The sequence below is a fragment of the Haemaphysalis longicornis genome, unplaced genomic scaffold (assembly GCF_048455015.1).
Source record: "Haemaphysalis longicornis isolate Haplotype H1 unplaced genomic scaffold, Haemaphysalis longicornis Haplotype H1 scaffold_5, whole genome shotgun sequence".
NCBI classification, from domain to species: Eukaryota; Metazoa; Arthropoda; class Arachnida; order Ixodida; family Ixodidae; genus Haemaphysalis; species Haemaphysalis longicornis.
Genome location: NW_027526385.1, coordinates 52269253 through 52341341, shown reverse-complemented (window position 1 = coordinate 52341341; position 72089 = coordinate 52269253). Strand labels below are relative to the sequence as shown.

Below are 72089 nucleotides of genomic sequence, written 5' to 3'. Positions count from 1 at the left end.
TGCTCCCTGCGCACTCATCCGTTACTGTCGGTCTTGAGGAGCACGATGTTAACCTCTCTCCTCGCTTAGCTGCTCATCGACTTGACAAACGGGACGACCCCGCCCTTTCTGTTGTTTTGAGCAGCGTCACGCCACCATCCTTCATATCGCTTCTGGCATGCGTGCGGAGAGGAGCGGCCTCGCGGTCAGCAGTGATCGAGCGGATCATGATGATGATAACGATCTGGCGCGGCGCTTGCGCGTACAAAGTTTCGCCCGGAAGCGGGCACACGTTAGGGGCATTTTTTTAAAACCTGAACTGGTGCAGATTAGTGCAGGGTCGTGCAGACCAGTGCAGAGTACTAATGGGGATATCAATTAGTAAAAAAAATGAACATATGCTGCACTGATTGCACCAGTGCAGCCAGTTCAGGTAAAAAAATGTACCTACTATGTTACACGTTAGAACACTTCCGTTTCTATTAAACGAACCAACTAGCGGGTTTGTCTACTTCTTGATTGTATCTCTATTATGTTGTCCAATGCATGTGACCTTTTTTTAATGCTACTTATCAGAAGCCTGGAGCCTTATTACAGTGTATCTGTTTTCGTATATTTTTTTTATGCGTGATGCCTGCCATAGCGCGAGGTGTTCGTATTTGTGGGTTGTTCGTTCGCGTTCTTTATTCCTTCGTCTTCTGTCTGCACTTGCTCTAACTCTGAAGGCTTCTCAAACATTTGCCGCTGTGCGACCGGCGTCGGCCATGTCTACGCTCGCGGCGCCCTCTCTTTGTCGTCGTTCCAAGCCGTCGATGACGTGCGTCCGCTGGCGCCGTCGCCGCCATTTTACCTACATGTTCCAAGGCTGGAACGCGCTGCATTCTGTGTGGCGTATATCGTTAACACGGCTCGTCTGAGAACGCGATGCACCTTACATTCGCGCTTGCCACAGCTGTGGTGAACAGACGAAGAGCTCTGTCTTGCAGCGACGGAGTACATTGGAGCCTTACTCCTTGGGCAACTCACTCCCATCTCCTCTTCGGCGGCAATTTCAGAAAGCCACGTTTCGATAACAAAAATGCTTTTCATCAGTAACGTATACGAAGAAATTGCAGAAGAATGCTTGGTTATCAATGCTTGGTATTCTGATTCACGGTGACAAGAAGTCACCGCAATTATTTTTCCAGGGCAAGATACTCCGATGATTTCAGACGCTTGAAGCGACACGGGTGCTGCGAGACACTCTCAGCGGCTCTTATGATTGTGAACTTGCTGCTCTTGTACTCTTAGAAGCAGTTTTAGGGGCGAAGCCCCATAGGGGCTGGGACTGTTGGCGTCTCCTGTCATCGCCGTCACCGTAAATGTCGTCGTCTCATGTAGTCACGGTACTAAAACACCGGGAAACTCGTTTACGCCTCACGCTAGAACGTAACGCGTACTAAAAAAAACACCGGCACACTCCTTTGCGCCTCGCGCTAGAGAGCTTCGTGCTTCAAAGACAAGAGACTTCTACAGCAAAGTTGTATACCTCAACCCCCCCCCTCCCCCCACGGTTTCATCTCCGTTGGCAAAAACGCCAAGGCGCAAATAATACACTTATGCACTGCATAATTCGTCCCTCCCCAGGTTTCACGTTAGTGGAGATGGCCCGGTTTTGTGTTTGGGTGTGTGGAACTTGCGAGCAGGTATGATGTGCGGGCTCAAACGCTTTGGGAATAAAAGCACTTGGGGCGCTTGGAATTCGGGTATGGTATGATTCAAAAGTTCCCCCTTGCAATTACGAACAAGTACTGAAATTGAAGCGAACCACCGAGGATTTGCCGTGGTTTGATGCGAACGCGGGAAATGTCATACTAGGCGTCACTCATGTATATTTAAAACAAACACGCCCGGGAGATGAGATGCAGCGAAACGAGTGGGGCGGATCCATTCGTCCTACACAGTCTTAAACAATGACACAGCGGTACGACAACCACGTTGGTTCCAAGTACATCCTCTAGCTAACGTGCGCCACCAGAGCCGCAGACGGTTTAGCGAATTCCCCAATGCAATTTAAGTCGGGTGTGGCATTTTTCTTCCACAGGCCCGACGTGGATTGTAATGTAGAATTCAGAAATGCTGCCATTGGTATCATTCCTGTACAATCCCATGTACTTCGAAACAACGCCAGTTCCATTTTTTTCTTGATGTCTGGGAGATGAACTGCCTCTGCATGAAGTAGGGCACTATTACTAAAGGGTCTTTTAACGTACGGTCATTGGGTGACAAACGCACCAATTCTGTCGGTGACAACATATGCTTCCTGCCAGTTACGGATGGTTTAGACCAGTGGTTCTCAAATGAGGGTCTGCGGACCCCAGGGAGTCCGCGAGAGCATTTTAAGGTTCCGCGAAGCCTCCCTCAAAACTTTTCTCCCCGCCACTCTATTGTCAATTTTTGCCAGCACTTGCTTGCATTGCAAACTGGTGGCTGCACCGCATTACAAGCGCGTTTAGTTTCTCCGCGTAGCATACATTTCAACATCTGCTTTTTGCACAGCACGCCAGCTATGAGAAAGAAAAAAAGACAGAAACAAAGAAAAGGCAGCATATAGGTGTTTAGAAGACTTTTTAGATTCAAGAGCCAACTGTTTAACATTATGACGCGCATTGTCATTAACGTCAAGCAGAATAGGCGGGCATGGGGTAAGTGTGTGGGCGACTTAGGCTGCAAGTGCATATTGTTTGACATTATGACACCTACCAACATAAGCTCCGTCAAGGGGTCCCCAATCACTTTCGCAAGCACAAGAGGGGTCCCCGGGGCAGTCATGGCTGAGAACCACTGGTTTAGACAAACGCAAAACTGTAAGGTCAGGAACAGTGAGTGGAGCGCTTCTCTTTCGTAGTATAAAGAGCTACTTGCTTTTCAAGAATTAAACACCTGCACAAATTAATGCATCTGTTTTTTTTAATAGCATAGTTCTGCCGTATAGCCTTATCAGCTCTGCTCAGCGTTCATAAAAGAAGCTGTAGTCAGCACTGATGAACCTGGACTCTCTGCGACCATTTTCAGAGGAGAAGATACTGTGCCGCTGGCCCTCTCTGTCATCCGCTCAGAAGGCGGCTAAGGAACTTTTACGCTTTCTACGGGCGGCGAACTTAAACACCAGTCTACAGGCTGAACGCCTCCAATGTCAATCAGTGTCAGTGCTTCAGCGCTGGGCATACGTATCTACTCCAACTTTTCTTCGTTCTTTCTTTTCTCTTTTCTGCCTATGTTCCCTTTCCAACGTACAAGATAGCAAACTAGGCTCTAGCCAGGTTAACTTTCCTGCCTTCATTCTACACCCTTCCTAACTCAGCGTTCATGGCGTGATCTTTCGTGTGCTCCTCTACTCGCCAGTTCACGTGCGTTCACGCTTGAAGCGGGGAGCACGGACGCCGAGTTCGGGCTACAGACGCCGAGTTCGCGAAGCCGGTTGTCGTGGGTTCTAGCGCGTGCTAGAACCCGTGCTAGCTTTCACATATGTGAAAGCCTGCGGACAAAACGATCCGGGCCTGCCAGTCATGGAGAACTTTCAAAGGTAAGTTCGGATATCCATGTGATGTGCAACAGCCGAGTATCCGAAGAAGGGAGAGGAGACGCCAGCTCTGCTGTTTCTCCAGGCCCCAAAGAAGTTTTTCCAATCCAATCCAATCCAATCTCCAGCCTTTCACCACTAGTGCTATAGTGCCTAGAATTAGTGCAGGCTGCGCCAGTTTTTCCTTGGCCACGCACAAGCCCTACAGGTCTACGACTTGTGCACAAATCATTGTCTTTTGGGTAATAGACGAAGTCACCCGCAGCTTCAAGCAGCGCTATGGATGACGACGTGAAGGCAAAGCATCTTAATAAAGTTTGACATTGTGGAACCCGCCTCATAGTCATACACGTGAGCACGTATGTTATTTTTCCTCTTTGATCGGCGCAGGATATTAGCCCCCTATTGCTGTCTGTTAAACTCCGGGGCTTCTTTACAAATATATCATACAGGTATTTAAAAGGAACAGCCAAATAGGGGTAGAGTTATATCAGCAGATAGTTTGCGTTACTCTGCAGTACGGCAAACCCCAACGCCCAGCTGAGCAAGCCTAAAATTTGTACTTGACCGCGTTTGCCCCGAACCAAACTCCTAAACTATAGACTCGACCGAAAGAAGCCTTAATGAGAGAGCATCCTGCCATTACGTTAGGCCCTTAGATCTCATCGTCAGGCTCCTAAAATTTGTACTTGACCGCATTTGCCCCGAACCAAACTCCTAAACTATAGACTCTACCGAGAGAAGTCTTAATGAGAGACCCGTAGATCTCATCGTCAGGCCCGTAAAATTTGTTCTTGACCGCATTTGCCCCGAACCAAACTCCTTCCTAAACTATACACTCTACCGAGAGAAGTCTTAATGAGAGACCCGTAGATCTCATCGTCAGGCCCGTAAAATTTGTACTTGACCGCGTTCGCCCCGAACCAAGCTCCTAAACTATACACTCTACCGAGAGAAGTCTTAATGAGAGACCCATAGATCTCATCGTCAGGCTCCCTCTTACAGCCCCCCTCGAACAAAGCTGCCGTCGCTGCACAGGCTGGCGGCCCGTCTCCTCCTAGCGCCCGCCGTGGATCCAGGACGTGCCACCATCCGTGGGGCTTCGCTCGGTCTCTTCGCCCCGGAGCCCAGCCTCCTTTGCTCGGCGTCGCGCGAACACAGAGGCGGGAGGAAGAGAAAGAACCGGTCAGACCCGAAAGGCGGGCGAGGGGGTCCACGTGGAACAGCAGCAGAAGCAGCGAGGTCAGCCGCCGCCGCCGCCTGCCCTGGCACGCTCGCTGACGCCGCGACCGACGCCGCTGCCGCCGCCAGCGGCCGAGAAAGGGTCAACGCTCCGGCACGCGCAATGCCCAGAGCGGGCCGCCCGGTCCACTCGGCCGCTGGACGCCGTTGGGCCCACTCCTCCCTCCCGGGCCGCCGTGCCTCCTGGGAGGACAGGTCTTCTCATGGGAACAAGGCGGTGGCGGCGGCGGCCGCTGCCCGGACAGGGCACTTCTTCCAGAAGCCGACGACCTCGGCCATCGGCCCGGCGTTCCACGCCCGTCTCGGCAGCTGGTACGGCTACCGCCGGCTCTCCTCTTCCGCCTTCTTGAACGGAGGGCCCTGAGGTATGTTGAAAGCTCTCTGGGAGGTTTGGGTAGCGGGCAGAGCGTGTAGGACGTCTGGGCTATGCGTGTAACTGCCATGATTTAAGTTTAGCTGATAAGGAGAGATTTTAACTGTCTTCAAAGTTGATCCTACGGTTCCCGTTTCTGCCAGGTTGTTGTAGAATTCGCGCCAGGCGACTCCGTAGGTTTGAAATTGTCTTTAACCCAAGGAAGACGTTTCGCGCAGTATGTACGACTCTGTTTAACCACAAAAGGATAAAGAACGGCGTTCAGTTGGGTTCGAAGAAACTGTAAATAGCTCCCAAAATTCAGACTTCGCAACGTTAGCGTTAGCTTGAGGCTTCGGCGTTAACGTGGCAGCTGTCAGCCGCGTTCGGAAGACGCTGAACTTTCAATCAAAGGAGGAGCAGAAATGCGCCCAACGGAAGAAATGAAAGCTGGAACTATGCGAACCTTGAAGAGAGTACAAGAGGCTCATTGAGGTCGTGCATGCAGTATAGGACATTGACCGGGACAATGACACCAAGGCGCTGGCAGCGGATAGTTAACTCGAAGCGATTGGTCAAAGCAACGTTGTGGATGTATAAAACACGGATAGCACTCGGGAAACTTCTGCAGTTCGATTTTCGTAGAATTTTATCAGACTTTCCGTTTAGCTTCAGTATGCGGGCAGCGTGTATGTGGTGGCCTTAGGATAAATGCGTTGCTGCAATAGAGTGAAGAAGAGAAGCCCAGGACGCCTACCATCTGGAAGTTGAAAAGAACAACTGGGTTCATTTGGACATAGTGACCACGCCGAAAGAAGCCTGTTTCTGTAAGAGTTTGAAGCAGCGGAAATTAAGCCTACCGAAATTACTGCCACTCCTGGGGCACATATTATTAGTAGCATGAGAAGCCTAAATGTCACTGACCCGAACATGGTTCTCATATACGGCCAAACCAGAATCAAAAGGACGGAAGAAGTTTTGACGGAAGAAACGATCATCAAAAAAGGGCACTGTCCTCTTGCCGAGTTCTTGTCTTTGTTGTTTTGGTAAACTTTTAGTAAAGAGTCAATGGGGTTTTAACGTAGTAGGATTTTGATGTTAGGCGCATGTAGGAAGGACATCGTTGCCGGTGTTTAACATTAGGAGCGCACCGAAAAGTTCGTTGCACAAACGTGAAGCTAACAGCCCTGGTAGAGGTGGTCAGTTTACTGGACAGGATAATTGCCGTGCGGGGTCTGGGATTCGCCATGACCGCAACTTTGGCAGAAAAAAAAAAACTTCGAAAGGGCTGAAGCCACCTGATAAATTTAATGGGACAGACAACGGATTTTTGTGGATTGCATGCCGTCTAGCTCATATGAAAGCCAGCGTTTTATATAGTGGGGTAACCGCGAGAAATTTTTAAACAAACAGGCGGAAATAATTTTAATTTTGCACTAAAATTTCTGAAAGCTGAAAGGTGGCGACACGTAGTGTCGAAACGTGACACTACGTTACATGTCCAAACAACTCCACCGATTTCAACGCGTTATTCAAGAACCACGTGAAGTAATTAATAAGAAAGGTTGCACATTAGTGCCGTTTTAGGCAGGGACAGGATTTTAAATAACTTTTTTAATCTCACGTGCAGTTAAAAGTGTGTTTCCGCACGGCTGAATGTCATGGTTGCCAGCATTCCTTCATACTTGACAAAAATCGGTTGTCTGTCCCTTTAACATCTTGCTCGGCATCGTTTGTGGGCTCAATGTTTATGCTGTGGTTATGTTGCTTTTGAAAGCTATAACGCTCAGCTAAACGGAAAGCGTTTAGCTATAGTTTAAAAGAAGGCAGCTCGATCTTAAACATCGACTACCGCGACACTGGTGCGCAACTGGGGCAGTTAAAAATGACCTTCCCGCTGAAAGGGAGAAGTTCGTTGACCCGAGAAGCAGGATCTTACCTGAATGCAGCGTCGTGGCCAATCTCTTCAGGGAAGCCCGTTATGGCCGCGAGCGGTCTGGAGGTGAACTGGAATTTTCCCCTTACACTGGGCCACTGGATAAGGCTTGCTCAGCTGTACGCAGGAGATCGCTTGTTCGATTCCCAGCCGCGGAGGACGTATTCCTGATTACGGGGAAAACACGGCTCGTAGCCACAGGTGTAAAAGATTTTAGCGCTCTTTGAAAATCCGTTGTCCTCCATTACAGCACGTCCAGATGTGGCTTTAGCATGCTACGACACAATTTCAGCAACTGGTTTCGGGTTGTCCGATAACCTGTTGTGCGGACGCGAAGCCTTAAGGTCAATATAGTATCGACAAGGGCAATTTCATGCAGGGCTAAAGATAATGGATATCTAGTTATAAAATCACCGGGCTTGTGGATGCAGAAAATGACCACATTGACGCCCTTATTGTGTGATACGTAGTAGTCTTAACTTAGCAGAAAAAAATTATGCTCGTACAATAATCGCGGAAAGAGATGCAACCGGCGTTATTGGTGGCACGCTATAACTTTGACTCAAGAAGGAGTGCGAAGAAAGGAGACGGGGCTTCTAGGGTTTCTATGTGCATGGCAATGACAACACTCGTTTCTTAAGGACTACACATTAGCGGCCGATGCGTATATGTTTGCTGAAATTTGCCACGTCTCAGCAGCTGTCTACGTTGGAAAGCACGGTAACCACGGAACCGCTTACTCGTTTATTGTACGCTAGATAAATCATTACACAAGCTCCGTATATGTCGGTTAAATGAGTAGCAGTGTTCGCGTACAAAATGCAACCAAAGCAAAAAATGCACAGGTTTTGTTTTTTCCCTCTGCTTGTACCGTTTGTCGAACCGATGCCAAGAAAAACTCTGAGGCACCCTACTACAACGTTTATAGAACCACGTTGCCCTACTCCACGAGCGTTCCAAGCGGAACGTGGATCTCACCTAGTGGAATCTTTCGTTGCTATTGGCGTTTGATTACTTAAATGTTGCCAGGAGGTAGTGCTGGCAACAGCAGGCGACAGTTTTCTGGCGTTAATGTAGTATTACCAAGCATCCATGAATTTTTTAATAAAGGAACACTGCAAATATCACTTATGTATTGATTCGCTGCCTTATATTTCCGTAATGTGTTGTTCTTGTTCGACAATGTTGAAAAGTATGAACATTGACACCGGACTTGGACGTTTAGTTTTGGCTGTGAGTATATAAGACTATTGCGCAGCGTTCATTTCACTTTGGCCGGGTGGCTGAATCGAGTCACAGACAGACAGACATACAGACAGGCCCAAATTTCTGCGTTTAAGTAGCCCAAGAAAGGCTATCGTCCTTGAAAACTCTATGAATAAGCGAGGCGCAGAAAAAGACACGCCAATAAGACCTCAAACCGAGAACGTCTCCCCATGCACCTCGCGACAGTATTGGCTGCGGTTCACGCTTTTCTTGTTTCTATTAATACGAATTCGAAAGGACCGTGACAATTCGCTCTTATTACGAGAAGTTGCTCATAGAAAGTATTTTTCGTCTTCACAATGAAATTCATCCTAAACGAGTTTGTCAGAACAAGAATCTTCTGCACTTGACATATAATGTTGAACGAAGCTCTGACCAGTTACCCCGTAGCTCTACACGGGTGTACCTAGCCATAAATTTGCAATCTCATTGGAAACGAAGGAGTACTACAGCGATTTCACAAAGACGGAACACTATGGCATTCACTGCAAGCTCTACCTGCATATCTCATCATTTGTAAAGTTCGCGGCTTCGACGAACCTCATCATGCAATAAGGAGTGCTTTCAATAGCAGGTACGCTGCCGCTTGAGCTTTCCTATTTTCGCAAAAAAAAAAAAAGCGTGGAAGATTCAGTCAGCTGTAATTGAAAAATGAGACAACAGCGGATACGTCGTCCGACTTCACGAAGGGCACACTCATTTCAGAAGTCAAGGGTTTGCGATGTTTAGCATATGAAAACAAGTTCGAAATGCCAAGTAGGTCGCAGGACCGCTGAGCGCCTATTCTCAAGTAACCCCTTTTCCTTTTGAAGATGGCCAAGCGAGGTCAGGAATTTGAATAACCAGTTTTCTTCCAACAAAGGAAGGTAACGAACTCGCAAGCAACCTCTGGTGTTTTCCGCTCACGAAAGGTATATACCAGGGCCAGCGCATTGTATTTCGTCAGCGCCTCCGCGTTCCCAATAGTATCGGAATATTACCACGGCAGTAATCATCTCACGACAAAGCAGGCCCGGCAACAGCGAATAGCTTTTTACCCGTTTGTAGTGAATAACGCTAAAAGTCAGGTCGCTCGGAAATTGTGGGTTGAAGCTTCATAAAACCCGCTACGTGAGTCGGAGTTCAACAGCTGCGCCCACGAGGGTTTTTGATGGCGTTTCATCGAAATCCTTTTATGTTGCCGCATTCAAACACTACTCACGTGGTTTCGGTTAAAGAAAAGAGACAGGCGATTTTTGGTATGGCGTATGAATGACTTGTTAGCATATGAACGTGCCGTAAATCCTTGATTATTTCCTCGCATTTCGCAAATAACCTCCCGGTTGATCTTGTGCGCGGAAGACCTTAGAGCTGAACCCGTCCGCTCATCATCGATCGCGTAGCTTTTGACTCAGTCTGTATAACCAATTCGAATTTTATGGTGTGTATACGCGAAGAAGAACATGCCTTTATTGAACTTTGGGCAAGCCTACCTTATTCTTCACAGCGCGTTGCTTCGTAAAAGCGGTTGTTCAGCACTTCTGCTGCCGTTTTCTTTGGTGTGTTAAGCGGCGAGTACTCCATGTTATTACTGACAACGTGACCTCCGAACTCGAAGAGCAAATTAGTTTGCCCTGTAACTGGTGCCCTGCGCGGGTTCTGCTCATGAAAAACTTACAGCGAATAGCGAATAGATGGGATGGCAGCACGAGCAACGGGTTACGTGCAACGGTGAAAAGTTTGCACTTTGCCGAAGGTTAAGGCGAGGTAGTTCCTTTGTTACCTCCATAGGCGTGCAGCGTCATCCGTGGGAAATGAATCTAAGTAACTTAGGCTTTTGAAGTTCCCAACTCTCCCAGACACCCACATACACACGCACGTACACACGTACACACGCACACACGCACGTGTACATACATATGTACATATGCATGCACGTACGCACGCGCACAAACACGCACACACGCACAAAAGACTGCAGCCTAACGAACTGTCTTGGATGATAATAGCAACTTCCTGACAAATTACTTAGCGTAAGCGATGACGTGGAACTACGGAACGCCAAAGAGAAATGGTCGTAGTATTGCCAGTCGGCCGGTGACAAGAAAATAGAGGTTCTCCACAAGAGTGCGTCAAAGCTGGGAACGTTCTTTTTAGGCCGACTATTTGATAGATTAATTAACTTCAGACATTTATTTATAAACCGACAGCTAGCCGTCCTTAGCAATGCCTAAACGCTGAGTTTTATATTTACCTCCAGTTTCCAAAGGTAGACCATTACAAGTGTGGATCAAGTGCTAAAAAGGAGCACGTTTCTATGCTGCCGAACTCACGGCTATTCACCTAAGAATGAGCAACATTTTTTTTTTCTGTAAATTCAATCGTTTTTCCGACGTCGCACAGCAGCTTTGGTGCACAGCTTTGAGCCACTAGCGTTAAAAAAACGCACTGACGTCCAGCAGCGCAATTGGCATTCCGCCTCCGTCAGCCTACAACCAATATTAAGATCTGATAGACGCGGCCTCGATTTCACGTCGTACGCAGCGGTGACTAACGGTTCAATTTCCAGAAACAAACAAACAAAACACTTTCCTCGGGCACACGAGAGCGGAGACAGCCCTGACGTTTCAAGGATTCCGCGAAAGCTCCAGGGCTTCAGCGAAGCCACCGGCGCAAAGGATTCCTGCCGGGCCACGCGAAGGCCATCTGTGTCCTCGTATTCACCTCCGTCCCCAAATTTGTCACGTGCAATGTGGGCCACAGCAAGAGCGTCACCGCCTCCCGGGACCTGTTCGCAATTACGGAGACAGGAGGACCGCCGCCGTGCTCCAGGCGGTGACCTCCAGTCGTTGAGCGAACCGGAGGCAACTTGCGAAGGAAACCCGTTCTTTCCACTCCGTCCCTGCTTCCCCCTCTCTCCTCACCTATTTGTCCATTTGTCGACGTACCCGTCGTCCGAAAACCGCGATAAAGAAATTGGGGCCGAGCGAGATGCGCGGTGGCCGGACAGCGGCGTTGGCGTACAACCCACGTTCTGCGCCCATGCAAGCCTCCGTTACGGACACCAAACACCATACGGAGTAGAAGGCTTTCAGCTCGCATTCATCCGCAAACCTGTTCTATTCGATCTATTTCAGCGTGGTTTTAAATGAGTGGCTACCAAAGTGGAAGTTGGAAATGAACCAATCACACTGGTACCTTTTAGAGGACAGTGCTCAACATCCTGTCAGAATATACGTAGGCTTCTTTGTATAGGAGGTGTACTACGCATTGGTCAGGCGGCCTTTGCCGAGCGACCTTCTGTGAAATTCCCGCAAGGCCGTCTAAGGGGGTGTGTGTCTAGGCAGGAAAGGAGGCGAAATGAGGGCGACCAAAGGTCTGGTCTCTGTCGAGAAGACTACTTTAATTTCCCACTGACGAGCCCTGGAGCGGTATTCTCGTGTTTGTCCGTTTTGAAAACGTACGTTTTGCGTCCGTTTTATCGTGACGTACATCCAGTTTTAGGTGGACTTTGGATTGACTTTTGCGCCACTGTTCTTGTAAACACACCTTAAACTACTAAACCTATTTAAGCTATCTTTCATGTGTTTATTGTACCGCCAGCGAACCAACAACGAGGCCACAAAAAATCGTCTGCTCCCAATCGTCTGCTCCGAGAAGCCGCCGCTCATAGCTCCGCCGTGCTTGCATGGCGCCACATCCGGGTGTTCGCTTTTAGCCAGACAAGCCTTGCTTAAAACGGACACGTTTGAAACAGGCACAAAACGGACAAAACACGAGAATACCGCCCCTGTTGCATGCATCGGCGTCCGTTTGGGTTGGGACGTGAGCACTAGTATAGCTAGGCATCGTTTGTTTCCTTGTTTACCACAAAGAATCAAGGTGCAGACAATCGAAATTTTGAGGTATTGTGTTAACCAGGCATCGAAGTCAGAGAATGGACAACTCACGGTATTGGCGTCCAGATGCACGTAGCACCAGAGAGTACGGCAAGTAAGTCAAGCACAAGTCTTGGCTCTTATTAGTTAAAGGCACTGGAAGATGAATTTTGGGAAAGACAAACATTCAATGTAGGCAGACGGCGAAACATTCAGCTGCGCCTATATGAAGAAAAGAAATGCTGTATCTGACCTAAGCTATTTTTGTTGACTCTGACTTAACGTAGCCAATGCTTGTGTGGCGTTTGAGAAAGAATTGATGGTTTCAAAGGAGATGTGGTAAAGGCGCCCCGACCTAGATTCAATATGCAAGAAGGAAAGGACCCGAAAAGATGTCATTTGCTGTACTTTCAGTGGGCTTGGAAATTCGATGTCACGAGCTCTATAAGGTCAGTCAGTGGAGTGATGTTGCTCCTGAAATTATTATTCTGGCAATCATCATACTTCCAAGTGCAGAACACCCGGGTTAAAAAATCCTCAAGAGAATTCAGACGTAGTTCCTCCGTCACAAAAGTAACGGGTTTTCGCTAGTTATGGCTCCTAGGACAACTTCCCGGATCCGGCAGTGTCTCTGTCTTCAGCTGGTATACTCGCAGCGAATGCAGATCAGAAAAAAAGTTGATGAAGCCGTGACAAAGTGTGTAAATCGTACATTTAAGGAAGAACAGCGAACAAGCAAGTCAGTTACACTTTCAGATCTGTACGGCTTGGTCTTCACTCACTTGGTGTGCGGGTTGTACGAACATCATCTGTCCTGAGCACTCATACGCAATTGCCCGCAGGATTCTAGGCTTCGTGAGCAGTGTTTGTTCAGATACACCTGTTCCTTGAAGCTGAAATTTTCCGTCCCGAGTGATGGGAACAACGTGCAATGCCTTAATCACTAAACCTTTGTCGCCTTCGATTAGTGTGATAAAAAAAGCCACGTCTCAATCCAGTCATAAGACGATGATTAGTCGTAAGACCAGTCATACGACCACGAATCTAGTCATAAGACGACGTCTCAATCCAGTCACAAGGGTTTATTAGATGCGACTGCATCTCATTCACTCGCCTTGTCCCTGCATTCGGCGTCGTCGGCGTTGTTGTCGGCGTCCACCCCTCCCCCATTCTCCTCGCCGCGTGAGCTGCGCTCTCCGCCGCTCACCCCCTCTCCTCTCCGATAGCGAACACTCTCTCGCGAAAGGCATTGGATTGGACTCGAATGAATTGGCTTGGCTTGGCTTGGCTTGGATTTGGATTGGATTGGATTAAACTGGATTGTGTTGGATTGTGTTGCGTCATCGCCGCGGCAGACGCACTGGCGCCGGCGCGTCCCCTCACCGTTATGCGCGCTATAAAACGCGGTGCCTGCGCCGCTCCGCTCCATCGTTCCAGCACCGTTCCTCCGCTGACCAATGCTGCAACATGAACCCCCTATGCGTCGCATCTACACAGGGGTTCCCGCGAGGGGAGGTGGGAGTTTTTGCATAAAACTTCCGCTACCAGAAGTCGTTGCTTCTCATAGGAGCCCAGGTTTTCAGGGCCCTAAAGAGGAAACTAACCCACCCAGAAACTCAGTGCCTCCGTGCTCCTACCCACCCCATACTTTTCACTGATCACATGTTTTCCTCCTCCAAGCGTGATGGCGTTTGATGGCGTACTGCTAAGGGTATACATAGAGCGGAATTATTTGACTCGGCCTTGGTAGCCCTGTTCTTCTCAGCACGGCTACGTCAGCAACGCTGTGCATCGGCTAGCGTGAGACGAATTGCTTTGCTTCTCTCGTTGCCACGAGTGAAGTGAGGAAGGTCAAAAGGGTCGGACCATCACTAGGGAAAAAAAGAGACTAATTTTTTTTCTCGATGCTGGTGAACGGGAACGTGCTCTGAATGCGCTGAGGTTGTGAATCATACCACTTGGCTTCCCGTGGCGCTTTAACGGTGTATACCGGTCTAGCTGCTGCATGTGCTTGGAAGAAATATTTGGGGCCATTTGTACAAAGTTTCAGTGCAGACATGTATGAATCGTAGGTGGAAGTAGAGACAGTCAGCGGAGCAGTTTTTTGGAAAAGGTTAGAAGTCTGCTCAAACATGCACGGTTTGTGCTATTTTGGGAGAGATTAGAATAACCTTATCGGTATTCCGTTCCCGATGTCTCGGAGGCAGTACCAATAATTGATTTTGATTGATTGTAGGGTTTAACGCGCCGACGCAACGCAGGCGATGAGGCGCGCCGTAGTGGAGGGCTCCGGATTAATTTTGACCACCTGGGGATCTTTCACGTGCGCCGAAATCTCGTACACACGGGCGTTTTTGCTTTTCGCCTCCATCAGAAAAGCGGCCGCCGCGGCCGGGAATCGAACCCGCGACCCCGTGCTCAGCAGCGCAACGCCTTAGCCACTGAGCCACCGCAGCGGGTGTGTACCAATAATACGAGTTGGGGCATAACGATAAATTTTAAAAATCTGTTGCCCCTTTTATTTGCGGCTGTTATGCCGCACTATTCTGTATATTTTAACTGGCATTAGTCCTACACCATAAAAATGAATATAAGGATGCAGAAGGTGCAAGGAAAGAGATGTTCTTCAGCGCTAAGGACACATACATTTTGAATTATCAATATTCTTGTTATTTATTATTTGTTCATTTACAAAACCAAGTCAGGTTTCTTGCTAGACTGCTTTGTTTTCATTATTCATTTCTGAAATATTCTTCGGTGTTGTCAAACTTCTTTTGAAACCTTTTTTGTGTCTGCATTAAAAAAACAATGTAAAGTTTTTTGCTAGGTCGCATTATTTTCACAGCCCATTTCTGCAATGTTCTTTAATGTTTTGCAGAGCTCCCTTACCAAGTTTATTTATTTGTTCAGAAGCAAACCATATCAGGCTTTTTTGCCTTATTTTCTTTGCCGATTTGGGGAATGTTCTTGAGCGTTACGGGAGGTGTTGAGCGTTAGCATCGAGCGTAAAATGTTACTTGTATCGCCATTCTATGCAGCAGGTAGCTCTTGCGGGTTCCACAGAGGTGGGCGACATAGTTAGGCGTAATTATGGGCCGAAACGTTTGGCGACTAACCACACAATAACCATAGAGACATATGCAGTTATTAGGTTAAGTTACTATTCAAAAGAGAAGCTCGCTGTATACATAATATAACCATCATAAAACAGTACTGCTGCACTCCTGAGATCTACGACCAGTGTTAGAAAAAGTCAGTTATGCACGGGAACTAAAATACATACGCTTCAAAAGTTGTGCTTTACACTTGCTCCGCATGTGACGTATGCAGTATACATAGCTGCATATTTCGGTCAGAATTGATGTGTGGAGGAAGATCTGGGGTAATTCTCCTCCCATTCAGACGCGAATATTTGAGGAGAATAACCCTGCACCTTTCACCCCGATGACCATGACGATGACGCTGCGACCTACTTGCGTATGAACACACGTTTGCGCTAGCCAAGCCTGCATCAGATCCCACGAGAAAGCACAATTTTGATACACAAACGTTTGAGGAAAATGCCATGGACTCTTCACCGCGATGACGGTGCCACTGGGGACGCCGGGACGTACTCACATTTGAACAAACGTATGCGCGCGCCGAGAGTACATCATATTCCGAGATAAAACAGAATTTCGAGACACGGGGAAAAAGCAGAATGGGAAACGAGAGCGATTGTGGGCTGACCATGCTCGACCGACATGAGCGAGAGAGGATCACGGGAAGGGAGGAGTGCGTTCCACGGAGGAACAGACAACGATTCCGGTTCTTGGCGCTGAGCCGCATCGGAGCATCGCCTGCTGCCCGCAACATGCAGAAAGAAAGGAAAGGGTTAAAAAAAGAGAGAAAAGAAGGAAGGAAAGGGAGAACAAAAAATTGGAAAGAAAAGAAACAATCCTCTCACGCCATGGGCATGACAGCGGCCGCGGAACAAGGGGTGAAAGACATGCGCTGTGGCAAGGGATGCACACTTTCTTATCCTTGTTTCTTTTTCTTCCTCCGCGGAAAGGTCCGGCTGTGGCGACTCCAACCAGTTCCAGCTATGCCTACTGCGTGCACAATCCCTCCGTGCGACGCCTCGTGGTCGACCCAGGACGGACCGGCATCCGAGGATAAATGTCGATAACGCGGTGAGTACCTACCACGTGTTTTTTATTTTTTTTTCGATTTCTGGCAGCAGTGTTTTCCTTGCGTGTGCGCCTTCGTGTCCGCAAAATTCGCTGATCAGTCTTCCGTCAGTACCGTGCGTGCCTCCGTGTCGGAACTCCGCTCGCCGAACCGTGCCGTCGCATAACGGGACAGACTGCTGCTGTGTTATTCTGAGCAGGTTACAGTTGTGCCGTTACTGTCGCAACGTTGCGGGCGTTTCCGAACCAAAGCAGCACGGCAAAAACCTTTCCATGCCATAAACAGGCCTTTTCTGTTATTCGTGGTGGCCGGATTGTGACGTCACAGACTGTCGTTTTGTCTGGAGGTTGAAATGTTTGTAGGTCAACACAAACAACTTCAGCGTTACTGTTGTAACATGAAACATTGTACACACACGTAGGCACACACGAACACACACACATACGCACATGCACACACTAGCTCTCTCTCTCTCTCTCTCTCTCTCTCTCTCTCTCTCTCTCTCTCTCTCTCTCTCTCTCTCTTGAAGCACGTACGCCACAAAATCATGAACAACACCTCTCAGAAACTTTTTTTGCAATGTTTTCGGCATTCCGCAGCCACGTTGCTTTGCTGGATGGAAGCACGTGGTAACTTCTAAATAACTTGTACATTTTACTTCAACTGAAAACCTCAAAACGAAAACAAAAAGAAATCATACCATTTGACCCCTACACTCATGCCCACGTGCTCGCCCATATTCACGACAGATTTGTATGGTCATCTTAAAAGGCGCACTTACAAACCCATCGTACAAGTAATCACTGGTGACTTCCCGTATATGGATAGAAGCTGCGAGTCACAGGTCAACCTCTTCAATTTCTTGCTGTCTTCCTTGCTTGCTCACTTACCAAGGTACATTTTACAGTTAATGCGCTTGACTTTTTTGCACTGGCCTTTGCACGAAACAAGAACAACATGAATGCTCCACGCGGGTAAATCTCGCCCCGCAGCTACCCTAAAGACACCGTTATAGCTTTCATTAGTATTATAATTTGTTTTCATCCGTTAATGCGAACAGTTAGAAATTCGTTCACCTTCTTTGTCACCTTGTTCAGAATTACCAATACATTTTGTTTGCAACACCCTACCCTTAGAAATCCACGCTGGACACAAAATGGCACAATTTTTCTTCCTAAGCAAGCAAGATGCATAGCATTTCTTGGATGTTTAGGTAAGCGTAAAATCAAATATCTATCGAGGAAAAAAAATCTGCTAAAACCTTGCACTGGATGTGGTGATGCAAGCTGAACAATTAATACGTCTTAACCGCTAATACAAACGTAATACAAAATGCAAACGCAAACGCCTTTCTCAAAATTTCAAGCAAGAATTTCTCAGTTTGTGCTGAAGAGCTGTGAACACTAAACTACTTCAAATTGAGGATCACTGCTACCTTTTGCAACTGTTCTGGCTTTCTTGCGGTGATAATTTAAGTTTCGTATCGGCGTCCTTGACTGCTCGCCGGGCTCATCAAAAGTCATCTTCGAAAGATGCTGAGGAAAGCGGCATGAACTTAAGGATTCTCACTAAGACACCAAAGAGTACTCAGGTCGCTCGACACTTGGCGTAACTTGCGTTATTATTCGCGATATACATATTAATCATCAAAAACAAATATAACGCTGCATAAATAAGGATAAGAATGACCTAAATTTTCACATGTTTTGCAGTAAATAATTTATTGTGGCTTACGCTTCTATTAAAGCTGCTAACTGTGGTTTGTCGATCTCAGCTCTGGTAACATAAGCAAGAAGCTCATTGAAATGTGTGATATGAATTAGAGCATGTAGATTAGCTACGAAGTGCTAGCTCTATGTGAAATCCTCAAACAAATCATAGAGAATGCATGAACGTAAAATGTAGTGTCGGTGCAGTCAAAGTACCGGTTGGGAATGGTGATGACAACAGAAGGAAACAAAGCATTGAATGACTCTGCTAGCGCGACAACTCTGCGTCATCAAGAGCTAGATGTGTATCGTCGGAGTAGTGTGCATACACAAGCTCGATAATTCAGGCTATCAGTAATAAAAAGAAACCCAGATAACCCAACCACCATCGCCCGCTAGAAATCAATAAGCGTGGCAATATTACTCCATCAATAAACCTATATACCAAGTCAAGGGTATGAAGGAAGCCCGTCTGGTCGGGATGCATTTTTATGAAGAAAGACCAGGACGCCGACCACAGGTTAGTTCGAGTTTAAAAGGAAATTAACGTTTCGGCTTCGACACGGAAGCCTTGGTCACAATAAAATCTTGAAGGGATTCACCCGGCTTGCACCGGAAATCATTCCTATGGAAAGGGGCGGCTACAAAAACGTAGGAACTTTTTTTTTTTTGCTAGTAACAGACGACGGAGCACACGCTGAATAGGAACGCCGGAAATCTGTCGCCAAGCCAATCTACGCAAGTTGCCTGCGCAGCGTTGTGAAACGTACTTAAGACGATTATTTACCTTCAAGATTTTATTTTGACCATGGCTTCCGTGTGCAAGCCGAAACGTTAATTTCCTTTTAAATTCGAACTAACTTGTGGTCGGATTACTGGTCTTTCTTCACCTATACACCAATAATCCTGTTCACCGTTCATAGCCGCTATGATGAGGAACCTCCGCGCCAAACCAGACCTTAGCCGACCATCGTCGCGGAAGATCCTGTTCGAGCGCACCCCATGAACCTCGCAGGCGTCCACTCGGTACGCGAGCGGGGCGCCTTTTCGTCAACGGCGGTCGCGGCGAAGGCGCGGCTGTTGAACCGGGCAGTGCGTCGGAGCATGGGCCTCGACTACCGCAGTCTTGGCCGACGCACGCGAGGAGGATGATGTGCAGCGCCGAAGGAAGAGGGGGGCGGGTCAACGTCCAGCCGGCCAGACACTGTAGTGAGGCGGCCGTGGCGGTGGAGTCCGGCTTTCCGGTGGCGCTGGCGAGGGGAGGGTCAATAGACGGGTCAAGAAGACGCCGTGATCCTGGAGGGAACGGCCTGGGCAAGCCTGCCGGTGGAACGATGCAAGAGAGGGGAAATGCACGAGTTTGAAGGAAATAAATGCAAGAGCAGGCACGGAAGGATTGCGGACTGAGTGTGGGAGAGGGCAAGGTTGGAAAAAGAGAGAAGGGCTGTCCGCTTTCGAGCGTCCAGGAACCTTGTAGGTACGTTTGAACCGTCGGCTGTGCATTTTTGTTCTGGTTCGGCGTGCGGAGCACCCTATACCATGCTGCTAGAAGACAGGCCGCGGTTGAGTGCGGTTCCTGCCAAGCGCTGATTTTAAACGCACGAAGAACCCGTAGTATTTTGAATGTAACTTTCTCGGCGGAAAGCGGTAGAGTGTGCTACCGCTTCACACCAACGGGGCACTTTTTTTTTTACAATAACCACTAAATTAAATATATTTCCCTCCTCAAACTACGTTCCGCCACATCCACAGGCCTTATTACAACGGATCCTACCAGAAGCATTCCAACCAGACGTTCCACCTTTACAAGCGTAAGTCGCTAAGAAGTTGTAATACGAAACAAATAAAACACGACAAAGAGATAAGAGTAGCATATCGTTGGTTACGGGATACTTCAAATAAAATTCGGCACACCTTACACCTAGGTAAAGTGCTTTAGAAACCTGCTATAGGTGAAACAAAAACAAAAGAGTGTTGAACCCGCCGCGGTGGCTCAGTGGCTAAGGCGTTGCGCTGCTGAGCACGAGGTCGCGGGTTCGATTCCCGGCCGCGGCGGCTGCTTTTCTGATGGAGGCGAAAAGCAAAAACGCCCGTGTGTACGAGATTTCGGCGCACGTTAAAGATCCCCAGGTGGTCAAAATTAATCCGGAGCCCTCCACTACGGCGCGCCTCATCGCCTACGTTGCGTCGGCGCGTTAAACCCTACAATCAATCAATCAATCAAAAGAGTGTTGAGAATGAGCTACCGAGAAAGGGGCTTACAGAGGACATTGCAACAGTCAAGAAAGAAGCTGCACCACTGAAGAAAGCAACAAAAAGAGAACAACGATACCATGTAAATTACTTGTACGAGTCTGGATGCCAGTTGATTTGTGGGACATCTCGACCAAAACCTAAAAGCAGGAGTATATGTCCTCGGCATTAGAAAAAAGCACAATCGTGTCTATATGTTGACAAATAAAAAAGTGGCGCCAAGAAAAAGATGTTTGAGAGCTAACAGACTAGATGGAAGTATTACTGCGGGACAGTTGTATGCATTTGCACTCAAGATATATTCATTAGACCGCGACAAACAATACAAAAATTTCGGACGAGAAATTCAAAACCTCCACAGGATTTAATCGATCTGTACAGAACATTACAGAATCCAGAGGCAAGATATTGAAAATCATAACTCGACAAGCTAGTTCAACTTAGCAAACAAATATTTAAAAATTTGGTGGCAAGGGCTCACAGCTGATATGGAAGGACTCAAAGCTTGTAACTGACAGACGAATTCCACCAGGACTCAGCGTCGAGTTGTTTCTTTTTACAACGGCTTTGAATGTCATCGCGGAGCATGTCCTCGAAATTTATGGCTACCTGTTTGCAGACGGCTGGCATAAATGTACACGTAACTTCGAAGCAGTGCGTGACCGAAATTTGATGACGACAGGCTGGTAGCACTTGTAGAGCGAAGTTCGAGCATCAGGGGAAGCAAACAAAGCACGTGACATGGATTACAAATGACTGGTACTACGACTACCAGGATTTATGATGGCATAACCAATTACACTACCTGTCTAAGATGCCCATGCAAAACGGTCCAAGAAACAGTAAGTGTGGATGAGGTTGCAAGAAGGTCACCAGCATAATAGCCCAAAGATAGAAATGTTCCAGGTGCACCCACTGAGAAGGTGGTCCGAGCAGTACTGACATATCAAGATCGAAGGACCATGGCAAGATTACTTGACACTGTGCCGAGCCAAAAAGCTTTAGGCGAAAGAAGCCATCAACGAAGTGATAGAAAAACAGCTAAAAATGACCGCGTATCTGCCCCTTTCGTTGCAAATGTCGACGAAAGACAATAGTCGACTTGCGCCCCTCCACAGTAAATGTCTTACTTCTCTTTCCGCTCACTTCTCATGCTGTTGCTCTCCTGTATCGTTCCTCCCAAGATAACACGCTACAGGTTTGCTCAAGTCAGTTTACATTTGCAGCGTTGCACTGCTCCAAGTCGCGTGCCTCGATGCCAGCGCTGCCGTACAGCGGAGACGCGCGTGAATCGAGGCACTCTACTACATCACTTAAAGAACCACGTTGCTCAACTCCACGAGCGTTTCAAGCGGAACGTGGAACCTATCTAGCGGAACCTTTCGTTACTGCTGCGGTTTGATTTCTTAAAATTCCGCCAGGAGCTGTAGTAGCACTGGCTACAGCAGGCGACGGTTTTCTGCAGGGGATGTAGTATTTCATTTGCTATCGCAAAAGTCAACCATCCATAAATTTTATAAAGGAACACTGCAAATGCCACTTACGTATTGATTTTCCACCTTATATTGGCGTAATGTCCTGTTCTTGTTCAACACTGTTGAGAAGTATGAGCAATGACACCGGACATAGACGTTTTGATTTGGCTGTGGGTACATAAGACTATTGCGCAGCTTCTGTTTTACTTTGGCCGGGTGGCTGAATCGAGTCACAGACAGCCAGGCAGACAGACAGACGGACAGACAGACCAAAATTTCTGTGTTTAAATATACCAAGAAAGACTATCGTCTTTAAAAAGTGTTCTGATCCACACAACGAGCGATTGCTTTCTAACGACCCCACCCAGTCGGCATCCAAGGAAGTGTGAATGTCACAAACACGGAAGTTGAAAGTCAAAAAAAGAAGGATAACCCGGGGGATTGGCGAAGTCATGAGGAACGGCAATATTGGTGGGATTCAAGGGCATGCCGAGGGAGGGTTATGGAAGAATAGGTGACAGAGAACGTACCGTAAAGAGGGCTTCCGAGCGAGAGAGAGACAGAGAGAGAATAACTTTATTTCTGACGAGGCTCAGTCCTAGCGAGTGTCCCTCAGGTGAGGGAGGCGCGCCAGGTAATCCTGAGCCCTAGTGGCGGTCAGGAGCTGTAGCTCGGGCGAGGAGCTCCCGGTCACCTCCAGCCAGGTAAACGGAGCGGGGGTAAACGGAGCGGGGGTAAAGAGGGGCATTCCCAAATGGCGTGTGGCGTGGTATCTCGAGCGCTACATGCCAGGCAGTTTGGGCGCGGATATAATGTGGGATAGATGTGGTGGAGGACGTGTCTGGTGGGGAGGGAATGGGTCTGTAATTGTCGCCATAATCTGTCCAAGGGTGAAGGAAGAGACGTGTGAGGGGGCGGTAGTTCTAGCCGCTCTAGGCGGTAATGTGTGGTAATGTCGCTAAAAGTAAGCAGGGGTTCGCGAGCGTTTCGTGCGCCGTGCTGTGAGACGTCCACGTCTGGTGCTCGGTAAATGAGTCCTCGAACGGCCAGGTGGGCCGTTTCCGCACCGCCAAAGCCCACGTGGCCGGGGGTCCAGTGCAGGATTATGATTTTGTTGGGAGGAGGGCGGGATAGGAGAATTTGGCGAGCAGGGAAGGAGATGTGTCCCCGCGCGAAATTTCGTACGTCCGTCTTAGAATCGGAGAATATGTGAGATGGGGGTGGTTGGTGTGTTATGGCCAGAGCTATTGCCGCTTCCTCGGCCTCGTGGGGGTGGGCTGTGCGGATGGTGGCTGCCGCTGCTGGGATCGGTCTGTCTTCTGTGATAATAGCAGCCGCAAAAGCAGGTCGGTGTCTATATTCCGCGGCGTCTACGTAAACGGAGTCAGGAGATGGGGGGAATAGGCGTAAGTGTGCCAAGGCGCGGGCCCTTCGTCGGGCTGCGTGGTGGTTAGGATGCATGTGACGGGGAAGGGGGAGGATTTCGAGGTTTTCACGGTGAGATAGGGGTAGGGGGTGAAGGTGGGCGGGGGGGCCTGGAGCAGTGAGGTTGAGTTGTTGCAGGACGATCGAACCTGTGGGAGTTGTGGATAGACGAGCAAGTTGGCTAAGGCGGTGGGCTTCGAGGAGCTCGGGGATTGTGTTAAATGTCCCAGTTGAAAGGAGGCGGAAGGTAGAGGTGTTGGGTGGAAGGAGAAGTGCTGCTCTGTATACCCTGCGCTGCAAGGCTTCCAATTTGTCGAGTTCCGCTTTTGTAAGCGATAAGTAAGGAAGGGAGTATGTGAGTCGTGAGGTGAAGAGAGCTGTAACGAGTCAACTTTATTTTCCTGAGCACCCTTAGTCCAGGGCGCCGTCTTGGGAAGCCGTGACCATGGCTTCCTCCAGGTGTGTGTATATAAGCAGGCGCGACACTATTATCTTGCTGGGGATGACTCAGAACCTAACCCAACGTTATTTTCTATTTATAGCCCTCGACGCCTTTTACATAAGAAAGCTTCAGCACTTAGTAATTTTAATAACACAAACGAGGAGATATTAGCTCGTTTAAGTATTCACAGAAAACAGCTCCAGTAAGCAACACTACACTACTTTCTTGAAAAATCCGAAGGGCGTGACTTTTTCTGAAACTTCCCTTATCTTGAAAGCATTTCAACAATATCACATGGTGTGGGAGTGCCAGCTTAACCCCTCACTTTCCCCGACATCTAATCCCTCGATTGAGCAGTGGGAGGAAGTGCTGGCCAGCTCTAGCCTCGAAGAGCAGCTTCGGCTGATCCACCGGGCTGAGGCGGCTGGACACTCCAACGGGGTCCTGAACTGAGGAAACCACCCGATTGACTCCTCGCATTAAATAAAGTTTATTCTCTCTCTCTCACACACACAAAGGCTGCGTATACACAACTCCCTGCGTGAGCGCGCTCTGGGCGTTACGAACATTCGACTTATTACAGATGCCTGAAACTTGTGTTCGGTGCACCCAAAGTTACAACTGCACTTTCGCTTTCGTTCCTTTGACATTGCCTGTGCTTCTATTTTCGAATTTCAGTAGAATTGCGTTCGACGTCTCTTTAACTAGGTCGTTCTTGCGCTGTATAGGTACAGCGCACCAAGAAACATACACCCCACCGTCCAGCGGCGACGATGGTTGAGCGAAGCTTTGAGGGATTCCTCCGTTGTCGTCTGAGTTTGGATTTTCCCTCGCAGACGCTCTAGACTTTGACTCGTTGTGCTTTGACATTGTCTAGCATGCAGTTTGGAATTTCTATCGCAGTGTATTTAACTTTGACACTTCTCCGTTTGATTTCGCACGAAGAAAGCTTCGCGTACAACCATCGTCGTCGTTACACGAACGACGATTTTTCGATCTAATTTTGTGCGTCCATGTACCGCCCCCCCCCCCTCCGCCCCCCCCCCCCCCCGGAAATCAAAAGATTTGAGCCTGTCGGAATGGCACAGTCGGATAGACGTCGGCTTCATAACGCGAGAGACCCAGGTACAATTCCGACCATGAGAAGCGTTTTTTTTTTTTTTTTTTTCACTTCACCCGTGATCGCATCATCAGCAGAGAAAGTTCGCTTTCCTGCTATGCGTTTTCGGCGCGATATGCGCCATCAGCGAGACGCAGAAAGTTTCCCTTAAAAAGCCTTTCATGTCTACAGCCACCCTCTTAAGGCAATCTCGTGCAGCCAGAATGCTCTTAAATGTCCCATTCATATCTCCAACAAAGCAAGTTCGGCGAATGACACAAACGTGAATACCATTTGATTGAAAAATGTGGTCTGCGTTGTGGCAGCTAGCGCAGTGCCACACATCCTGCTTGCATTGCGTGATGCCAAAGTGCAGAGGGAATAATTCTCGACGTCGTCATTTCCCAAAATTCCTTTGCTGACTGCACAAATTTGAGAATTGAGCGCACTGCGGTGAAGCCGTACCACAGGATTCTGTTACGGTGCGATCCCTCGCATTTCAGAGTAACGTGCTACTTGCTCTTTCTAAACTCGTCATTCACAGGCCGGCACACCCCAAAAGCGACTGAATGCATGTTTATACTTCAAGCATCTGTAGACATTCACAAAGCACCACAGCAGTGCCAGTGGCAGGTGAAGTGACATCACAGTGGTAAAGAGCAACGCAGAAAAAGCCCCCTTGAATAACGTTGCCTTGTAACTCTTCCCTGTTAGCCACTAACAACAACACTCACCAAAAGCCTTTAGACCTCTTACACAATTTCTAGCGGAGACATGACCAACATGTGCAGGTGGTCAGCCAAAATACGCCTGGTTTTGATTAACGTCCCTCAAACGTGGGCGACGGTAGGTTTTGTCGTGAGGAGGGCAGAACAAAGGAAGTCTTTATGGGGGGGCAAGTCCGAAAACAATGTTCCAGTCTCCGCACAATGTTCCTACGGGTGTTGCTACGGATTGTTTCATTGCTATTTTATTCGCAGCTATCACCAAATATTAATGCTCAATAAAGGAACTCGAAGTATCCATGGGGGCAAGTCCGAAAACAATGTTCCAGTTTCCGCACAATGTTCCTACGGATGTTGCTACGGATTGTGTCATTGCTATTTTATTCGCAGCTATCACCAAATGTTAATGTTCAATAAAGGAACTCGAAGTATTCATAGGAGGCAAGTTCCAAAACAATGTTCCAAACCATTTGAAGGACATTTTTTCTAGCAAAACGGCGATTGCAATAGAGGAAGCGCGCACACGTGAAACTCGCTCAGTCCGCAGTTCTCGGGCATGTGCAAACAAATCTGTTAAAAAACGGTAAAACTTCAGCGAAGGGATTGCTGAAAACAAAGTAACCCGGACAATTGTGCGCTGCGTTTCGCTGTGCGGAAATGTACGGCGAAATTTGGAAATGTAGCGTGAACATCTATATTAATTTGTCACCGACTGCTCCGCGGAATGTCACATTGACGTTTTTCACAATTTTCAGAATGCCCCATATTCCTCCACCGAGGCAGTCCTGAGCCCCGAGGTTTCCATGGCGCATCCGCCCTGCCATGTCCAGTCGGCAATGCCCATGGAAACCCCGAAGTTCTCGGCCAATTCTTCCAGAACCTCGACATGAATGGACCACTCCTTCCAGCCAAGAAGGCACCATCGACATTCCCGCTTCGTATCGACAACGCAACAGTGCAATGTCAAAATAAAAATTGAATTTAGAGAAACGATTCCCTGGGTCATCTTTTTTATTAAAAATGTGCATTCACAGTTGTCATAAAATGCCGAAACACTCCGGAAATTTACCTTATAAACGGAATTATGAGATTATGAAATTTTCCCCTTTGCTGACAGGGCGCCCGAATAAAAACAGGGATGTGTGTCCGCAATACATGATAGAGTATGGTATTACGTTCGATAAATTTACACCGGTTTTAGCTCTGTGCGACTGCTACAAACGCCAAACCATGGCCTCTTCGAAATCCATATATGCGGAGTCTACGGAAAACATACGAAAAATGTATGGTGCCGTATTTCGCGCTATAATTAAGACCTATACACAAGAATTATGTCTGGATGCGTAATACCCCATATGACTTCTGTGTTTGCATAATTCCATATATACGCACGTTTCACTAAGGAAACGGCGAGAGAACTCACGCTGTTTGTTAAAGATTACCCTGTACCCAAGGTGAGGGTAAAACCACACGCTTCAAATCTAAGTATCCGAGAGCGCGTGCACTGCACTTTCCCTATCGAAATCTCAAAAGGAAAAAAAAAACAGCAGCTGAATTTTTCCGTATTTGGAGTGTATAGAGCGAAACATAACGGCCGCGCATGTACGTTCCCGTAGTTCAAACACGTTTCTGATAGATTTTTAATTCAGTTGGATTGCACCACAGAATGTCCGTTAATACAGTTCGCACGTATATTCACCGTGCAGGTGTTTAACTCTTTACAACGGTGTTCATAGCGCTTAAAATTCAATTCGAAACACGTAGAACGCATTTACACGAATGTTACGTTAAACAGCTTATGTACTTAGACTTTTCTTTGTAATTGAAAACCATACAAAAAAAAACAATTTAAGAATTGGTGCCATTGTAACAGGCCTTCGCCTTGACATCGGGGAACACGAATAGTCCCATTGACCAAGCCGGTAAACTGATGATGGTGTATTCAAGTTCCTCCGCTGCGGGGTCTGGAGGGTTACTTTCGCCGCTTCCTGACCAGGATAAACTTCGTCCATTAAGGTTCACGCCAGAGCCGCCAATGCCCGAAGCCGGTGTGAGGACCCAGCGAAGCTGTCGCTCCCATAGCTTTCGAGAACCGGCCTTCTTCAGCCGTGCCTCCGTGTCTGCGAGGCGAACACCGTAGAAGGCCAACCCGCCCGGGAAGTTGCGCGCGCAGTGGACGTAGATACGAGTAGCCGGGTCTTTGAGTCGCGGCCCGTCGAAGCTGAGGACCTTCTGGCCCAGATGCTTCGCAAAGAGCAGCATGGCCCAGTAGGTCACCATTGGCTTGGCATCGTCTCCGGCTTCATTTTTGGCTACGATCATCGACTCGGCCGTGGTACCCAGCATGGAAGCGTGCAACACCGCGGCGACGCCCCTCTTAGCCGCCATGCCGAACGCCTCAGTCCAGGACAGCATGGAAGCGAAGGTACCAGAGACACCTTCAACGAGACCATCCGTAGTCGCAAGGGACGTTAGCCAAATTCTTGTAATCCGAGGGGCAGCGGTTTCAACCAGGGCTTGGAGGGCCTGAAGCTGCGAGTCGAAGCGCTCCATGGTGGCCAACTCCACCAAGTCCTTGACGGTGACGTTGGACGCTTCGTGAAGGACGTGCCTGAGCGAAACGACGTCCACGAACCTGCCGCGACCCTTGACGAAGCGTTCCAGGTAGCTAAGCCCCGGTTTCCGCACGGTCGAAACGCCGGGACCCACCAGAGGTGCGGGGTAGAAGGCGACCAGATCGCGCAGGGCTTCGTACTCCAAGGCGAGCGCGTACGGGCTCGGCCCGGGACCGGGCCAGTCGTCGGCGCACGCTTCTCCCAGCTGCCACATGAGCCGCGAGGTAAGGTTGTGGCGCTCGCTGAAACGCATCAGAAGCGCGGCATCTCGGAGATCCCAGCGACCGAACACGGGCGAGGAGGGCTCGACGTCTTCAAGGCGGTGGGCGTTGAGGCTGAACAGGAGCTTCCAGTCGCAGCGCTCGATGAACTGGTTCAGGGAGATCCACTCGGAGTCCATCAGCGGGAAGCGCTCGCGGCTGTTCAGGCTGGCGACGCCGAGCTTGCTGCGTTGGACAATGCCGGGGGGCCTGCCTCGAGTAGGCAAACGAGAGGACGAAGATTAAACACTCGGAACCAGATGTCCTTCATTCATTGCAATTTGCTAATGGCTGAGACATATCTGTAACTAACAATTCAGCAGGCTGCTAAGAGGGCTGGTGACGAACACTTAAAGGGACCCCGCAACACTTTATCGACCTTTCTTTAGATTTTAAATGCCTTTAGAACGTAGACGACAAGCAAGCACGCTCAGTACTTAGAATAAGGGGTCACAACGTACCTCAGTCAAAGACCACTGATATAGGGCATCTTTTGGAGCTAGTTGGTTATGCATAGCTTGAATGGAAAGCGCTTAAACTTTGACTAGTAAACAAGGACGAGAAAAACTACAACACAGGACGAAGCGGGATTGCGCTTCGTCCTGTGTTGTAGTTTTTCTCGTCCTTGTTTACTAGTCAAAGTTTAAGCGCTTTCCATTCAAACCACTGATATATGCCGATTACATAACTTAGAAACCTTTTCAAGAACATTTTCACTCTTCCCCGGTCTTGGCGTTCTTGGAGTGCTAGAATTACGTCATTACAGTGGTGTAGCGGTTATTGGTCGGCTTTCTTTCACTTGCAGCAATAAACGCATACGACAGACACTTTTAAAAATGCCACAAAAGCATGCAGAAACGAATGGCGCATCTGCTGAGACGAGCAAATCAAGCAGTGCCCCTTCCGGGCTGGCGATAACTGTAGCTTTGACATTGCTTCCAGACGCGACGGAACGAGTTAAAGAGTTAAAGCGTTTATGAACAGCGTTGCATGGTCCCTTTAAAATATAAGATTAGTGGGCATCACACGTATACGCATGGTTCTGCGCGGGGCGTAATTTTGGTGTACCTGAAGATATTCTAACCGACAGACAGGCCCTGACCAATCCCACAAGAGTCTACATTAGCTGTTCCGGTTGTGCCTTCTAAATATGTAAAATGCAACGAATGCAAAACACAGCAGGTACGGCAACCCCCACTTGACCTCGGGACAAAGCGTCGTTCCCCTAAACAACGCTAAGAACGCACCTTGAAGCTTATAAGACCAGTGACTTACTCAGCCTGTCAGAACTCCCATTGCGTAAAATTGGAGCACTCTCATTCATTTGCAATTTGGGTTAACTCCAACCACGTCTATGTTTTCGTCATCATGCTCCACAAAATGCAGATCCTGTGTGCGCCGTCAGTGTTTACAATTGACGCTTCTGTCCAGGTCAGCGAAATGAAGCAGATTACTCCCAGCCAGTCTGCTAAGGAAACTGGAACCAAGTTCCAACATCTTCAGTTGACACTATGTGGAAGAAAGATGAAGATGTCCTCTCTGACTTGAAAAACGCAGACACCTGCAGCACTGTTAGCAGAAAGCAAGGCGGTACAAAGGGTCTCATCGACCAGATTTAGTGGAAATCCCCAAGATGGAGTAAGTTTCTGCAAAGGAAAGTTTGACATCCACCTCAATGCAGCGTATGGCTACAAAAGAAAGCTGTACAGCTTTCGCAGAAACTTTACCGGAAAAGTCGCTCTACCAACTGAGCTAACCAGGAGGGTAGCCGTTTGTAGCGCGAGAGCGAATTGATCAACAACTCGAAGGGAAGGACAGGTGTTAACCGACTAGATTTAGGGGAAGTACCCAAGGTGGAGTAACTTTCTGCAAAGGAAAGTTTGACATCCACCTCAATGCAGCCGAACGGCTACAAAGGAAAGCTATACAGCTTTCATGAGTGAAAATTAAGCGCAAACAGACCCAGGGACGCGAAAGGGAAACGACACCAGCGCTTACTATTAACTGAAAGATTTATTAAAATCGAAAACACATATATACCATACCAAGACTCAACAATCAAGCACGTGTGACCGTCGCACATGCGTACGGCGGTACCCCCGAGGACAACCGACCCCATTTCCTTCTCTTTTTTTTTTTCCTCATCCTCTACCCCCTCTCCTTAAGAAGTTGCACTTCTTTATCTAGGATACTCAGCGACGGGTGACTTATACAATCAGAACCCCTAACCCGGATATGGAAGGCTTCAGCAATTTCCCTGGTAGAATGGTCTCTGTGTTTAAAAACCCCTTGCGTGTCTGTGAAGCATGGCTTACAACCGCAGTCTGAACAGTGCAGCGCCAGGTGTGTGTAAGGCCTTCCTTTCAAGGAGGAATGATGCTCCCTCAAGCGTACATTGGGGCAGCGGCCGGTCTGGCCGACGTACACCCGGCCACAGGACATAGGAATGCAGTACATAACATTGGTCACACACCGAACAAACTGGAGTCTGCGTTTAATCAAACAACTACGTGTGGAAACACTGCCTCGTGAATCGAGCCTGTTGCTCACCGTGCTGCATAGTCTACCTAGCTTATTCCTGGCAGAGAAAACCACCTTAACCCCGAATCTGTCAGCCGCCTTCTTAATTAAAGGACTGGTGAAAAGCTTTTCAAAACAAATTTGCTGGGGGCACTACAGTATGGTTTTCCTGACGCTGAATTCGAAAAACATGTTTATTTTATGTGTAAATACACCAAAACCATCTTTTTTCGCCAAAACAAACGACCCCTGCCCGCGGGCGCGGTGAGAGCCCTGGCTGCCTTTCGCGATTGGCTGGTGGCAGATGACGTCATATTCGGAAGTACCGGCGCTGCGGGGACCGCTCGGCCTGAAGGTCTCATTCTGTTCCCGTTCAGATAGGGGCTAGAAGGTCCTCTGGTGAATGGAGGGCTCCCACAATCATTCCTTAGAATAGGAGAGCCTGAGGGAAGTATAAACGCAACAGGTTCGTTGGCGGCGAGCTTTAGAAAGGGGTTCACCCCCGACGACTCATGGCCGACTTGTTTCTCGGGTGCAGGGAAGTTGCGCAGATATTGGTTGGCCGCTTTCACTACCAGAGCTAGTCACAATTCCTAGCACAATTTTTCAACCCACCATCATCCCCATCCTCGAACGTGGAACTTCTTTTTTACATTTGGACAGGCGGCAACAAGCTCTGTGCAGCGGCCTGCGATGCGCACAGGCAGCGCGGCCGCCGCCGGTCGCCGCGTCGCGCAGAGGTGCTGGTGCCGGGTCGCTGCTCGGCCGGTCAGCGGAACGTGGCATTGCTGTACATACGCATGTTTTAGAATAGCGGAGCCGAACGTTGGTCGCCCCCCAAAAGGTAGAGGAACCCAAGCGCAGCACGCTGGTCCCCGACGAGCTTTAGAAAGCCTTCCCCGTAAGGGTTTTTCCTTTTCTTTTCCATTTTACAGCAGCCCCCCCCCCCCCCCCCCAGGGGCAATTAAAGTGAAATAAAGACGTGAAACAACAACAACCAACAGCTCCAGCCGGCTCAGGTTGCCCGGATCGCCGCTGATGTTGGGAACTTTAGGCTTAGCACCAAGGGAGCTAGTTGGTCGCCGCTATCTCTACAACTGCGAATGACTATCCTTACCACAGTTTTTCACCACGCTATCATCCCTTTTCTCGCATGTGGAACCTTATTCCTACGTTGATAGTCATTCTAGCGATCGGTGCTGTGCTCATTCTTGCGCGCAGGTAACGCCATCCATCGGCCTCTCGCCGCGTCTCGTGTTCGGGCAGGGTTCGTTTGCTGCCGTCGACGAGCCTCCGCGACCGGTCGGCGCTCTGCATCGCGATACAAATTCGATCACCCCTTTCGAAATCACCTTGGATGACAATCCCTAGCACAATTTTTCACCACACTATCATCCTCTCTTGCACGTTTACCTTGCTTTTCGCGACGGCCTTGATTCTGGACGGCAGCGAAGGGTGGTCGCTGCTGCGACATGTGTGGTGCGAGCCGTTTCGTGCGCCGTACGGGCATGCACGACCGGCGAGTGTGCGGAGCGCTTCCGCGCGCAGAAAACGCTTCATGCTTTCAGCTTGCTTGATTTCTTCTTAAAATCTAGCTATTCATCTAAGCTGTCGTCACAGTCCACAACGTTGATCGGGAAAACGAAAGGCCAGAGCGCTGTCGTCCCACAAATTTTCTAATTCTCTTATAATAATGGATCAGGAACTTTGGGTACCTCCGTATTTGTTTGAGCCCGTCGCTTCCTGTATGAAGCACAGAGCACCCGACGACACGGCCGGCCCCCCGACTACTCGTGAAGGCAATGTAGTAGCCACGAGCGCTCGGATAGGAAATATCTAGTACCTAGGAGTCGCTTTAGGGAATCACACAGAGGCATTACGGTTGAAAATCGACGCGGAAGCAATTCTAAACAATGATGAACAATAAAGTTCAGATTACACGCCTGCTTAATTCGGAACTTCGTCCAGAAAACTGGAGCACAGCGAAGCGGCGGCGCACGTCGCTGGCCGTCTTCCGAATATGACGCTACTTCCGGTCGCTGCCGTTCAGTTTCTCGCTCTTCCGGCGATGCGGCAGGGAGCGGTGGGCGGGGCGTAGGGCCAACTTTAATGACGAATACCGCTGTCCGCAAGCTAAAAATGACGAAAAAAACTTTAGTGGCATAAAGTGACCAATGTAATAATTGTAAAAAGTAGAGTTTTGCCCGGTTTTAAGAGCGCTTCAGTATAGCCCTTTAAGGCGATGCCACAGCGCATGTACATACGGTATGACCGCCACTTTTTAATGTGGTCGACATCGGTGATCGACATCTATGACGTCACAGAATCTTGTCTCTGCGATTGGTGGTCGCTGACCTAAGCCACCGCCAAGAAACTTGACTGGGAATTGTAGCTGAGCCTCTAGTTCAATCAATCAATCAATCAATCAATCAATCAATCAATCAATCAATCAATCAATCAATCAATCAATCAATCAATCAATCAATCAATCAATCAATCAATCAATCAATCAACCAACCAACCAATCAATCAATCAATCAACCAATCAATCAACCAATCAATCAACCAATCAATCAATCAATCAATCAACAAACTGTTGGAGCGGTAGCTTCCACCAGAGTTCCGCTTTTATCCTTATATGTGCAGCACTGTAACATAGCCTTATCAATGTGCAAGGCCGCACTTACACTCTCCCGTCGTCACAAGGTGTTCCCGATTACTTCAGAAAAATCTTTGTTTTATTTGTTCGTTTCTTTTGTCTGTCCCCCACTCATTTTTCCACCGACTGGCGTAGATTTTTCCAGGAGAAGTGGCCTTGCACTGTGCAAACGTGACCGTGCAGTTAAGGTGCAAAGGTGGAGCGAAAAAGCAAGAAAAAAGGCTAAGTGTATGCGAGTAGGCCGTATTCCTACCGTGCATTTGATTTCTGCAGGCAGAAACGCGGCGCCACTAAATAATACTTCGGGGCACATTCGGTGGCATGTTTTGAAATGGCTCGGTGAGGCGAATACTTAATCCGGGGCACCGCCTTGCCCTCGGTGGACCAGTGCACCCCCTACGTGACAAAACTTGAACATGCCCCTCGTGCGACAGCTAGGGGGCGCCAAGCGCTGAGAGAGAACTTTTTTTCTGCTTATATTTCCTCTAGCCTTGAAATTCCGACCGTTACGATGAATTCTGCCCCAAAAATACTTATTTTCTAACCCTAAACACTTTTATCCAAACGATTTTTCTCGGAAATAATGGTGTTCCACAACAACAATGCTTTAGAATACCCGGCTCACTTTTTTCGTGAAGCATGTACGAAGGGTGTGCGCCCGTAAAAATCTTTGGGAGCAGAAAAAGAAAATTCTAGTAATTGGGATTTTTCAATGATCCTAATTGCTGTGCGTCTTATATATGAACTTCAGCAGAACGTTGATTTGATTGTAGAGTTTAACCCGCCGACGCAACGCAGGCGACGAGGCGCGCCGTAGTGGAGGGCTCCGGATTAATTTTAACCACCTGGGGATATCTTTAACATGCGCCGAAATCTCGTACACACGGGCGTTTTTGCTTTCGCCTCCATCAGAAAAGCAGCCGCCGGGGCGGGAATCGAACCTGCGTCCTTCAACATAAGGTATTTCTGTCAGAAGCATGGCAGCTATCATTGGTACTACCAAATATTCGAACATTCTAATATTCGAATGGTGTAACAAAAGCTTTACAAATCACTGCACAAAGGTAATGATCACTTCAGTGTTAGCTGGGGTTACTGACTGCACATATGCGTAATTATAGATGAAGTCAAGGTGAACTTTCCCTTAACTTGGGGTTGAATAGATGCTTTGGCATTCTGGTTATGAGTGCTGCAGTCTTTCGGTATACTTTCTCAAGCCTCATAGTGTTGCTTCCACTTGCTTAAATAGGTACTTCTTCTCTAGCAACCAGCTCGCGTGTAAAATGCAACGCACGCGTTGAGTGTTCCGGTAAAATTTTTCTTAGTAGTCTTTACCTATCCTTATAGACCCCCGTTTTTTTTTTTTTTCGCTTTCTTCCTTTCTGCCCGCCTAACCTGCCTCCGTGTATACTTTTCCCCCAATTTTCATCCCCAGACACGTATTTCACCCAAAAGGCGTCGGAAGCGCAAAGTAGTCTTCAGCATCGAAAACATGAAATGAACTACATTTAGTACCTGTTTTCAGTGAGAACAGGGCTCAGAAACGACCACAACGTCCAGAATGCCAAAACAATTTCGCCGCCGACGATAACACCGGTAATTTTGCATGACATGTATTTGCCCTGAGGGGTATTCGTTCGTAAACGTGCGCGTGAAAACGGGCGCGTGAAATCATTTGCTCTGTAAGTGCACAGTTGGGGATTGGGCAGACAGGTCTACAGATGAACGAAAGGCGGAATTTCAGTTATGTTTCCGCGTCTCGTTTTCTATAGTTTGGGCTCATGTATTTTCGAGCAAATAAATAACATTAGAGATGTCTTCAAATTAAATAAAAGGCCCCTAGTCTCGTTACGTAAGTTAGAGCCGGGAGGATCATAAGGCATAAAAATGCAAGAACTAAGATTCAGAGTCCCTTCACTTCTGTGAAGCCTAGAAGAGAAGCGAAGCTGTAGTGGTGAATAACTATATTGAGTTATGTATGCCGACTCACTATACTGATCGATAAAGACACATACATAAAGCTTTCTTACCATTAATTCTAAATTAATTCCTATATATTGTTTCCGGCTAGTTTCGATTAAACAATAGCTACAGCTGCGTTCTTAACTATACGCGGTTCTGAATACGGTCATGTATTAACAACATACGGGTGTTCAGTGACGTTCAAAACGTCATTGTGAACTAATTATAATGGGAGTTATCTTAGAAGCCAATTTCAACGTAATTTTTCCTAAGATGCCCATATTAGGTTCAGGTTTACAGAGCGTTTGGCATTAGCTCTGGCACGAGCGCGTGTGATTCTTTGTCGACTCTAACCGATAGACCGCATTTACCCCCCACCACACCCCAAGATGACCAGAGAGGCCGCCATTACCCTCAGACAGCTGCAAACTAACGCCTACACCCCCGGAACACTACTCCATGCCATCTACCCAACAACATACACACTGACTTGTCAACACTGCCCCACACCCAACACTCTCTACCATATGGTCTAGGAGTGCCGCGGAAATCACCATCGTTAACCCCCTACGAAACCCAACACTGGAGCAGTGGGAGAACCAGCTAACCAGCTCACGCCCTCAAGACCAGCAACGACTGGTGGACAGGGCCCGCCGGGCAGCCAAGGACCAAGGCTTCCTGGACTAAGGAGGCCTCCCACAACGTAACCCATACAGTTGAATAAATGTTTTTCCCTCCTCATCCTCCTCCTCGAACCGATAGACGCTCGCAATTTTAGTCAGAACCTAGCAGGAGAGAGCTTCGCTGTAAGACAGCCCGCCGTTCGTGGATACTTGCCTCGCAATGCCAGTCTTCCCCCGTTCTTCGGAGGAGGGGTGCAATTACAATGTTCCTCCTGTCCGTAGCTGGCAGAACCCTCGCCGTTGTCGCCTTCAACGAAGTAGAAATGGTCGGTCTCGTGACCCGCGAACCTCAGCACGGCGGGCGCCAATCCTCTGAGCAGAAGCACGAGGCTATCATTCGCAGGCCTCTCCAGCAGCGGCCGCCACGAGCCTGGCTTGCCCATTATCGAAGAGTTCATCCCGGCTCCCAGAAAGCCGGCGTCGTCGAGAACGTTGATCACGGCCTCTGTGTTGATGTCGAACGTGGGTACGCTGTTGTCCAAGTCATCGAACAGGTCACCCGACAGCAGGATGGCCAACAGAACAACGAAGATAATAACACCGGAAGTGACGAGCGCGCAGGCGTTCAGCTTGTACTGTCTGGGTGGCGCGGTGGCTACGGCTCTTGAGGATCTCTTGCCACCACCGATGACTTCGTCGCCAGCCGCGAAATCCTCGGGGAATTCGATGACCTCTTCGTCCATCTCTGTGTAGTGCCGCCTCGCTTCTTCGGAACTTTCTTCGTCGGGAGGTTTCCGACGAAAGAAGCGCTGAAGACACTGCCACCAGGACGTCGACTTCTTGGGTGCATGGCCATCCTCCTCTGGCCCAGGGGCAGCTGGTGAGGGGCCACGCGCGCCGTCAGCTAGCTTGGCGTCCGACTTTGCCCCTGGCTTGGCGTCCGACTTTGCCCCTGGCTTGCTCGCCGGCGTGTCCCCAGGAACTTCGCCGGTCTTAGCCTCTGCCTTCTCGGGTTTTTTGTCTGTGCCAAGCTTTCCGGCGTCCTTGGCTCCAGGTGGTCCTTCTGTCTTAACTCCATGCTTATCATCGTGTTTGTCTCGCGGCTTGCCGTGCTTAGGGGAACCTTTGTCTTTTGAGCCGCCGGCCTCCGCATCCTCGTCCTCACCCAAACCTTTAAGCATTTCCTGAAACTTCTTGTAGTCGTGCCTCTCGGAAGGGGTCGCCACCCAGGCACAGGCTGTCTTACCGCCCACCCCTTTTCCGCCTGTCTTCATCATATCGACTGGAACCTCTTTTTCCGGCTTCTTATTCTTCTCTTCGACTTGAGATTTCTCGGCTTCCTTTAACATCGACTCGATCATCTCCTTAGATTCCTTTGGAGTTGTGGGCCTAGTCGAAATCTTGCCAAGGTGGTCCTCCATGACTTCGTTGAAGTCGTGCTTCTGTCGTTTCTTCTCCGGCGGTAGCACGAGCACCGACTCGGCCCCAAACTTGACCTTGTGGTCTTTTCCTCCAGGTTCAACTGCCACATCAAAGGGTTTAACAGGTTCGAAGTCTGGGGAGCGATAGAGGGTGAGGGAGTCTCGCTTCTTCAGCACCGGCTTCCGCGGTGCATCGCTGACAACTTTGGGCAGCTCGGTTTTGGGTTCTGTATCGTTCGTCGTGAAAGGGATGGAGTGGAGTTTTCGTAGAAACACGTTGTCGTGGAAATCACGCACGCAGGAAGAGAGAAAATGGACGTAAAGATGTAAGATTAGCGGACACAAGAAAGAAGCGAGGCTTGCACATTTAATAATCGATATAAGACAAATTATGTACAATGGTTGCCATTGAGTGTATTGCCGCGAACCATGCATTGGCTTTGTTTATTTATGTTTTTGCAGTGCATGTTCCATTCTTTCTTTCTTATACCGCACGGATTATCTCATTTGATAGGGAGAGTGTTTCGCCCTAACGTCACTAGCCTAGAATAGTGTTCTTTTATCTACAGTGTTCTCGATGTAATTCGACGGTTCGAGAAACACCCGCACCGACAGATAAATTCCCGCAGAGCAGACGCCACGGAATTCGATTCACCGACACTCGCCTGTGCACGTCACTTTGTTGACTGCTGCTTCGCCGCCTGTGTATTTTTTTAGTTGTTATGGGAGCGCAAAGTTCGCTCCAATAAACTTGTTTTTCCTTCAAGCCAACTGCATCATCTTTGGCTTCATCACAATATGCAACACAATCTGAAGTCGCAGATTTTGTAAGCATACTCCGTGGATGTGGCATTTTCCTACGGACCTCCGACACCATAACAATTAGAAAGGATCGCGAAATGAAGAGAAACACAGACTCCACGGGCGCTAGTCGAAAGTGCCGTTTGATGTCAGGTGTGGAAAGAAATATTCCGCCTAGAGCAAGAACTTGCTTTAGGCGCGAACTCTGTAAAAATGCGTTGCACCACCTTACTTACTATTGTGTAATTCGTTGTCAAAAGGTACTGTTCATAGATTTAAAGGGACCCTGCACCACTTTCTTCAACTTTTTCTTGAACTCTTCAATGCTCGTAGAACGTAGTCACCCAACACACCCTGTACTTAGATTAGGGAGTCGCAAAGTACCTCAGCCAACAATTACTGCTCTATGCCCATCAGATAACTTGTAAACTCGCTCAAAAGATTTTTCTCTCTTTCCCGGTCTTGACGTTCTTCGACGGCTCGAATTACGTCAATAAGGCCATGTAGCGGCTGTTGGCCGGTCTTCCTTCAGTTGCAGCAATGAACGCTTTTCGATAGCAACTTTAAAAAAAAAAGCAACAAAAACAAAGCAGAAATGGAAGGCGTATCTGGTGCGGCGAGGAAATCACGCAGTGCTGCTCCGCGCTGGCGATAACTATAGCTTTCGCAGTGGTTCCAGACGCGAAGGAACGAGTGAAAGCGTTTATCAAAAGTGTTGCAGGGTCCCTCTAAGGCTGGTACTTTCTATGGGCATGGTACCTGGTAAATAAACGTGGTAACTTGAAACCACCGCCACCCCCTTGGTCACTCCCGCTGTCACAGCGGCCCATCAGCGAACTGGTATTCCCGTACCCGACCAGTTGCCCGTGAGAAAGCCCTTCAGCGCGCCCTTGCGACAAAATTGCCAGATGAAGTGGACATTTACACGGACGCAAGCCTTTCGCCTTCCCATATGGGTCTGGCCTGGCGCTGCCCAGCTCGGCCGGACTTGGATGGCTCTGTCATTCGGCCAGGACACCACTCGTCTCCCTTGGAAGCAGAACTTCAGAGCATCCTCAGCGCATTGGATCACCTGACCTACAGTATTGCAACGCCGCCCCCTCCACGTTTTCGGATCCTCACGGACTCCAGTCAGGCACTTCAAGAACTCCGCAAGCCCTTCAGTGATCACCCAACTGTTCACGAAATCCAACACGTGATCGCCATTTTGGCTCGCAATGGGACCACTGTCCGATTGGCATGGGTGCCGGGTCACATGGACTCGGATGGGGGCAACCAGGCTGCACACGATGCAGCAAGGGAGTGTCTCACTAGTACCCCTCCCCTGGACCACGACGCGTCGCGCCCCTCTCCTCACCCTCGCCTTCAACTTGACCGCGCACGCCATGCTCGGAAGGTACGCCTTGCGTCCGTTACTCCCGCTGGCTACCTGGCTCTGGCTCCTCCGATGCCTCGCTAGCGGAAATCTTCATAAACAAAACTATTGCTAACGCAGCCCTCACACCCCACATCATGAGAAAATGGATTCACCCGGCAAAATCTCCACCTCCTTACTGCCCCTACTGTCAAACGTCAGTGTTCGACACCCTCAACCACTTAATCTGGCACTGCGCCGCATCTTCTTTGTACCGCCCAATACTCGTCAACGCTTTGCCACGTCATTCCTCTCAAGGCGACCCCCCCTTCGAAGACGCTAATTTTCTCTCAGCCCTCGGGATGTTCGGCCTAGAGAGTGGTCTCTCGAGATTAGTGTAAACCGGGGCCCACCCCGGTCGTAAAAGTTGACTTGACTGCACTCACATGATCCCAATAACCCTAGCCTGGCTCTGCTGACGGCAGTGATCTCTTCTACGGCGTTCAAGGACCCACCATTTGTGCTACTCGGCTACTCCTCCCTGCCTCTTCCCCCTCTTCCCTTATTATGGCCGCATGGCCTTCCCTTTGAAATAAAGGATTACAACAACAACAACAACAACTCACAAAGCAAGGTTTCCCCTTCAGTACTAGCTGTGCTACAATAATTTGGCTTACACTGAAGAACTTCAAAGTAGTCATTTGTAAAATAATTTTGATGAGCCGGAATTCAGCTGCACTTTCGTATGGCACCAGATCGCTGCGGCTTCGTTTGCTTTGAATTACTGAGTAAAATATTAGGACTTTATTATGTATACGCCACGAATGTTTTCTATTCATACGCCAATTTATACGCCACGAATTAACGCCACGAATGTTTTCTTCACTGCATTATATGTAGCAATTTTGCGTCGCAGTTTCTCAGTATGAACGTTGTAGTACTTAAACTCATATTCAAACTTAAGATTGGCATGCCCCTTTATGCGAAAGATGAATATGTTAATTCTATTCACAATAATGTACGTGTTTACACATATATCTATATCTGGAGCTAATCTTTACTCCAAAATTTGGGGGTTCTACGCTTCGAATCTGAACTAGGGATATGCGCTATGAGCTACGTTTGAATGTGCTATGAGCTACGTTTACCTTAGTACAGACTATGTGCTGTATTGGGTACGCATTAATTTATAAAGTTATTGTGTCTCGAAACCTCCCCACACTGTAGTTTAAACGGCCGCCGCGCATGCCCATTCGCCTCTTACAGCAGCAGCTGCCATCTTCGGCGGCCAATTCCCCGGAGTGAACATTTTTGGAATTTATAGGCGTATGTGGACGTCGCAGCCTAACGGGAAGCGTGACTGAGGAACCTGGCCTCCTAGAAGCAGCCCCGCTAGCGCCATCTACTGTTTCGCTTGGAGCGCGCTTTCCGTTCTCTTGATCAATTGCTAAAGAGGCCCCGCTGTTCGACTTTATTGGCATAGGGGTAGAGCAATGGGCCTGGGTTCCATTCCCAGTGCTTTACTTTTGCAGTGAAAGCTACAGTACGCTACCTCGGGCAGTCATCGCGGGGCGACCGATTTTGACCTTGAGAGCTAGAGGTCAAACCACACCTCCTTCCGCAAGCACCCCGATTGGAGCAGCGCCCAATGGCGGGCAGAGATGGGTGAGGCGGGAACGGGGACGCGCGCGGGACCCGTGCCGCCACCTGGCGGGCGAAGGCGAGGACGCCACCGCCGCAGCGATAAGTGGGCGCGACGAAGGAATGCGACGTGCGCGCAAAGCCGTGTGCGGTGAAGTAGGACAAACATCCAGGTGTGGTCGCTCGTACAGCGGCGACGCTTAAAGGAGCCATGAAGAAAAAATACAACTTCATTTAATTTGAAAGAACTAGAATTCAGTATCTCACCCAGCTCCATTACAGCCACAAAAGATGTTTTTTAACGAAAAAAAGCAAGAATTTTTAAAAACTTTCAAATTTTGCGCCACAGTGATGTGTTATGAGCAAGAATGACGTCATACGGGCCAACAATAAAACAATTTTCAGTGCGTTAACTGCACGTTAGCATTCAAGTGATGCGGTCAAATGTAACTAGAGGCCCCATTACAGACGTCCAGTCATGTGTTGTCTCGACAGGTCAGTCAGGCGGCCGCCAATCGCACAAACAAGGTTCCGTGACGTCATAGAAAAGTTGCGGGAAATTGGCTAGGGGGTCGCGACTGCTTCACACGTTTTCTTTAATATCTCCGTTATTTGTTCGAAGATTGCGATGATATTGGTATCATTGTTATCGGGACTAAGCAGTCTTTCTAATAAACCCAACTTGTATTTTGTCTGCATGGTTAAACAACGCCGTGAGGCGAAAAAAAGGAAACACGCTACTGTTGCGTCCAGCTTCGCTACCTTCAAATCTTACGCGTTAGAGTGAGCTTCCTCCATTTTTTTCTTTAAAACCGACAATTTTTTTTTGCTGCAACATCATCTCCAAGGTCCATTGTACGCATTGTTGTCAAAAATAAGGAAATTTTTGCATCTTTAAAAGGTCGGTTTAGCGTACGAATACGGTTACTGCTTCCTCGATTATGCTAGAACGACGCGAAAAAGAGGCGAACGTGGGATGAGACTAGGCGGCCAGGTTTGTCAAATTCGCTGACGGTAATTGTTGAATCGAGCGCGAGCTTTTCGTGGAAGCTATTATCGTCGATGGTTCATATCTTGAATACCATTCGTAACGCTGTAATGATAAGCTACGATTCCGTATTACGGTAGCTTCATGAAGCCAGCGTAGCACACGAAGTAGCAGCAAAGTACCCCCAGGGAAAGCCATTACGATGATGATGATGATGATGATGGTTAGTGTTTAATGGCGCAAGGCCAACTAGGGCAAAGAGCGCCAGAGAAGTTATTTAATGAAAAGAAGTGATTACCACAAAAGGTAGGTATAAAACGTGTAAACTGGACATAGTAAGATCAATAAAGATAATGGTGATGGCTGGTGTATAGGGCCAGATTTGCCATTACGATGATGATAATGATGGTTAGTGTTTAATGGCGCAAGGCCAACTAGGGCAAAGAGCGCCAGAGAAGTTATTTAATGAAAAGAAGTGATTACCAGAAAAGGTAGGTATAAAACGTGTAAACTGGACATAGTAAGATCAATAAAGATAATGGTGATGGCTGGTGTATAGGGCCAGATTTGATTATGCATGATAGGAGATGAGGTTTAAAAACTTAAAATCTGACAAATACTTAAACACGCGTTTCACAGAAACCATGGCATCGTCACCCAGAAACAACGATGGGTGTAGGGGAATATGTTGTCTGTAGAGTTCTCTGAAGTGTTTGTGTCGTGTTGTGTCGAGTGCCTTGCATTGTATGAGTATGTGGACTACGGATAGGCCCTCCCCACACCTGCTACACAGGGGTCTTGGAGATCCCGTGAGCAGGTGGGAATGTGTTGCATGCGTGTGGCCTATCCGTAATCGAGCGAGGGTAACTTCGTTGTGTCTGTTGTGTGTATCAGTAGTGTATGCTCCAAAGCGTGGCTTTATAATGTGTAGTTTGTTGTCAGTCTGTGGATTCCAGTGTGCTCGCCATGTTGTGCGAAGATGTTGTCTGATGTGTGATTTGAGGTCGGTGTAGGGTACTGTTGTTATGTCAACGGTAGTTGTAAGGGCAGCAGCGGCCGCCATTCGGTCTGCGGTCTAATTACCTGGAATTACAGAGTGCACTGGCACCCAGCACACGGTCCCCTCAAGGTTTAACACATGCACAGACATAAGAGTACTAATGAGAGCATTGAGCACATGGTTTTTAGACTTCTGTGAGGATAATGTACGCACAACACTTAAAGGCCAACTGCACTCAAAATTTCGACTTCTTGAAAATCCTATTTCCGTATAGTCTGCTTAAAAAGAAAGCAACATGCAAAATACAACAGCTGAAATACGCACGTGGACGCCGCAAGCGGCCAGCAAAAATCGGCGATTTTGAAACCGAAACCGAGGAGAGCGCGGCCATTGCAGTGACGTTGCAGCCGTCCAGCGAGCGGCCGGACGGTCACCAGTTCGGGAGAATGTCTGCGCGCAAGCTCTACGCGCGCACGGGGCAGCAGAGCTCGACCGGTTCTCCCGCTGCGTGGCTGGCCAGAGGAAAAAGCCACCGTCGGCTGGAACGTCACAGGCGCGTCATGGCTGTTTACGCGATCCGCCGGCAGGTGCACAGTGGTCTGCGGCGGAGCCTTTTTAAACGCTTCTGACGGATTAACGAGGCGTTTCACGGGGCTACCACTTGTGTCTCAGGTTATTTGGGGGTACTTACTACGCATTAAAAACAAATTTGGCCGAGGTGAAATTTGAGTGCAGTTGGCCTTTAAAGAATCAGTATAAATTACAGATTTCGGAATTCGACTTAGAAGAATATGTTTAACTACAAGAAGTATGCCATAGGCCTCTGCCGTAAAGATACTTGTATTTCTATTCATAGTTCTACAGACATTAAAGGTGCCACCATGCGCAGCACAGGAAACAGTTGTGGCAGTTTTTGAAGCATCCGTGTAAAATTCAGCACACTTATATTTGTGCTGCAGGGACAGGAAATGTTGCACGATCGCGCTTCTAGGCACTCTGTTTTTCTCGACACTCATAAAAGATACATCACATGATATCGGGCGAAGCTGCCACGGTACTAGAAGTTCAGTAGCGGAGGTTTTGATGGTGTCTGAGAACATGACATCAAGTTGCGACGCTTCTTCTCTTACTCTGAAAGCGAAGGGAGCAGAGACTGATGGACGATTAGTAAGAAGTTGAGATATGGATGTATCATAAAAAACTGATGTAAAATGATGGTGAGGCATTGATGAGATTTTAAAAGCATAAAGCAGGTCTGTGTAGGCTCGCTGACGTTCTAGGCTCCATTTGTTGCACTCTACATACAGACTTTCGACTGGACTAGTCCGAAAGGCACCCCACGACAAGCGGAGCCCTAGATGAAGCACAGGGGATGTTTTAGTGGCTGACCCATAGACAACGCTACCATAGTCCAGTCGTGAGCCTATCAAGCTGGTAAAAACACGTAAAAGAAGTTGTTTGTCAGCACCAAACGAAATGTGCGACAGAACCTTCAGGATAGTCATTGTTTTTAAGCATTTATGTTTTAGTTGTTTTATGTGTGGAATAAATGTGAGCTTTTCGTAAAAGATTATACCTAAAAACTTGTGTTCTTTCTTGACAGGAATCGAGACACCATTGAGATGAATGTCTGGATCCGGCCGGATGCCACGCCTCTTAGAAAACAAGACACAAGTGCACTTCCCTGGATTAAATTTAAAACCGTTGCTGTCTGCCCAACCAGCTAGCTTGTTAACACCAAGCTGGACTTGGCGCTCGCAGACAGACAGGTTACAAGACTTAAAGGATAATTGAACGTCGTCTACATAAATGGAGCAGGAAATCGATGGTAGTAGCGCCCCCCGAAGAGAATTCATTTTTACAATAAACAAAGTGCAACTCAAAACTCCACCTTGCGGCACGCCGTTTTCCTGCGCATGAACCCTAGAAAGTGCAGTTCCAACTCGCACGCGAAACGTTCTTTCAGACAGGTACCTGGCAAGCGTGTTCATCATGTTACCCGACATGCCAAAGGACTTCAAGTCGCTAAGGATGCCGTACCGCCAAGCAGTATCGTACGCCTTTTCAAGATCAAAGAAGACTGTCATACAGTACTGCTTGTGGAGGAAAGCATCTTTGATATAAGACTCTAATGCAACGAGTTGATCGTTGGTAGATCGCCCCGCCCTGAAGCCAGCCTGGCAGCTCTCGAGAAGACCATTGTACTCTAAGAAGCACACAAGTCTCCTGTTTACCATCTTCTCGAAGAGCTTACACAGGCAGCTTGTCAGGGCAATGGGGCGATAACTGGCAGGAGAGGAAGGGTCCTTACCTTCCTTTAGGACAGCCACTACTATGGCCTCCCTCCAAGAGCGTGGAAAGTGCCCCGAAAGCCATATTTTATTGTATAGGTGTAAGAGTGTTTCAAGAGTGTCTGGGTGTAGGTGTTGTATCATGGTGTATGTAATCTTATCTGCGCCTGGGGCTGAAGGTTTGCACGTGCTCAGGGCAACCCTCAACTCAGAGAGTGAATTCAGAGTTGTAAGAAGTATTTGATTTGTCTTTGTCTTGTAAGAGCTTTTTTTCTGCAGATGTTTTGTGTTTCATGAAAGTGTTTGTGTAGTGTGCTGAACTATACACGTGTTCGAAGTGTTGTGCAAGTGTGTTAGCCTGGTCATCAAGTGTGTCCCCTGTTGTGCTAACCAGGGGCAGGCTGTGTGTCTGTTGTCCTTTGAGCTTACGTATACGTGTCCAGACCTTGTGTGTGTCCGTGTATGAATTAATGGATGTCAAGAAGGTGCGCCAACTCTCTCGTTTTGCCTCACGGCGCACGCGTTTTCCGAACGCCTTGGCCCGTTTGAACAAAATAAGGTTACCCGACGTGGGGTACCGACGAAGGATACCCCACGCCTTGTTCTGGGCCTCTCGCGCCCGCCTGCCGTCCTCATTCCACCACGGCCTCCTCTGGTTGCACGGGGCACCAGAGTCGTGGGGAATGGACTTTTCGGCGGCGTCGAGGATGTGCGCCGTGAGGAGTTGGGTAGCCTCTTCAACGTGTAGGTGTCCTATGGATGTGTGGTGTAATTTCGATGTCTCTGTAAATGTGTTCTAGTTAGCTCGTGCTTCATTGAACCTATTATGGGAAGATGAACTGCTTGGGCCTTTACCTATATATGTTAGTGAAGTGGGGAAGTGGTCACTGCCATATGGGTCAGTGCCCACTCCCCACTCAAGACATGGAAAGATAATTGCCGAACCAATAGCCAAGTCAAGATTTGAGTATGTATTGTGTCCTATGTTATGGTATGTAGGCTGTTCCTCGTTGAAAAGGCATGCTCCAGAGGACGTTAAAAACCTCTCTATCAGGCGACCTCGGGCATCCGTGCGCGAAGAGCCCCAAAGAGAATTGTGTGCATTGAAGTCACCTGTTAAGATGTACGGTTCAGGAAGCTGGTGGACCAGCGCCTCAAAGTCAGAGCTGAGAAGTGCAAGATCAGGAGAGATGTAGATGGAGCATACTGTTATCAACCTATTAAAAATTATTGTGCGGACGGCTACAGCCTCAAGGACGGTGTTCAAGGTGACAGGGTGGCATGCTAAGGATTTGCGGGCGATTATGGCCACACCGCCAGAAGAGTGTGTGCAGCCATCCCTGTCTTTCCTGTATACCAGGTAACTATTCAAGACATTTGTGTTTTTGGAATTCAGATGTGTTTCCTGGACACACATTAAACTTGGCTGGTTGGCATGCAGAATCTCATGCACGTCGTCAAGATTATTCAGAAGGCCTCTGCAGTTCCATTGAACTATGTTTTCTCTTCCCATTATGATGTGTTAGAGCTACTGGAGTGTGATTATTTATGTAGGGTCTTTCGGGGCTTGGACTCTTGGGAGGGGCTTTCTGGCCTTCTCTACTGACCTGGACGTCGCAGCCCGTTCCTTCCGCTGCGATGAAAGCCGGAAGGGCTCGACGTCCATGTCGTCATCTGAAGGCAATGGGGTGCCCAGCGGACTAGACCCCCTTGACGTGGTGCCCTTTCGGATGTTCTTTGCCTGCGCTGCCAGTGCCGAAGGCGTGGGGAGCACCACAGATGGCACAGGCAGTGAGGCAGGGGAGGGGGTCGCTGCGACTGCCTCCGTCTCCATCTCCGTGCCCTTGCGTGTGCTTTGGGCCGGTGGAGAGGAAGCAGTGGATGCAGCGGCATCCCCAACAGACGTTGCCACCACAGCCGCTGCTGGGTGAGCGAGCGGTGCAGAGGCTGGTTGGGCTGCCTGGGGCAACCCTGGGGGGGGGGGGGGGGGGGCAGGGGCGGGACCAAGTCCGACTCGCGGTACTGGGTCCCCGCCGAAACCAGACGCCGCTCCGCCCCCCGGCGAGCTGCGTCGGCGTACCTGCCCAGAGGGAAGGAGGCGAACCTCTTTCGCGCCTCGGGGAAGGTGATGTTCTCGTTTACTTTCAAGGCAATAATCTGTTTCTCTTGTTTAAACTTCTCACAACTTCTGGAATAGGCAGCATGCGGTCCCTGGCAGTTCGGACAGGTGAAGTGCTCAGATTCACAGTTATCGGTTGGATGATCTTGTGCTGCACATTTGGCGCACGTCAGTTTCCCACGACAAAAGTTTGTGCCGTGGCCAAACCGCTGACACTTATAGCAGCGGCGTGGATTGGGCACGTAGGGTCGGACCGGACATCTAACGAAGCCTGCGTTGACCGACTCAGGAAGTGTTGAGCGGTCAAACGTCAAGTAGATGTGTTTGGTAGGTATGATTTGATCGTTTCGGCGTATGGTTATTCGCCTCACTGCCGTCACGCCTTGATCATGGAGGCCCTCGAGCAGATTGGCTTCAGTTTCACTTATAAGATCGGGATCAGAGATCACGCCTTGGCAGCTATTAAGGCTGCGATGAGGCGTGATCTTGATGTCAGCATTGACCATGCGCGTTTGTGGAAGGAGGTTTGCGGACTGCTGTTTGTTGTCTACCTCAATCAAAAGTTCTCCCGTTTTCAGTTTTTTAGCCTTGTACGACTTTCCGACAAGGCTTTCAAGATACTTGGAGATTAGAAAGACGGACTGGGAAGTGATTGGTGTTGTCTTGTCAACAGATTCCATGATCAGAAAGCGCGAGAAATTATCGGGCTTTGGGAGCGAGATTGATTGCAACGGAGGAAAAGGTACTTCGGTGCGGCGAGCGGCCGATCACGTCTTGGGGGGGGGGGTGGAAAATGCCATATGATATATTGGAAAGCAGGGAGACGGGGGTACTTTCTCCTTTGACCTTACCCTGGTAGTCAAAGAGGTCCCGGAGCTCCCTGCCTGGTAGACAGGCAGGGAGCCCATCGGCCGGAGCTTGACCAAGGCTCCGGCGGCCACCGTTCACGGCTTCTAACCCTTCACCTCTCAACTTCTAGCCACGGTAGGTGACAGCTTAAGTATGGGGGGCTCGGGGTACGCGGTGTCGCCACTCACCATCACCAAGATTACTCAAGGTGCCCCGTGCGGGGGGGGGGGGGGGGGGGGGGGGGGGGGGGGGGAGCCATTACGCTTTCGCACTCGAAGCACGTAAACAGACTTAAGTGTACATCGAAAGCTGTGGTTCGTGTGGCGTAAGTGCAAAGGAGTGACCAAGACGTTTGCCGTGTATCTTCCTCCCTGTGTGCAAATGTGTTCGTGACCCCATTTTTTTTCTTTATTTGAAGGTGCGTGGAATTTCAGGGCCATCCGCTGCTCTCACTAACTCACTCCAACTCACTCAGTCACTCTCTCGCACACTCACTCACTTCCTCACTCAGTCACTAGCTCAGTCACTGACTCCAACTCACTCACTCACTCACACGCAGCGTATTGCGCAGTGCGCACACATTGCAATGGATCTTTTCCACGAACTTTATCTGCGCATGCGCTTGCAGGCGCCGCCATTACTTTTTGTGACTCGCTTTTATCGCGATGGCCACTTTTTACGGGGCGCGCCGGAGCGAACTTCAAAAAGGTTGTGGTTGGCATTCGGCGGCCACTGCGAAAGCTCAAGTCATTGCACGGCGAATCATTGACACAGACAAACGTGCTTAACTTCGCAAGAGCGCACCCAAAGAGCGCCGCCTACGCACAAAGTTAAAAAAAAACTCCCACCGCCCCTCGCGGGAACCCCTGTGTAGATGCGACGCATAGAGGGTTCACGTTGCAGCGTTGGACAGCGGAGGAACGGCGCTGGAACGATGGAGCGGAGCGGCGCAGGCACCGCGTTTTATAGCGCGCATAACGGTGAGGGGACGCGCCGGCGCCAGTACGTCTGGCACGGCTATGACGCAACACAATCCAACACAATCCACTTCAATCCAATCCAATCCAAGCCAAGCCAAGCCAATCCAATGCCCCTCGCGAGAGAGCGTTCGCTGTCGAAGAGGAGAGGGGGTGAGCGGCGGAGGGCGCAGCTGGCACGGCGAGGAGAATGGGGGAGGGGTGGACGCCGACAACGCCGGATGGATACAGGGACAAGGCGAGTGAATGAGATGCGTTCGCATCTAAAAGCGAAGCTCGATGTTCGTGCAAAGCAAGCCCCTTTGACATCACTACGGGCGCTCCCAGCGACTAGCAGTATTGGACAAAAGCGCCGCCAGCAATCGTGGCCGAAGGAGCCACCAATTGTGATTTCCACATTTGCCGCTACTATCGCTGTTCTTGGAGTGGAAAAGGTCCGTTTTGCCTCACCGCGATACCACCACAATTATTTCAGCGCCCCCTAACTTCCGAAATATAAACATCGTCATCCCTTACCAGGCTGGGCTGGCTTGTCATCTCCTGCCTTCGTGTCCCCTGGAGGGAATCAACAAAAGAAGGTGCAATTTATTTTGATCGTTCACACCAGAACGCGAAATCCAATCGATACCGGCTTTAGTAAATTCACAGAGCTATTGGCGGTGAGATCTTTGAGTGGCGCCCCCTGGCTCTGACGTCGGCTTAGGGATTCGCGCCGCTGTCGTCTGCTACACTCCGCTTGTGAGGGGCAACAGTGCCTGGGCTAGAAATCGCCCGCTTCGTTGCTGTAGAGCGTTAAAAAGCGTATTTCTAGCGACTCAGTTGTTTTGCCAGCTTCTGACGCATCTGAATAATTTGAAGCTGTATCCCCCACAAGTTTGCAACACACTAAGAGATAGAGAACAACTTTCTTCAGAGTATCGGTCAGAAGATGTGTGTAACTCGTCCTTTCTTGCTTATTCGCGAGGATCAGCGATCAGAGCTTCTTGATAAGTATTCAAAATGCGTAGGCTTCCCTGCAGTATTTTTGAGATGCTCCTATGAAGACTCAACAGTCTAATACTATGTACCAAGCAGCGGCCTCTACACGCTCATCGCACAGCAGGAAATAAAGCGGCTTTCTTCTGTTTCTTTCGTTGTTGTCTTGTATCGGATTAATATGTCTTGCTTTTTTTTCTGCCCAATGCATTAATTTTTCTGCGCCGTCACCAACTTCTTATTAGGAGGTTTCGGGATGTTTGGGAGCCTCACAAAGGTCGTGTGGATATTTCCTTCATTTTGTATGGCATACATTCTCTTCTTCACAAATTGGCTTTCATTACGGCTGCGTGCAAGAAGGTGCATATCCGCAGCGTGCTTTGTTTATTCACATGCAAATACAATAAGAAGGTTTGTGCTACGCCACCGCGATCGCGCCCTAAACAACGTGGTCCACAGCACTCGAAGGCGGCTTTTGTGCTCCGAATTTCTATCATAATTATATAGTTATCAAACGAACTGACTCTCAACTCGAACAATGATGACATGATTACAGTGTTGAAGGCATGATATATACTCGCTAACTAACGTAATAAATAGTATACCTGCATATATTACAAGACTCGAAACCGAAGAAGAATTCCAAGTAGCTCTTTATTGACCCTTCCAGGCGCGAAGAACAAATCCTATTCTACTCGGGATGGCGTTCTATGATTTGAAGAAAATTACTTTTACTCTCTTGTCCTGGACTGAGGACCCGGCCCACTAACCAGATCGATTTAATTGTTAAACAAAGTTTTCCCCTCCTCCCCTTACTTACTCCTCCTCCTCCTCTTGAGTGCAGTTTTCCTATAACGCATATCCGAATATCGGGAAGATGTGGCTGTGCAAAATGTTCCGAAATATCCCTCCAGGCCTTAACAAACATATATGTGTTACTACAAAATTAACGAAGACGCGACTCGTTTTGCTCAATAAACCTCCATACTGGTTAGATGCCTGGTATAGAATCAGCACGCGCGTATATACACACTGGGTTATTTGGAACTCAATCTACAGTTTTTTGCAGTCTATAGTGCATGTCGGCAAACTTTCATGCCTTGACAACGTAAAGTGATGTGACAAAACGCGTTGCAAAAACTGTTTTACCTTACATATGATTACCGGGAATCGTGATGCCTTCTGCCAAAGCCGACAGCCCTGAAGGCCTAGAATTTGTTTTGGTCTTCCATTTTCGCTGTTGTCGGTTATTAGCAGCTGACTGTTCTTTTTGTGCGAATGCTTACATGAGAAGCTGACGCCTAGCTCCGACTCTTCGCGCTCCGCACAGGACCGGCTTCGCAAGGAATGGGGTGGCGCCGGCAATGTTGCTCCCGTAGCGGTATCCAAAACTATACTTTAATTGACGCCATGAGCCCATGAGCTAGTGTATGCGATTTTAAGCCAATTATTATGATAAAAAGTTACCCACACGCCAATTCTGGTGCGGACAAGCATCAGACGTTGACCGAGCGCAAAGGAACAGCAGGGAGAGCGATCCTGAGTGAAGCAGACGACAAATGCAAGAATCCCTAAGCTGACGTCACGGAGGCGCGCTTCGCAGCGCCGCCTGTGTTCGCGCTCACCGCCAATTAACGTGCATTACATGTAACACAACGGTGTCATTTGCCTTATTATGACGCGCATTTATTAACAACGCATCCAGCGAGGTGGGCAAAGAGGGCCACTTAACATCTTGTAATGTTTGGGAGGCCAGTCTTAATAGAGGTTACTCTGTTGGGATGCTCTCCCAGTAATAAAAAAGCGTGTGGTCTTGGCGTAAAAAATCAGGTTTTTATGACCAGGAGAAAGAAAAGCGTGCTTACATATGAAGATACTACTACTACTACTACTACTACTACTACTACTACTACTACTGCTACTACAACTACTACTGCTACTACTACTACTACTACTACTACTACTACTACTACTACTACTACTACTACTACTGCTACTACTACTAATAATAATAATAATAATACAGTTAAACCTGGACGTAACGAAGTTGACAAAAGTTCGCAAGTTTTCGTTACATCCTGGTTTTCGTTATATGCAGGTTTAGAATTAAGGCTCGCGGTAATGAAGCAGAAACGAAGTCAAACGGCTAGAAATCAGTGAAGGTGAACTCACTCCTCGTGTATTTATTTCACAGAGAAAAAAAAAACTGTGTGAGTTGCGCCTCCTGCTTTCGCACGAGCTTAGGCACTACACGGCGCTCCAATGAAGCGAGGTCACACCCCCGCATTAACGAACGTAACTTAAGTATCCCTTTTACCTTTCAACACTTTTGGGTCCCTTAACGCGTAGCAAGAGCCAAACTAATGCTGAAAGTGTGCCTTTTTGCGAACTTGATTGTTGAGAGGGGGCTAAAGATTGTTGAGAGAGGGGCTAGCTGGGATACTATGCCAGGCGGCAACATACTCCTTTCTCGCCAGCGGAGACGCCATTCAAAATTGTGCGCTTTTCTTGAAAAGACGCAACTTATCGTTTTCCAGCAGCAGCACTGACGAACCGGTACCACAGATAGAAGTGGAGACGCGCGACTACACGCCGAGAGGACGGCCTAGCACCTCGAAACTTAAGTCTCGAAGCGAAACCGCACTCACACGTGGAAACGCACGGTAGTTTGCGGTGCGGGCGAAAAACGATTGATTGATTGATTGATTGTAGGGTTTAACGCGCCGACGCAACGCAGGCGATGAGGCGCGCCGTAGTGGAGGGCTCCGGATTAATTTTGACCACCTGGGGATCTTTAACGTGCGCCGAAATCTCGTACACACGGGCGTTTTCGCTTTTCGCCTCCATCAGAAAAGCGACCGCCGCGGCCGGGAATCGAACCCGCGACCTCGTGCTCAGCAGCGCAACGCCTTAGCCACTGAGCCACCGCGGCGGGTGCGGGTGAAAAACGAAACGTGAAGGGTACTTACTCTTGCTAGCTTGTGTGGTGCCACGCTACCAGGAGTGACTGCTACGTTAGTCACGGGAGGGTTCCAGCCCCTCCGTTCATCATCGTCATCAGGGCGAATTTTGTTTTCAGGCGGCTCTAGACGTTTTCATTGCTGCTGGCGCCTTACGGTAGAGCTAGTATTCGCTAAATTACTACATTTTGTCCGGCAGATTTTTCAGGAAAGTGCAAATAACTATGACTGTTTACCTTAGCGACTTCGCTACATCAATGTTAATCACCACAATGCGTTTGTTGCATAGAGGTCGCAAATGCATGGGCTTCAATGGGGGTGGCAATGGGGGTGGCAAAAACTTCGTTAAGCCCAGGAATTCGTTACACAGGGGTTCGTTACATCCAGGTTTAACTGTAAAAATAATAGTTTATTTTCAACAGAAAGATAAAATTCCTACGCACGCATTTTGACTTGTGGAAATACGGCACCCATTCGCACAAAAGGGTTCGGATTTCAAGCTTTAAAAATAGGGGCAATTTCTTCACTTAGGCCTTGTGAAATGAAAGTAGTGGTGTGGCAGTAGCGTGCCTATTTGTCAGCCCTTCATCTGCTGCATTACAGTGGCTTTAAAATACCCGTCGGTATACACAGACCCTCTCATGTAAATTTTTTAGTGTGTGCGTGTGCGTGTGCGTGTGCGTGTGTGTGTGTGTGTGTGTGTGTGTGTGTGTGTGTGTGTGTGTTGCACCATACGTACTTTGCATTAAAAGCACACTTTTTTGTATTTGGCGCCATCAGGTAAGTGCGAACCGAAGTAGCCACCCGTTCTTTAGCAACCCACGAGCCAACCGGTCATACTAGACGGTAGACGCGAAACACGGCGAGCCAGCACCAGTATTAAGTGCAGAGCACTTTAGGGGCTAGCCTTGTCGTAGCTCGCCCCACGGCGTACCGTCGTCACAGCGTCCCACACAAGCTTCGAAAAACAAGCGGTTTCTATAGTGATAACCGCTGGACTCGTGAACCGCAGGCGCTTGTCCTACATCTCCCGTTGTTTAGTGGAAAGAAAACTGCAGGTATGTACATTTGATGCAAAATGTGCGTATATAACCGGCAGCCCCCGCATTCATTTAGTTAGGAACAATCATTGGGTTGGTTTTTACTATAGTAAACGGAAAAAAGTGGCAGTGCTAGAAAAAATTGGGCCCATCTCCCCGCGAGGGGGACTCGAGTAAACGCGTCGCATAGGGGGTGGGTGTATTGCGTTAACGTTTAGTGTTTGGGGAGTTGGTGGTAGTGAATGCGTTGTATCAGCAGCTTCTTGACGTAGTTTGAAAGAGTCAAGGATATAAGGCGCGTTCGTAGCCTCCCATTCTGTGTCGGCTTTGTGGCGCAGTGGGTAGAGCACCATGTACATTGCCTTCCGCCCGCAGGGTCGAGGGATCGAAACCAGGCGCCGGATAGTATTTTTTTATATATAGTGTAGGGGCAGGGGTGCGGACTACGACTACGGACGTCAACGCGGGTGACATCGTGAGTTACTGAAATGCTCTGCATTTTAAAAAAAAATGCACGTTCAAAGCGCCTGCATGCACGTGCGGAATGAAAAGGAAGCCCAAAATAAAAAAAAAACAACTCGCTCGAGCTTTTTCATGCAGGGGGCGCGCAAGCACTGCGAAGGCGGGAAATTTGAAATGCGTTGGACAAACTTCCGCTCAATTCATCAGACGAGGAGTGAGACAGGGCGGCGAAGAGTTGGTGGTAACAGTGAACGGATAACGGCGCCGCAGCCCATTACGGCGAATCAATACTCTGCACTTCCAACAGTTTTCACGTTGAGTGGAACGGTTTTAATTGTTTTCTCTTCGCCGCTGCTTTTTGCAAGTTTTCTGTCTGCCCAACCGCAAGCCCCATCACTAGAGTGGATAGAATGCCGTCGCTCTTGCCACTTGCCTTGCTCACATGCGCCGCGGTTCGCTGGTGCCATCTAGTATAGTGTACTGCAAGCGGAAGTAACTGCTAATTTCTCTTGCTGACTTCCTGTACTGGACCGACACACTCACAAAGTGTTGAAGTAAGCGTTGAATAGCTTAAAGAAACCCTCCAACACTTTTTTCAACTTTTTTTTTAAATATTAAATGCTTGCAGAACATAGTCACCCAACACACCCAGTACTTATATTAGGGGGCCGCAAGATACCCCAGCCAAAAATATATATTGGTGTATGCCCATCAGATAGCTTAGAAACTCGCACAAAAGATTTTTCTCTTTCCCGGTATTGACGTTCTTCGACGGCACAACGTCGCGGGTTCGATTCTTGGCCGCGGTGGCCGCTTTTCTGATGGAGGCGAAAAGCAAAAACGCCCGTATGTGCGAGATTTCGGCGCACGGTAAAGGTCCCCAGGTGGTCAAAATTAATCCGGAGCCCTCCACTACGGCGCGCCTCATCGCCTGCGTTGCGTCGGCGCGTTAAACCCTACAATCAATCAAAATTAATTCGTAGCCCTCCACTACGCCGCACCTCATCGGCTGCGTTGCGTCGGCGCGTTAAACCCTACAATCAATCAACGTTCTTCGACGGCCCGAATTACGTCACTGAAGCCATGTAGCGGCTGTTGGCCGGTCTTTCTTCAGTTGCAGCAATGAACGCTTTTCGATAGATAGCAACTTTAAAAATAAAACCACAAAAACTCCCAAGCATTTCCCCGAGGGTGAGCATGGTTAAGTGCGAATGCACGGGGTGATGCTATGAGGGGGAGTAAAGTTAAAATCCGTTGGCATTCGCCCGTGAGCGCGCGCGAGCCGACCCACGGAGGTCTGGCAGTTTATCGCTGCATATATAGGGGGGTACGCCGCGCCGAGCGTGCCGAGCCAGGTGGCTGAGAGAGGAGGCGAGCGCAAGGGGAGAGGGACAGCGGCGCACGGCAGCTGCAGCCGAGCGAGGGGGAGAGGAGAGGTGTGACGTCACGGTGGAGAGAGAGGCGCGCGGCAGCTGCTGGGGAGAGGAGGCGCGCTGTGACGTCATATCATGACGTCACGGCGCGAGGAGCGGTGCGGGGAGCGGCGCGCACCCGCGCAGCCACGGCGAGGAGGCGGAGCGAGCGCGGTCACGTAGTGAAGTGACGTCACCGCGCCGTTGCTACCGACGCTCCTCTCTGCTCCACGCCGTTGCTAGGGAGAGGAGGACTGCGGACGCCGCCGCCGCCGCCGGCGGTGGAAGGTTTGGGGTCGCTTATAAAGTGCATTCGCACTTAAAAGCAAAGCAGAAACGGAAGGCGTATCTGGTGCGCCGAGCAAATCACCCAGCGCCGCTCCGTGCCGCCCATAACTGTAGCTTTCGCAGTGCTTCCAGACGCGCAGGAAAGAGTGAAAGCGTTTATCGAAAGTGTTGCAGGGTCCCTTTAATGAAAGTTTTAGCTAAGATAGAGTTGTGGCTAAGGACCGGATTTCAGTTGTACCGGCGTGCTAGCGCATTGGTTTAGCTCTCAAAGGCCCCAGGTTTAACTAGAAAGCGGGTGTAGGCTCGTCAAAAGTGATAAAAACAACACAGAACGAGGTCCCGGCCTGAGCACATGCAGCAGCTTACGATAGTGTCCATGCTAATCAACAAAGCTGTGCGCATGCGCTGAGGCAGCCGGGGGACAGAAGGTCAGCCTCTTGAGCTCCGATTATCAATCACCTGCAGGTCAGGGACATGCGGCGGTGGCTATTGTAGACTGCCGTGGAGTGCTTAGGCTGGCACCCGCATTCTTTGTGGTAGGTAACACTTTTGACGACTGTACTCGAACGGTTTATCTATACTGTATACATTTCTGCCCATCGCGTAACCTTAAGGCCCACTCAACTGTTCTTTTCTCCGCCGCCTTCGCCCTCGTCGCCGTCGTTCCAGAGTCCGTAAGTCTTGAGGAAGTCGGTGACGCTCCCGGCGGCCTTCGCGGCTGGTTTCGCCACCTTCTCGTCGTACATCTCGGCCGCGCTGTCCGCTGCCTTGGAGCATGCTTCCTTGATCGGGACCACCACGGTGGTCTGCGCGAGCGGGAGAAGCGCTAATACCTCACGCACCCTGTGACCACGCGTTTAAGGCGGTCGTGCAGACGAGATACAAATTAAGAGTACTGACACGAAATTTCAAAGCTGAGATAACCATGTAAACTGCTTCCTTTTTATCAGGAGATATCTTACAGCAAGTTTCAACAGCAACAGCAACAGGGCGTGACCCAGGTATCCATCGTATTTGCTCAAGTTACCGCATTCCACGTGCAAAGCTATGTCGGCAATGTGACGCCCCGCACACACGGGGGCAGGCGCTTGTGTGAGCAGAGCACACAGTGGCCGCAGATACTATCTCGCGCCGCGTCGGTAACAATTGTTTTCAGCGCTCTTGCGGCATGGCGACAAGGCAAGCATGCGAGCAAGCAGAGGGCGACATATCGCAGTGGGACACGCAGCCTCGCTCCCGTCATCTCAACTGCGCATGTCCGTTCGTTTTCCACGGCCGCTGTCAGGTCACGGCACCAATATCCAATATCTTCGGCCGTGCGCTCCGCGGTTCGTATTTGAATTGTCCATGAGTGTACAGTGGGGATTCTAGTTCACTCTAGTTAAAGGGAAACGGCGAGAGCGCGCCCGCTGCGCTTCGCGAAGCGCCAGCGCCGAGAAGTGGCCCTGTCGTCTGCTACGGCGCTTCGCCCGGCCGCCCAGATCCTGCGAGTACGTAATTCCATGGCTATCGCAAGCTAAGCGGAGCGCCGGAGCGGCGTAGCAGACGACACAGCGGCTTCTCACGCCTGGAGCGGCCAATGCGCATGTGCGGCTGTCTCCGAATCTCGCCACTTCTCGGTGTCGGCGCTTCGCGGAGCATAGCGGACACTGTACGTTAGCGTTCAAGTGACGCGATCAAATGGGAGTAGAGGTCCTACTACAACCGCGCAGTCATGATCCTTGGCGGTGGCTTCGGTATACGCGCTCGACGACAGATACAATATCCTCTGACGTCATAAAAACCCGGACAGAAAGTGGCAGGTGGGTCGTCGATGCTTCGCCTTTTTTCGTTAACTTGGGGTTTATTTTTAAATTCATTAATTTATTTATTCCACAGTACCCTTAAAGGCCCTCATGCGAGGAGGGGGCTAACATGCGAGGAGGGGGCTAACAAAAACTCCGACATACACGTATGTTTGACAGCAGTACTAAAGGAGGAAAAAAATTATACAAGAGAAAAAAACCCTCGACACGATGTAATGTGTTAGGAATGCAAAGTGTTTTAGGAAAAACAATAAACAAATAAGCGGATTGCTTATGCGCTAGAACGCACTTACAAAAGGCAAGGAATTTACACTGTGGTAAAAGAGCGCACAAGGCAATACCTGCCGTAAAAAAAGGCAATAAAGAGCGCGGTTGCAAAGTGATACATATACACGAAGTTTGAGGTTTGCGATCAGATTGCTGTCACAGTTATTGGTACAAAAAATTAAAATACCAAACTGGTACTTCGTCCCAGTGTATTGCTTTCAGCGCATACTGTATACCGTTCGCGGAGCTCTTTCGAAACCGTCGAAAAATAGCCTGAGAACTGTCGAACATACATCGTAAAGTTCGCGCGGAACATGCTCGCGTGCTTTGTTAGTGCGTCCAAACACTCGCGCACAGCCGATACTCATTGCACGCCCTTGGATTGTTGGGGAGCTGTAAACCACCTATATTCACTTCACGCTGTTAGAAATTTTAACGAGAAGGAAGAGATAGCTCATAGCGCATGCCTCACAATAGTCGCCATTGCTTGGATGAGCTTCTATTATCGCTTTGATAAACGGTCATTCATGTATATACAGGCGGCAAAACGCTTGTCTATAACGCGGCTTTTTGTAGTTCCGGCCTTCTGCGGTGTGGGCTTGAAATAATTTAGAGGATGTAAATGCACCATTTTGAAGTCTACGCCGATTACTTCAGTCCCCAACACTTGTTTGAAGAGTATCCGCCAGCACTTTCCAGATATACCCTGCTGAAGTAGAAATCACTGTTATAGACAAGCGTTTTACCAACTGCATACGTGTGGTCACTTATGCGACGCGGCGCCACCCCATGAGGGTGCACTGCGAAGGCTTCGTTGTAACAGCGCTTCTAATTAGCAATTTGGCCGTGCAGTCGCCGACGTACTTGGAAGTATTCAGGGGCGGCTTCGTACGCTTGGGTCACCGGGCCAACAACGTGGGTCTGCATGAGTTCTGTCGCCTTGGCCGACATATCGTGGTACGCCTGGCACACCTGGTTGGTCATGTTCTCCTGAAAAAAAGAAAAATTAAAGCCGTTCCACTCAATGTGAAAGCTGTCTGACGTGCAGAGCAGTGATTCGCCATAATGGAATGTGGCGGCGTTATCCGCTCACTGCTACGACCCATCACGCTTTTGTCGCCCTGTCTCACTCTTCTCATGATGAATATGCAATTAAAATTTCCCGCCTTCGCAGTGCTCGCGCGCCCCCTGCCTGAAACTGGGCCAGCGGCAGTTCGCTTTTTTTTTAAGCTTGCTTTAATTTCTTATGCTGGAGCTGTTTTGCGTCATTTCGAACGAGTCATTTTTTTCTTGCGCGGCTGGAGCCACGCTTTTTCATTTTCAAACGCTCCATTTTTTTTTTTTTGCGCGCGCGGCTGGAGCTTTTTTGCGTCATTTCGAGCGGTTCATTTTTTTTCTTCAAGATGGTTTTATCCAGGAATGTCATTTTTTTTTTCTTGCGCAGCCACTCTTTCGCTTACTGTCGTAAAAACGAACCCAACGAGCGTCCCTAACTAAATGAACGCGGTGGCTGCCGGTCATATTTTGCCTGAAATGTACGTGCAGTTTTCTTTGCGCTGAACAACGGGGAGATGACAAGCGGCATGGGTTCACGTGTCTCGAACAGTTATAACTTTTCAAACCGCGTGGTCTTCGAAGCCTCGGCGCGACTCCCTGACGACGGTACACCAGGCTCTACTTGGGTCCGTTATCTCGCTGCGCCGCCTGATTCCGGCGGTCACTTCACATCGCCCGTTAGCGAGCTATGACGACAAGGCGAGCACATAAAGTGCTGGGCACTTAAAAAATTCTTTGAACGCGGTTTAACTAAGTTTGTCGAGCGACACCTCGGTTTTCACGCTGATATCGTACAGTGACCGCGCGCGGAATCACACCGCAGGACCGAACACAGACGATGCTCGGCGCAGTAGGCGCGAACGGGCAGTGAACTTGGATGCAGCCAGCGCTTCCGTTTATCATTTTAAAGCGAAGCTTTCTACATCTACCAACCAACGGTTCTTTCGTGGCGTGCGGGACAATAAACTCCCAACGCGGCGGAGGCGGAGGCGGAGGCTTTCGCTTACGGAGCTCACTGTAGATGGCACGGCGAATTTACCCATCCTTCCCGCGCGCCGGAGCTTGTCACCTCAGCGGTCGTGTCGGCGGGACCATCCCGTCGGTTTTGTCGTCTGCTCTAGCGACGGTTGTTTTGGGCCTGTTTTGGCGCAGCTTCGCGTGCATTGCGAACTTCCTTCGCAAGGCTTGATTAACTTGTTCTACAGCCCCTCCTGGGTAACCCGGAAACGACGGAATTAAGTGGCCGTACGGCCAAGATACGTAGCTTCTCCGTACAGCTTCTTTCGTACGGCAAAGTCGTAGCTTCTCCGACTAGGCGAGAGGTGCGAACGCCGACTGATTTGATGCGAAGAGAAACGCCAGCGGGTAGCGGAACGCATTCGCGCGCGCACGTTTTTTTTTAATTCGGAAGTTTGCCGATTCACAGGTACACGAAAAAGTTTGCTTTGTGTTATGAAGTCCAGAAGTTTCCGATGAAATGGTCCATGAACCCAGCGCACTGCAGATCTGGAGGGTGGCCAGGGTGGAGGTCGGTTGCACGAAGGTGCCGTAATCGGATCTGATGCATTCCCGGGAAGGTCCACAGCGGATGCTGCACATTCACATTCTGTACGGCGGAGTCGCAGAATGGGCAGGTAGAGTCGTATGGGCCGCGGTACTGCGATGGCCAAGAGGCAGTTACAGACGGCGTAAGGGCTATCCCAACGCGTATTCTCCGCAGCGCAACCTCCTCTCGGCGAGTTAAGTCGTCGTGGAGGTTTGAACCACACGGGGGTGTGAGGTGCGCCGGAGAATTTCCTTCTGTTGTGCTAGGTTTCCACTTGGATCTTCGGGGAAAAGTGGTAGTGGTCGCATCAAGGTATGCGGGTGACTAAGTCATGTCTGCCTCCCTACTGCCGGGTACAGCTGAACGGGGAACCCATTATATGCGGATCTGCAGTAGAGTGCTTCCTGCTAAGTGGTGAATGGCATCTGCGAACGATGTAGCTTGTGTTACGCGGCGGATGTCGTGGATGGCTTGCGTAGAGTTAGTGTGTAATATTAGTCGATAGTATGGTCCTGCCTAGACAATAGGCAGTATTGCGGCCATCCCATCGGGTATCGCTGCTATCAGCAAGATACGATGGTAACAACGGATTAACCTCATAAGAGCAAGATTGGCCCACCTCTGGTAGCTGGTGCAGATGAGTGCAGTGTGCACCATGGCGCTTTTGACGCTGGCATCTCCATACGCAATTGCCGTTTCCGTGTCTGGGCTATGTAGGCGAGAGACTTGAGCCGTGGCCTGGCGAGGTACTGGGTGACGGAGGCGACCGATTGGTTTGTTGTCTTAACTGTACACTCACTGCCACGGAGGAATGTTTGAACCATTCACGGTTCAAGCTACAAATTCTTCCTCTCGCTTTCCACAAGCTGAGCTCGTCGCAACGCAACCGTCTGCCGTATACGCCACGGAGTGACCGGAGTGGTCGCACCTTTCCTGAAGCGGCCCGCTAGCAGAACGTCACTCGCCAAGCACACCGACAAGACAGCCGCCATCCCGCAAATCATGCTCCATTCACTGCAGATTTCACTGCACATTTCACTTTCGTGCTTTACCGATTTCAATGACAGAGGAATCAACCCCATTTTTTCGCTAACTTCCTTCTCGACCTTTTACTCAATCGGCAGAGTAAATGAGCAGACGCGTACCTCTCATGTTTAGTATTACAAGCAGAAGACATGAAATGAAGACTCCAAACACGCACTCGAAAGACCTCAAGTTGATTGTCTATGTGAAGTTACACAACAGGAAGCCCGGAGCACTGTGCATCTTAAAAAAAAAATAAGTTCAGGAGTACGAAAGCCTGAGCTTAAACTAAAGGTTTCTCGGTGAGAGTTTTGTTATGTGTCGGCAGAAGATATGAGACGAACGATCGCTAAGGGTGATGAGCGATGTGTTTACAATATTTACAAGGCGTATACATGAAATCGTACGCGCAGGCGGCACTCGGGCCCCTCCCACGTCGTCGTCGAAGGTGTGTCGTGGTGCCAAGGGTCATTTTCCATCTATGTCCCATGACTAGTATTTTAAGCTGAATCCATTACTGTGCGTTTGTAACTAATATGGCGCCAGACCCCGAAACACCTGGCTCTTTTCTACGGCTTTTATAACACAGCAAAACAGCATTGAAGGATACAGAGTAGAATCTTGAAGTCTGCTCAATTCGCTATCAAATCCACCACGGGCCACAGAAAAGCACGCGATCATGAATGAATCACCCGTGTGCCATAACATCTACCGAGAATTTCAATAAAGAACACGCAGGGTTTAAAAATTAACAATCATTTCTGCAGAACCCGCAGACTCTGTTTGCGCAGGCCGCACTCGGTAGGGGCGCTCTGGCCACCTTATCTTGCAGGTCATCTTCGCTTCGTGGCTAAGCCTTTTTTACAAGGTGCCCCCTTACGTCGCAAATCAGTATTGGAGGGTCGTTAAGTGCTACGTGCTCAGTGTCAAAACACTTCCGTAATGTTTTACGACGAGATATGCATAATATAGACGTCTTCGTTCAAACCGTGCGAAGCAGCCCGGGTGCGTGCCAGAAAGCCGTAGATGGGCACACCATCGAACCAGGAAAAGCGGACTTGAACGTCGGAGGCCGCAGTTACCGGTTTACGAGTCTAGTGTATACAATAAGAAGAACGCAGAAGTGTACGTTCGTCAGCCTACTAACAAACAGAGATTGCCTGTTCTTGACTAGTGCCATTTCAATCACGCCAACGCCAATGGGGGCATGCATGGGCACGGCCTGTGAATCCCGAGTCGTAAGATCTTCTAGCAGACGTTTCGGACAAATTCCAGGACTTAATCTACTGCGGCTGTTAGGAGATTACGGCTGCAGTAAATTTACGATCCCTCAATGCACACCGCGTTGACGGTGGCCAAGATCGCGTCCTCGTTGTCGGACCTGTCGCGCCGTGTACAACTATCATTGACAATTGCATAGCGCCTCACCGAACAATCTGAAACGCGAACGAAATTGAGAGTAGGCGCCTACTCCCTCCCTCGATCTAGGGTCGAAGCAGTACAAATCCTATAGTTTAAAGAGTTCAGATAGGTGGAGGGGATAACTGACTGTGTGTTGTTTATAGAAATGTCTTTAACTGTGCGTATTTCAATCGTTTTATCCCAGGATAGTTTGAATACGATGCCTTCTACCCCCTCCCCTTCTTCTCCTGGAGAAATTTCCGTGGCAATCGTCATAATTCCTTTTACTTCAGCGCTTCGCACAAGGCCAAAAAACCATCAAATCCGGAAACAATTGCAGAAGTGGGTCAACACGTAGTTTAACACCACAAGGTGCTTCACACGCCTGGCCTTCGTCTATAAAAATTACGCGATATAATCATTCGGTAAAACCTTTGATTGTTGCATTCGTACACATCAGCAAAGGTTGGGTCAAGCGAAACGCGTTTTTAGACAGTCAACATTTTTTGCGGCAAGAAACTCTAAACTCTGACACAAGTGTCGTATACGAGCGGCGTCTTCGAGCTTTTTGTTTACACAGGCCGCAATAGGGCACTGCGCCGTAAGTCAATCAAACCAACTGACGTTTCGTTGCGCGAGGTGTACTATGCGTACACGTTATGTGTACACGTCGTACCATGGTGTCCTGTCGTATTCCCCGCTAGCGTGCGGCCTGTAAATACAGAGTTTTAGCATAGCGGCTAGCAGAGGGTCACGCTACCGCGGTGGGCTACCGGGACCCGACTGCGCATGCGCGCGCGGGGAGGGCGAGGAGGTCACCATTCAGCGGAACGAATGCGCGGGCATGGCAAGGGCCGACCCGGGGAACTAATATACCCTACCGGAACGAATCAGCAAGTGCCCAGTCAAGTCCTCGCCTCCGCCGACGTAGCGTTAGCGGACGCTACCCGCTATGCTAAAACGCTCTAATCTATTAAACACAGCTGTTGGGCAAGTTGGTGTATTATTATTGAAAAATAGAGCGCGACTTGGACAACGACACAAAGAAAAACGACGGGAAAAGCGCTCACTTGCAACTAACATTTATTGAAGCATCGTCTCGTATTTATACATATATCATGGAAGCATGCGCACTGGGATACACTAAATGGAAAGCATCAAACCGATGGACACGATCAAAGTGACGTTTTCAAAAACTCAAGCTCGGTGGCACGCAAAATCACAGATGCATCGCTGACGCACTTGTCCCCTTTCTTCTTAATATAAAACGCTTACAAGAGCTCCCTCGCCACTGTATTGTCACTCCTGCCGAGAATTCGAATCTGCTCAAAGAAAGGTCTGCCTTTTTCCAGAGGACTGACAGGCCTGGAATCTTCGCAATGCGCGGGGAAAAGCTCGCGCGTATGATTGTTAAGAGAAGAACTGTGCTCGCGTAACCGGTCATTCACACATCTACCCGTCTGGCCGATATAGGCCTCCCCGCATGAAAGCGGTATCTCGTAAACCACCCCAACGTCACAGGACACAACGCGCTTGGCATGCTTCTTTTCGCACTGTTTTTGCTTGGGCTTGCCGGAAATTTGCGCACACAGGCGGTCAAGATTTTGTGGAGCAGAAAACACCACCGGCACTTTGTACCGTTCTGCAACCTTTTTCGGTTTGTGCGTAAGGTTGTTCTGGCAGCTTCGCACGCACTGCCTTTGGCTTTCCGCAGCAAGGACTCGGCAACACCCACCAAGATATGGCTCGGGTAATCGACCGACAGAAGTCGCTTCAGTTGAGAGTCAAAGCTCTCTTGAACAGCAGGTACACATGACTTCTTCAGTGCGGACTCTAAAACCAGAGACGCTATGACCCTTTTAACAGTATTTGAATGGGATGATGAATATGGCAGAAGCTGTTAACTGGCACGCGGGCGATAGACCCAAAAAACATGATCGGATGAAAACTTAAAATTAATGTCTAAAAACGGCAGGGTGTCATGACTTGGAACCTCGTGTGTGTGTGTAAATGCGAGACCCTTCCCATGGCGGCTAAAATCCTCTAAAATCACTTGTGCGGTTGCGGTAGCGGGTTCGATTCCCGGCCGCGGCGGCCGCTTTTCTGATGGAGGCGAAAAGCAAAAACGCCCGTGTGTACGAGATTTCGGCGCATGTTAAAGATCCCCAGGTGGTCAAAATTAATCCGGAGCCCTCCACTACGGCGCGCCTCATCGCCTGCGTTGCGTCGGCGAGTTAAACCCTACAATCAATCAATCAATACTTGTGCGGTTGCAAGGTAGTTAGTAGAACACGGTTTTTTTTTAACCACTAAAAAATCGTCGACAACATATCTAAAAACACGCAGAACAACATCCTTGTTTGTTGTGTCTATCGCCTGCGTGCCTCCTCGAGAAGTGCCGACATCTGCCGTAACGAGGAAATTGCTGCGCTTGCTGCGAAATAAGGTTGAGTGAAGCGGCGGGGAAGATAGGCTCATGCAATGCGTCAAGCAGCTAGAAGACTCCTTACTAGGCCCGGGTGCGACCGCAAAGCAGACCAGCATTACGCCGTCCTTTACTGCTAAGTAAAATTGCAGTGCCACAAAACCCAGCCGGTGAATGTCTCGCATGTTTTTTTGTTTTTTTTTCTCTCTTTCAAACTTTTATGAAAAGCAAGATTGGAAGCTGCTGTTGAAGAGCTGGTAAGTATAAGTGCCTTTTTTGCAAAGAACTCGATATTTCATGGCAATTCGCGCAACTTTGCTTATCCCGAAAATCTGCTTATCTCGAAATATTTTTCGGTTTTTACTACTTCGAGTTAACAAGGTGTTACTGTATGTGTGTATATGTTTGTATGACTCAGACAGCCTGCTTTTGCTCGCCCAAATTGCCAGAGAAAATCGCTTAAAACGCGGGAGAAATTTAACATACCCTGACCATTTCCGTGGCGCGCTCTGCAGTCACCTGTGCTGCCACCTGACGGCACCGTTCTCGGATCGGGTCAAGCAGCGTCTCGTTCAGCCTACCGGCCATCTGCGACTGAGTGAACAGCCATTTTTTATACGCATGAGCAAGAATAAACAAAGCGATCCCATAGCACTGACGGCAATTTCTCCACTGCCTAAATCATGGTAAGCAAATGATAAGCTTTTATTTCAGTTCACCTGTGTACGGTAGTAACGGACTCGAGAACGGTTAGAATTCCGGAAAAAACTTTCGAAGTTACCGGAGGAATACATCAATACGCAGGCGAAGTGTACCTAACGCATCCATGTCTTGCCTACCCAGTGAACTACCATGAAGGTCTTGTTCCTTCCAGACCCGCCGCGGTGGCTGCTCAGCTGCTGAGGACGAAGTCGCGGGTTCGATTCCCGGCCGCGGCGGCCGCTTTTCTGATGGAGGCGAAAAGCAAGAACGCCCGTGTGTACGAGATTTCGGCGCACGTCAAAGATCCCCAGGTGGTAAAAATTAATCCGGAGCCCTCCACTACGGCACGCCTCATCACCTGCGTTGCGTCGGCGCGTTAAACCCTACAATCAATCAATCAATCAATCAATCAATCAATCAACTGTTCCTTCCAGGTGTGGTGGCTCAAAACGCGGCTATTCATTAAGCGGGATTCACACGACGGAGAAACCCTCTCTTTTTGGCCCGCGGGACCCGCTCACGTGACCGGTTTTAGGCTCCGCCCCTCGGTGGGGAGAGCCCGCGGTGGCTCCGCGAAAGAAAATGCCTCCGCATGTTTTCGTTCGACGGTGATGGCCCTTGGCGGGGAATTGAACCTGTTCCTCGGCGCTGTAGTCTGCTAGTCACTCCGCGTAGCTCCGCACGTGTGGATGCGCCGCCAGGCCGGATAATCCGGTCACGTGCTGTTGACGTCACATATCCGTCCTCCTCCGTGAGAGGGTTTCTCCGTCGTGTGAATCCCGCTTTAGTGACGATCTTGAAATGTTTATAAAAGTTGTTACCCACCTAAGGGCACTCGTTTATGTGATTGTAATAATAGTCATCACGAGTATGATCAGTATCATTAGGGAGGAGTAACGTTTCAGACGATCAGCTACTTAGTAGTAGCGCTGTAATCGTCCGTAGCCCTGCCACTATGAGAAGAAAACTATTGGGGCATGTAATCACAGAAAATTGTTAAAACCATCGTTCTAGTGCCGCCGCTGCACATAGTGTTAAACCCCTGCTTGTAGCCAGAAATATCCCGCAGAGGGGTGTTCATGAAGCTGCTTTTCATTATTACCACGAAGAAATAGGAACTAAGCAACAAGACTCGAGCTGGAGTTGAAGCTTTCGCTAAATATCTCTCCTCCCTCATCCATTCCGGCAAAAAGGTGCACTTCGGCCACTCATGAATTTATTTACCTATTTCAAAATACTGCAGGCCAGAATGGCCATAGCAGTAGGGGTAAGTTAAGAATACAAAGATCATTGGTCGGTATCAGCAACAACAACAACAACAACAACAAAACGCGACACTATCTGGAAAACAACATCAGGTAAAACAGCACATGGACAGTATAAACACGAAGCCGAACCGAATCTAACATCAATCATACGAACACACTGATATAACACAAGATATCATCACTGTATTCCGTCAATACCATCGGTTCAACGAGACAAGTGCTGCTCCAGTGCTAGCAAAATTGTCAGCTGCTAGAATTGATTCAGGAATGACATGTCAGTCTTTTTTGAGAAATCAAAAACAGCTCTACTTGAGCCACGACTTCTTCCCCGTCTTGGGAAATCTTCCCGCACAGTGAGTGCTCTTCATGCGAGGGAAGGGGAAGAAGTAACAAAAACATGGCGATGGTATCTGCAAACTATGTGAATCACCTGACAGCCAACAAGCCGCCGAGCTTTTAACCACTAGCTGCGGAGCTGCCCTGCCTTGCAGGACCAACGAACTCACACCGATGCTCTAATATAGCAACAAGTCGGGCCACAAATGCTGCGGGAGTAGACCCATCCCGAAGGATCTACAGAGCTCACGAAGATGGTTCTGGACTCCCTTCTCTACTACGTTCGAGAAACCGCGGCATACCACACCACATGCAATCCAGACGCTCACTCCAAAACCCCTCCGCCATCTCCCCCTCCGGCGATGACCAAGGTCAAGGCGCGGATTTTTAAGTTTAATAAATGCACATAACAACAAAACGTCGCTAAGTGCGAGGACACGTGAATATGTATGCCAGTCGAAAATGACAAGAAAAATTTCTGTAGTTTTGTCGTATTTTCGCCGTGCCGTATTGTCTTGTCGTATTCTTGTCGAGTCAGGATTCTGATGCTCCGTCGCGTGCCGTATTCCTGTCCTCATTTTGCTGTTCCATCGTGCCAAATTCCTGTCTTGTCGTGATTCTAATATTCCATGAGAATAATGAACTCACACTTCTAGCGAACTTTAACACAGGACGAAGAAGGAAAATACGAAACACACGCTAGACGTCAACTTGGTTTATGCAAAAAGAAACAAGAAAACACGCATATATGTACATGTTTCGGAAAAAAAAACAAGCACACGATTCCGTGGAAATGAAACGGCGCAAGTTGAAGTCTAGCGTGTGTTTCGTCTTTTCCTTCTTCGTCCTGTGTTAAAGTTCGCTAGAAGTGTGAGTTCATTAGTCAGTAACCAACTCGCCCAACTCTCCGCTTTAATTGTTCCATGAGAAGTCGCACATGGTTTGAATGTTATTGCCCATTGTAAAGAGTAGCGTAAATGGCAGTTCTGTTGTTCTGTTGTGACTACCGGAATGTCTGTCGTTGAGAAAATTTCCTTTGTCGTTACGACAGAAATGTGTGTCGTAACAACATGACTTCAGTTGTCACAACAAAGTTTTTTGTCGTATTGCAGGAATTCTTGTCAGGTTCTTGCGGTATTAATGATTTTAGACGGTGTATGTCGCAAAACTTTTTACTCTGTCCCCGTGTGTCATTGTCATAGTACGTTGTCACGTAGCATATAGTCGGGCTTTGCCTCATCATCTATGCTCACTACACCTGTGGCGGCTTGGCACGGTGGGCATAATCTGTGAGAAGAGGATCCGGGCGGTCCCAGAACACGCTCACCATGACCTTTTCTGATGACGTCACAGCTGTGACCCTTTCTTCCGCAGCTTTCTTCTGCATTTCGTTTCTGCGTAATAACTGTACACCTAAAACTAACCTACAGCAATGAGGAGGTATAGACAAAAGTCATCAATGCCACTTTCGCAAAGCTTTGGGTCATTTTTTTCGGCTGCCTTCTTTTTCAAGCCTTATCAAAAACGAAGATTTATATGGCTGGCGTTCCGCGCATTATGTGCGCGAGCTACCCTGTGGCAAAGCCAACTTTATCGCGAATGCTCAGTTAAAAATTCGCGCCAATCCACCCTGTGAAGGGGGTTGGAAAGCGAAGCAAAAAGCGACACCCACAGCGTTACCCATGCAACGTCACTTGAATTCACACACGTGGCTCTACAGAGTGAAACCAGAGACAAGTTATTTGAGGCTGCGTCTAATCTCACGGCAGCCGTGAGAATTACCGCCGGGAAATTCTCACGTCAGTTTCCATAAAAGCTGGCTGGCCGAAAATTTGCTGAATAATATTACATCCCAACGCAACCTAACGTAACATAACCTGACCGAACCTAGCGTAACCTAACCGAACGCGTCATAACCTACCCAAATCCTGCCACAGTGCAACAAACCTAATCTAAACCAGCGCAACGACACAGAACACAACCTGTAATAAACGTAATTCAACCAATCCCAGAAGTCCTGTGCGTCGATATCTTGATATAGTAAAAGCTAGAGTAAAAAAAGCGCTAACAAACTCATGATGACCAAAAAATTCCGAAAGCAAAAAAAAAAAAAAAAACACTTCCTAACGTCGGACTCGAACCTGTGCTCTCTGGTTTAAACACAGCACTATACCACAGCGCTACAGGGGCAGCTGCAACCGCGGCTTTTTTGGGGGGATATTTATCAGATTGAATCTCCGCGTAGCGTGCTTAGCCAATAAGAAGCGACTGCCATGAGAAATTTCTGACGGCAATTCTCCCGGTTGCCGGGATAATAGACACTACCTAAATGCACTGGCAGGGTAGAGATAAAAAGCTTCGCTTTAAAATTGCTGTAGCTGTTGATTGATTGATTGATTGATTGATTGATTGATTGATTGATTGATTGATTGATTGATTGATTGATTGTGAAATTTAACGCGCCGACGCTTCCCGGGCGATGAGGCGCACCGAAGTGGAGGGCTCCGGACTAATTTTGACCGCGTGGGGATCTTTACTGTGCGCTGAAATCTTGTACACACGGGCGTTTTTGCTTTTCGCCTCCATCAGAAAAGCGGCCGCCGCGGCCGGGAACCAAACCGCGCATTTTGGAAGGCTCATAAAAACACCGCTACAGGTCGCAAGGGGATTTCCCGGAGCTCGCCTCACCTGCCAGCCCGCTTCATCGGCTCCTTTGTCCCGCAGGTGAACGGCAGAGGTGCTGCGACCCGAGGCGCTCTGTAGGGAAAGGGTGAAGTCCGCGTAGTCGGGGTCCGCGTCGGTTCTGCACCGTGTCGTCGGGTCCCCCTCGCCCTCGGCAGCCTTCTGTTCGCCCCCGCCGCCGGCGTTCGCCATGGCGCCCGAAGTCTCGGCGCCCGCAGCGGCTTGTCGCCCCCCCGAAGGCACCCGCGACCCCGCGGCGGCAAATGATGGTGATGATGATGATGATAATAATGACGACGACGACGACGACGACGATGATGATGATGATGTTCCTTGGTGAATGGTACATACCCAAACGGGGGATCGGCCAAACATCAGGGGTTTGAAAAAGATTTTATTTGCTTACAGGCTTCCATAAATAGTAAACTTAGAGAGGTTGGCAATACTTTTGAAAGATTAAAATAATAATAATAATAAGGAATTGGGAAGACCTCGCACCAATTACGGAAATTTCAGCGCAAAGGAATCCAATAAGAGCGGAGATCGAGTTGAGTTTTCTATGAAGCTCAGAAGGGCTGAGCACACATCCCGGCGGCAGAACCCCGCCTCAGATGCTCCAAGCGGTATACCATCTTCTTTGTCGTCTACGTAATTATTAGATGCGAAGCATCTCATGCTCGTGGCTGTGTCCCTCCCTCCCTCGTTGTCTTTGTCCGCTGCCCGCACTCTACTGCGCATGCGCGTCTCTTCAGCCCCGTCAGCGTTTAGGCTGGCGTCAGCGCAGTCCACTAGAAACAGGCGCCGCCCGGTTTCGACTCCACGACTCTCTGGCCGCAACGGGAGGTACGTGGCGCTCTTCCCACTGCGCT

General features: G+C 49.0%; 1 protein-coding gene across 1 annotated transcript; it reads right to left on the bottom strand.

Moving 5' to 3' along the window:
* Positions 1–27279: 27279 nt before the first annotated feature.
* LOC144139686 (uncharacterized) lies at positions 27280–71412 on the bottom strand. Its single transcript, XM_077671974.1, has 6 exons — positions 71227–71412; positions 59646–59771; positions 57335–57515; positions 50089–50127; positions 36342–37779; positions 27280–28577 (listed from the first exon to the last, which is right to left on the bottom strand). Exons 1-6 carry the CDS (start codon positions 71410–71412, stop codon positions 27341–27343), a joined length of 3207 nt encoding a protein of 1068 aa, XP_077528100.1. The 3' UTR covers positions 27280–27340.
* Between the last annotated feature and the right edge of the window lie 677 nt (positions 71413–72089).

Coding starts and splice junctions, on each gene's coding strand:
- LOC144139686 (XM_077671974.1), bottom strand. CDS start 71,412: ATGGCGAACGCCGGCGGCGGGGGCGAACAGAAGGCTGCCGAGGGCGAG. Junction 57,516..59,645: donor CCGCCCCTGAATACTTCCAA/GTACGTCGGCGA, acceptor CCGCTCGCGCAG/ACCACCGTGGTGGTCCCGAT. Junction 37,780..50,088: donor TGACAAGCCAGCCCAGCCTG/GTAAGGGATGAC, acceptor CGAACGATACAG/AACCCAAAACCGAGCTGCCC.